Source organism: Nicotiana tomentosiformis, unplaced genomic scaffold, assembly GCF_000390325.3.
Source record: "Nicotiana tomentosiformis unplaced genomic scaffold, ASM39032v3 Un00181, whole genome shotgun sequence".
NCBI classification, from domain to species: domain Eukaryota; kingdom Viridiplantae; phylum Streptophyta; class Magnoliopsida; order Solanales; family Solanaceae; genus Nicotiana; species Nicotiana tomentosiformis.
Window position 1 is genome coordinate 10,999 of NW_027174740.1, and position 72,089 is coordinate 83,087.

Below are 72,089 nucleotides of genomic sequence, written 5' to 3' on the forward strand. Positions count from 1 at the left end.
TGTAGAACTTTCAAGGCAATATTGTGTTGATGATGGTTGTTCATGCCACTTAGGTTTCAAGGATGAAAGGTTGGAACATAGGCAATCATTTCCTAGAGATGGTAATGGTAATTTTTCTATTGGCAGGCGAAATTGGAACATGAAATTTAAGGATGCTACCTCTGCTGCTCAAGCAGCGGCTGAATTTGCATAATATTCAAGCCTAGCTGCCAGAGTTATTATAGAACTTTCAAGGCAATATTGAGTTGATGATGGTGGTTCATGCCACTTAGGTTTCAAGGATGAAAGGTTTGAACATGGGCAATCATTTCTGGGAGATGGTAATGGTAATTTTTCTATTGGCAGGCAGAATTGGAACATGAAATTTATGGATGCTACCTATGCTGCTCAAGCAGCGGCTGAGTTTGCAGAATATGCAAGCCTAGATGCTAGAGCTGTTGTAGAACTTTCAAGGCAATATTGAGTTGATGATGGTGGTTCATGCCACTTAGGTTTCAAGGATGAAAGGTTTGAACATGGGCAATCATTTCCTAGAGATGTTAATGGTAATTTTTCTGTTGGCAGGCAGAATTGGAACATGAAATTTAAGAATGCTACCTCTGCTGCTCAAGCAGCGGCTGAGTTTGCAGAACATGCAAGCTTAGCTGCCAGAGCTGTTGTAGAACTTTCAAGGCAATATTTTTTTGATGATGGTGGTTCATGCCACTTAGGTTTCAAGGATGAAAGGTTTGAACATGGGCAATCATTTCCTAGAGATAGTAATGGTAATTTTTCTGTTGGCAGGCAGAATTGGAACATGAAATTTAAGGATGCTACCTCTGCTGCTCAAGCAGCGGCTGAGTTTGTAGAACATGCAAGCCCAGCTGCCAGAGTTGTTGTAGAACTTTCAAGGCAATATTGTGTTGATGATGGTTGTTCATGCCACTTAGGTTTCAAGGATGAAAGGTTGGAACATAGGCAATCATTTCCTAGAGATGGTAATGGTAATTTTTCTGTTGGCAGGCGAAATTGGAACATGAAATTTAAGGATGCTACCTCTGCTGCTCAAGCAGCGGCTGAATTTGCATAACATTCAAGCCTAGCTGCCAGAGTTATTATAGAACTTTCAAGGCAATATTGAGTTGATGATGGTGGTTCATGCCACTTAGGTTTCAAGGATGAAAGGTTTGAACATGGGCAATCATTTCTGGGAGATGGTAATGGTAATTTTCCTATTGGCAGGCAGAATTGGAACATGAAATTTATGGATGCTACCTATGCTGCTCAAGCAGCAGCTGAGTTTGCAGAATATGCAAGCCTAGATGCTAGAGCTGTTGTAGAACTTTCAAGGCAATATTGTGTTGATGATGGTGGTTCATGCCACTTAGGTTTCAAGGATGAAAGGTTGGAACATGGGCAATCATTTCCTAGAGATTGTATTGGTAATTTTTCTGTTGGCAGGCGAAATTGTAACATTAAATTTAAGGATGCTACCTCTGCTGCTCAAGCAGCGGTTGAATTTGCATAACATTCAAGCCTAGCTGCCAGAGTTGTTGTAGAACTTTCAAGGCAATATTGAGTTGATGATGGTGGTTCATGCCACTTAGGTTTCAAGGATGAAAGGTTTGAACATGGGCAATCATTTCCTAGAGATGTTAATGGTAATTTTTCTGTTGGCAGGCAGAATTGGAACATGAAATTTAAGAATGCTACCTCTGCTGCTCAAGCAGCGGCTGAGTTTGCAGAACATGCAAGCTTAGCTGCCAGAGCTGTTGTAGAACTTTCAAGGCAATATTTTTTTGATGATGGTGGTTCATGCCACTTAGGTTTCAAGGATGAAAGGTTTGAACATGGGCAATCATTTCTGGGAGATGGTAATGGTAATTTTTCTATTGGCAGGCAGAATTGGAACATGAAATTTATGGATGCTACCTATGCTGCTCAAGCAGCGGCTGAGTTTGCAGAACATGCAAGCCCAGCTGCCAGAGTTGTTGTAGAACTTTCAAGGCAATATTGTGTTGATGATGGTTGTTCATGCCACTTAGGTTTCAAGGATGAAAGGTTGGAACATAGGCAATCATTTCCTAGAGATGGTAATGGTAATTTTTCTGTTGGCAGGCGAAATTGGAACATGAAATTTAAGGATGCTACCTCTGCTGCTCAAGCAGCGGCTGAATTTGCATAACATTCAAGCCCAGCTGCCAGAGTTATTGTAGAACTTTCAAGGCAATATTGAGTTGATGGTGGTGGTTCATGCCACTTAGGTTTCAAGGATGAATGGTTTGAACATGGGCAATCATTTCTGGGAGATGGTAATGGTAATTTTTCTATTGGCAGGCAGAATTGGAACATGAAATTTATGGATGCTACCTATGCTGCTCAAGCAGCGGCTGAGTTTGCAGAATATGCAAGCCTAGATGCTAGAGCTGTTGTAGAACTTTCAAGGCAATATTGTGATGATGATGGTGGTTCATGCCACTTAGGTTTCAAGGATGAAAGGTTGGAATATGGGCAATCATTTCCTGGAGATGGTAATGGTAATTTTTCTATTGGCAGGCAAAATTGGAACATGAAATTTATGGATGCTACCTCTGCTGCTCAAGCAGCGGCTGAGTTTGTAGAACATGCAAGCCCAGCTGCCAGAGTTGTTGTAGAACTTTCAAGGCAATATTGTGTTGATGATGGTTGTTCATGCCACTTAGGTTTCAAGGATGAAAGGTTGGAACATAGGCAATCATTTCCTAGAGATGGTAATGGTAATTTTTCTATTGGCAGGCGAAATTGGAACATGAAATTTAAGGATGCTACCTCTGCTGCTCAAGCAGCGGCTGAATTTGCATAATATTCAAGCCTAGCTGCCAGAGTTATTATAGAACTTTCAAGGCAATATTGAGTTGATGATGGTGGTTCATGCCACTTAGGTTTCAAGGATGAAAGGTTTGAACATGGGCAATCATTTCCTGGGAGATGGTAATGGTAATTTTTCTATTGGCAGGCAGAATTGGAACATGAAATTTATGGATGCTACCTATGCTGCTCAAGCAGCGGCTGAGTTTGCAGAATATGCAAGCCTAGATGCCAGAGCTGTTGTAGAACTTTCAAGGCAATATTGTGTTGATGATGGTGGTTCATGCCACTTAGGTTTCAAGGATGAAAGGTTGGAACATGGGCAATCATTTCCTGGAGATGGTAATGGTAATTTTTCTGTTGGCAGGCAGAATTGGAACATGAAATTTAAGGATGCTACCTCTGCTGCTCAAGCAGCGGCTGAGTTTGCAGAACATGCAAGCTTAGCTGCCAGAGCTGTTGTAGAACTTTCAAGGCAATATTTTGTTGATGATGGTGGTTCATGCCACTTAGGTTTCAAGGATGAAAGGTTGGAACATGGGCAATCATTTCCTAGAGATAGTAATGGTAATTTTTCTGTTGGCAGGCAGAATTGGAACATGAAATTTAAGGATGCTACCTCTGCTGCTCAAGCAGCGGCTGAGTTTGTAGAACATGCAAGCCCAGCTGCCAGAGTTGTTGTAGAACTTTCAAGGCAATATTGTGTTAATGATGGTTGTTCATGCCACTTAGGTTTCAAGGATGAAAGGTTGGAACATAGGCAATCATTTCCTAGAGATGGTAATGGTAATTTTTCTGTTGGCAGGCGAAATTGGAACATGAAATTTAAGGATGCTACCTCTACTGCTCAAGCAGCGGCTGAATTTGCATAACATTCAAGCCTAGCTGCCAGAGTTATTATAGAACTTTCAAGGCAATATTGAGTTGATGATGGTGGTTCATGCCACTTAGGTTTCAAGGATGAAAGGTTTGAACATGGGCAATCATTTCTGGGAGATGGTAATGGTAATTTTCCTATTGGCAGGCAGAATTGGAACATGAAATTTATGGATGCTACCTATGCTGCTCAAGCAGCGGCTGAGTTTGCAGAATATGCAAGCCTAGATGCTAGAGCTGTTGTAGAACTTTCAAGGCAATATTGTGTTGATGATGGTGGTTCATGCCACTTAGGTTTCAAGGATGAAAGGTTGGAACATGGGCAATCATTTCCTAGAGATTGTATTGGTAATTTTTCTGTTGGCAGGCGAAATTGTAACATAAAATTTAAGGATGCTACCTCTGCTGCTCAAGCAGCGGTTGAATTTGCATAACATTCAAGCCTAGCTGCCAGAGTTGTTGTAGAACTTTCAAGGCAATATTGAGTTGATGATGGTGGTTCATGCCACTTAGGTTTCAAGGATGAAAGGTTTGAACATGGGCAATCATTTCCTAGAGATGTTAATGGTAATTTTTCTGTTGGCAGGCAGAATTGGAACATGAAATTTAAGGATGCTACCTCTGCTGCTCAAGCAGCGGCTGAGTTTGCAGAACATGCAAGCCTAGCTGCCAGAGCTGTTGTAGAAATTTCAAGGCAATATTGTGTTGATGATGGTGGTTCATGCCACTTAGGTTTCAAGGATGAAAGGTTTGAACATGGGCAATCATTTCTGGGAGATGGTAATGGTAATTTTTCCATTGGCAGGCAGAATTGGAACATGAAATTTATGGATGCTACCTATGCTGCTCAAGCAGCGGCTGAGTTTGCAGAACATGCAAGCCCAGCTGCCAGAGTTGTTGTAGAACTTTCAAGGCAATATTGTGTTGATGATGGTTGTTCATGCCACTTAGGTTTCAAGGATGAAAGGTTGGAACATAGGCAATCATTTCCTAGAGATGGTAATGGTAATTTTTCTGTTGGCAGGCGAAATTGGAACATGAAATTTAAGGATGCTACCTCTGCTGCTCAAGCAGCGGCTGAATTTGCATAACATTCAAGCCCAGCTGCCAGAGTTATTGTAGAACTTTCAAGGCAATATTGAGTTGATGGTGGTGGTTCATGCCACTTAGGTTTCAAGGATGAATGGTTTGAACATGGGCAATCATTTCTGGGAGATGGTAATGGTAATTTTTCTATTGGCAGGCAGAATTGGAACATGAAATTTATGGATGCTACCTATGCTGCTCAAGCAGCGGCTGAGTTTGCAGAATATGCAAGCCTAGATGCTAGAGCTGTTGTAGAACTTTCAACGCAATATTGTGATGATGATGGTGGTTCATGCCACTTAGGTTTCAAGGATGAAAGGTTGGAATATGGGCAATCATTTCCTGGAGATGGTAATGGTAATTTTTCTATTGGCAGGCAAAATTGGAACATGAAATTTATGGATGCTAAATCTGCTGCTCAAGCAGCGGCTGAGTTTGCAGAATATGCAAGCCTAGATGCCAGAGCTATTGTAGAACTTTCAAGGCAATATTGTGATGATGATAGTGGTTCATGGCACTTAGGTTTCAAGGATGAAAGGTTGGAACATGGGCAATCATTTCCTGGAGATAGTAATGGTAATTTTTCTGTTGGCAGGCAGAATTGGAACATGAAATTTATGGATGCTACCTCTGCTGCTCAAGCAGCGGCTAAGTTTGCAGAACATGCAAGCCTAGCTGCCAGAGGTGTTGTAGAACTTTAGAGGCAATATTGTGATGATGGTGGTGGTTCATGCCACTTAGGTTTCAAGGATGAAAGGTTTGAACATGGGCAATCATTTCCTAGAGATAGTTAATGGTAATTTTTCTGTTGGCAGGCAGAATTGGAACATGAAATTTATGGATGCTACCTCTGCTGCTCAAGCAGCGACTGAGTTTGCAGAACATGCAAGCCTAGATTCCAGAGCTGTTGTAGAACTTTCAAGGCAATATTGTTTTGATGATGGTGGTTCATGCCACTTAGGTTTCAAGGATGAAAGGTTTGAACATGGGCAATCATTTCCTAGATATAGTAATGGTAATTTTTCTGTTGGCATGCGAAATTGGAACATGAAATTTAAGGATGCTACCTCTGCTGCTCAAGCAGCGGCTGAGTTTGCATAACATTCAAGCCTAGCTGCCAGAGCTGTTGTAGAACTTTCAAGGCAATATTTTGTTGATGATGGTGGTTCATGCCACTTAGGTTTCAAGGATGAAAGGTTGGAACATAGGCAATCATTTCCTAGAGATGGTAATGGTAATTTTTCTATTGGCAGGCAGAATTGGAACATGAAATTTAAGGATGCTACCTCTGCTGCTCAAGCAGCGGCTGAGTTTGCAGAACATTCAAGCCTAGCTGCCAGAGTTATTATAGAACTTTCAAGGCAATATTGAGTTGATGATGGTGGTTCATGCCACTTAGGTTTCAAGGATGAAAGGTTTGAACATGGGCAATCATTTCTGGGAGATGGTAATGGTAATTTTTCTATTGGCAGGCAGAATTGGAACATGAAATTTATGGATGCTACCTCTGCTTCTCAAGCAGCGGCTGAGATTGCAGAACATGCAAGCTTAGCTGCCAGAGCTGTTGTAGAACTTTCAAGGCAATATTTTGTTGATGATGGTGGTTCATGCCACTTAGGTTTCAAGGATGAAAGGTTGGAACATGGGCAATCATTTCCTAGAGATGGTAATGGTAATTTTTCTGTTGGCAGGCAGAATTGGAACATGAAATTTAAGGATGCTACCTCTGCTGCTCAAGCAGCGGCTGAGTTTGCAGAATATGCAAGCCTAGATGCCAGAGCTGTTGTAGAACTTTCAAGGCAATATTGTGTTGATGATGGTGGTTCATGCCACTTAGGTTTCAAGGATGAAAGGTAGGAACATGGGCAATCATTTCCTGGAGATGGTAATGGTAATTTTTCTATTGGCAGGAAGAATTGGAACATGAAATTTATGGATGCTACCTCTGCTGCTCAAGCAGCGGCTGAGTTTGCAGAATATTCAAGCCTAGTTGCCAGAGCTGTTGTAGAACTTTCAAGGCAATATTGTGTTGATGATGGTGGTTCATGCCACTTAGGTTTCTAGGATGAAAGGTTGGAAAATTGGCAATCATTTCCTGGAGATGGTAATGGTAATTTTTCTGTTGGCAGGCAGAATTGGAACATGAAATTTATGGATGCTACCTCTGCTCCTCAAGCAGCGGCTGAGTTGGCAGAATATGCAAGCCTAGATGCCAGAGCTGTTGTAGAACTTTCAAGGCAATATTGTGTTGATGATGGTGGTTCATGCCACTTAGGTTTCAAGGATGAAAGGTTGGAACATGGGCAATCATTTCCTGGAGATGGTAATGGTAATTATTCTATTGGCAGGCAGAATTGGAACATGAAATTTATGGATGCTACCTCTGCTGCTCAAGCAGTGGCTGAGTTTGCAGAATATGCAAGCCTAGATGCCAGAGCTGTTGTAGAACTTTCAAGGCAATATTGTGTTGATGATGGTGGTTCATGCTACTTCGGTTTCAAGGATGAAAGGTTGGAACATGGGCAATCATTTTCTGGAGATGGTAATGGTAATTTTTCTGTTGGCAGGCAGAATTGGAACATGAAATTTATGGATGCTACCTCTGCTACTCAAGCAGCGGCTGAGTTTGCAGAATATGCAAGCCTAGCTGCCAGAGCTGTTGTAGAACTTTAAAGGCAATATTGTGTTGATGGTGGTGGTTCATGCCACTTAGGTTTCAATGATGAATGGTTTGAACATGGGCAATCATTTCCTAGAGATAGTAATGGTAATTTTCTGTTGGCAGGCAGAATTGGAACATGAAATTTATGGATGCTACCTCTGCTGCTCAAGCAGCGGCTGAGTTTGCAGAATATGCAAGCCTAGATTCCAGAGCTGTTGTAGAACTTTCAAGGCAATATTTTTTTGATGATGGTGGTTCATGCCACTTAGGTTTCAAGGATGAAAGGTTTGAACATGGGCAATCATTTCCTAGATATAGTAATGGTAATTTTTCTGTTGGCAGGCAGAATTGGAACATGAAATTTAAGGATGCTACCTCTGCTGCTCAAGCAGCGGCTGAGTTTGTAGAACATGCAAGCCCAGCTGCCAGAGTTGTTGTAGAACTTTCAAGGCAATATTGTGTTGATGATGGTTGTTCATGCCACTTAGGTTTCAAGGATGAAAGGTTGGAACATAGGCAATCATTTCCTAGAGATGGTAATGGTAATTTTTCTATTGGCAGGCGAAATTGGAACATGAAATTTATGGATGCTACCTCTGCTGCTCAAGCAGTGGCTGAGTTTGCAGAATATGCAAGCCTAGATGCCAGAGTTATTATAGTGGTTCATGGCACTTAGGTTTCAAGGATGAAAGGTTGGAACATGGGCAATCATTTCCTGGAGATAGTAATGGTAATTTTTCTGTTGGCAGGCAGAATTGGAACATGAAATTTATGGATGCTACCTCTGCTGCTCAAGCAGCGGCTAAGTTTGCAGAACATGCAAGCCTAGCTGCCAGAGGTGTTGTAGAACTTTAGAGGCAATATTGTGATGATGGTGGTGGTTCATGCCACTTAGGTTTCAAGGATGAAAGGTTTGAACATGGGCAATCATTTCCTAGAGATAGTAATGGTAATTTTTCTGTTGGCAGGCAGAATTGGAACATGAAATTTATGGATGCTACCTCTGCTGCTCAAGCAGCGGCTGAGTTTGCAGAATATGCAAGCCTAGATTCCAGAGCTGTTGTAGAACTTTCAAGGCAATATTTTTTTGATGATGGTGGTTCATGCCACTTAGGTTTAAAGGATGAAAGGTTTGAACATGGGCAATCATTTCCTAGATATAGTAATGGTAATTTTTCTGTTGGCAGGCAGAATTGGAACATGAAATTTAAGGATGCTACCTCTGCTGCTCAAGTAGCGGCTGAGTTTGTAGAACATGCAAGCCCAGCTGCCAGAGTTGTTGTAGAACTTTAAAGGCAATATTGTGTTGATGATGGTTGTTCATGCCACTTAGGTTTCAAGGATGAAAGGTTTGAACATGGGCAATCATTTCCTAGAGATAGTAATGGTAATTTTTCTGTTGGCAGGCAGAATTAGAACATGAAATTTATGGATGCTACCTCTGCTGCTCAAGCAGCGGCTAAGTTTGCAGAACATGCAAGCCTAGCTGCCAGAGGTGTTGTAGAACTTTAGAGGCAATATTGTGATGATGGTGGTGGTTCATGCCACTTAGGTTTCAAGGATGAAAGGTTTGAACATGGGCAATCATTTCCTAGAGATAGTAATGGTAATTTTTCTGTTGGCAGGCAGAATTGGAACATGAAATTTATGGATGCTACCTCTGCTGCTCAAGCAGCGGCTGAGTTTGCAGAATATGCAAGCCTAGATTCCAGAGCTGTTGTAGAACTTTCAAGGCAATATTGTGATGATGATAGTGGTTCATGGCACTTAGGTTTCAAGGATGAAAGGTTGGAACATGGGCAATCATTTCCTGGAGATAGTAATGGTAATTTTTCTGTTGGCAGGCAGAATTGGAACATGAAATTTATGGATGCTACCTCTGCTGCTCAAGCAGCGGCTAAGTTTGCAGAACATGCAAGCCTAGCTGCCAGAGGTGTTGTAGAACTTTAGAGGCAATATTGTGATGATGGTGGTCGTTCATGCCACTTAGGTTTCAAGGATGAAAGGTTTGAACATGGGCAATCATTTCCTAGAGATAGTAATGGTAATTTTTCTGTTGGCAGGCAGAATTGGAACATGAAATTTATGGATGCTACCTCTGCTGCTCAAGCAGCGGCTGAGTTTGCAGAATATGCAAGCCTAGATTCCAGAGCTGTTGTAGAACTTTCAAGGCAATATTTTTTTGATGATGGTGGTTCATGCCACTTAGGTTTCAAGGATGAAAGGTTTGAACATGGGCAATCATTTCCTAGATATAGTAATGGTAATTTTTCTGTTGGCATGCAGAATTGGAACATGAAATTTAAGGATGCTACCTCTGCTGCTCAAGCAGCGGCTGAGTTTGTAGAACATGCAAGCCCAGCTGCCAGAGTTGTTGTAGAACTTTCAAGGCAATATTGTGTTGATGATGGTTGTTCATGCCACTTAGGTTTCAAGGATGAAAGGTTGGAACATAGGCAATCATTTCCTAGAGATGGTAATGGTAATTTTTCTATTGGCAGGCGAAATTGGAACATGAAATTTAAGGATGCTACCTCTGCTGCTCAAGCAGCGGCTGAATTTGCATAATATTCAAGCCTAGCTGCCAGAGTTATTATAGAACTTTCAAGGCAATATTGAGTTGATGATGGTGGTTCATGCCACTTAGGTTTCAAGGATGAAAGGTTTGAACATGGGCAATCATTTCTGGGAGATGGTAATGGTAATTTTTCTATTGGCAGGCAGAATTGGAACATGAAATTTATGGATGCTACCTATGCTGCTCAAGCAGCGGCTGAGTTTGCAGAATATGCAAGCCTAGATGCTAGAGCTGTTGTAGAACTTTCAAGGCAATATTGTGATGATGATGGTGGTTCATGCCACTTAGGTTTCAAGGATGAAAGGTTGGAATATGGGCAATCATTTCCTGGAGATGGTAATGGTAATTGTTCTGTTGGCAGGTGTTGCGACCAAACACACTCACGCAAGTATACGCGGTCGTCAAGTAATAAAGTGACTCAAAGTCGGATGTCGAACCCACGAGGACTTATGATTAGCTATTAACTAAATTAGCCTATCTTAATTATCTAAATAAGAATTAAATCTAAAAATATTTTATTCTAACTAATTAAATAAGAAAAATATAAATAATAAACTTTGAACAGAGGAAGAGCAGATTTTAATGATATCAATGTAATGAAAACGATCTAGGGTTATGGTCTATCTAACAATCCTATTGTATTCTTCAATTGAATTGACCGACTAATTTATCTAGCTTATTGGTTGACAGGGTTAATATTGCTCATAAGAATCTGTCGAGTTCTTACTCGCCTATTCAAGCTAACCTAACGCCTATATGTCTATGGAGTTAGAATCAACAAGAACGCATTTATAATTCCTGTAAATCAACCAAGCAAGGTAATTAGGTATATGTCTATCCTAACCACGAATCCGTTCCCCGATGCCCGAGTTCAAGAACTTGCCCTACTCAATCCTATATGCAATATAGAATTCCCACTTTCGAGTTCAATTCTAGATTCGTAGATAATATTCAATTGGTGATCAAGCAATTAAATAATTAAGCGCAAGATTGAATAAATAAACTAATATGATAAATCAAGAAGTCAAAATCAATATCCGAATAACAATAGTCATGAAAGAACCACAACCCTAGAACGTGAAGTTTAGCTCCACATAGACATGGTAGCCAAACAACAAATCATACAAAGAAACATAAAAATTACTAAGTTTGGTGGGAGAAAGATGAAACTTGATGAATTCCGGCCTTCAAAGCTTTTTCCTGGTTTTTTTCCTCTTCCCAATCTGTTAGATAACCTAAAAGAGGCGTTTTTAGCTTATATATTGCGTACAAAAGTCGTGGGCCAAAGCTCTCCCATTCCTAGTCCAATTCGGCTTCAGGGATTGATGCTAAGGTGGATGCGACGCATCCACCTTGTCCTCCATTTCAATTTTTGCCTGCGAAGGCGGATGCGACGCATCCACCTTGTCCTCTATTTCTCAGCTTCGCATGCGATGGTGGACGCGACGCATCCAGCTTCACTTCTACTTCCCAGTTTCGCATGCGATGGCGGACGCGATGGCACAACTTCACTGCTAAGGTTGCATGCAGGATGATGTTTTCCTAGGTTGGATGCGACGCATCCAACCCTTCTTCCTCTAGCTAAACCACCTTTTCTTCATATTTTGCACTCCGAACACCTTAAATCGTCACACATAACTTAATTAGTCATCAAACCAATAATTACACCATGTTGGGTGTTTTAAAGATTAAATAACATCAAAAAGTGGTTAAAGCATGGGTAAAGTAACATTAACACATATCGAAATATGCCAAACATCACTACCCCACACTTAAACCTTTGTTCGTCCTCGAACAAACCATCATATAGTAGACGAAACAAAATTAAACTCTTATCGTTCAAAGCACACTGCACCTATGACCGTGGTTATTTGCTACAATTAGGCTCTAGACTATGCATCAACACACTTCCCTTTTCTTATGCCCTTCTTTAAACATATTCGAACAAAGACAACATGCTCACAACAATCCTAACCTCAAAAACCGACTCAATGTCACAATGCACTCATGGCTTGAACAACCAACATCATAGAGAAGTCTAATAACGTTACCTATCCCTCGTGAAACCATGTGCCCTCACAACAAAAGCAAAGAGAGTAGAATCAATCCACACATTCGAATCTCATGCTCACAAAGAAAATCGCTCACTCTCACAAAAAGAAGTCGCATGCATGCAGTTGGTACCATAGGCTTGCCCTTAATGTAAATCTCTACTAATGTAAGCTCGCTCGATCTAAAATCAATTAGGACTTTTTTCATGGTTGTAATGTGGGCTAAGGGACGGGTAGGATATATTTTAGGAATAGTGACTCAACTTCCTAAGCACTTTAATACATCACAAAATTACTTTAAGCGCAAATTCTTCAACACCACTTCAATTTCACAAATAATATCACCCCAACAATATTTTCTCTTTCTTTAAGCACTACTTTAATTCATACCCACTAGCAAGAATAAGACAACAATTTATTCCTCTATATTTTTCTTTCTTTTTTTTTTTTTTTTTTTCTTTTTTTTTTTTTCGCTAGTGGCGTATTATTTTACAAAATAAGTGCACCCTTCTTTCTTTCATTGGTTCCACTCAAAAGTCACCCCACACTTAGTCCCTTCTTACTTCTTTTAGCGCTCATCTAACAATTAAAGTGCTTTAAGAGGTAAAAGGATCAAAACAATGTCAATTAAGAATAAAAAGGGTATAGGCTTGTAATGTGGGTACCAAATAAAAGGTCTACAGGCTCAAAAGGGTTAACTAGGGATAGATTTTATTTGTGATAAGCAATAAGCTCAAAAAGATCAAAGAAAGCCTAAAATCATTTTTCAAACCGAGCATCACCTAAAATTTCGCTTCAACTCACATACCGGGCAAGTTCTAGACACAAGTACATTACATGGACTACACAAAAACCTCACCACACATGGCACATGACTCGCTAAGGACGGTCACATTCCGACTCTCAAACAATGCAAGTATTCACGGAGCAACGAGATATTAAGCATTAAACGCAAAGTGAACACAAGTCAAGAAAAATGAGAAATAGGCTGCAACAAAACATGCTATCCGTTTTAACAAGGCATCATCAATAATTTCAGAGTGAGAAGGGAAGATATTACATATGTAAAAGCTTAAATATGCCAGTATCAACCAAGTCAAGGTCACCTAGGTTCATCATTCTTCCTCCTTTTATTCCCTACATTCCTACTCTACTCTAAAAAGAAAACAAAATTACCCGGTTCAAACTACATCCCATGGAAAAGAACCGAGGCACAAAGAAAAACCACAGGGGATTATTACTATCTACAAAGATACTTTTTTTTTTTTTTTTATAAATAAACTAATAGATAAACTGATAGTTACTCCATATAGATGAATTTACTGCTATTTTATGCCATTAATCCAGTGAATATATTAGTACATTCATCCATACATCAAACATAAATCACCCCCACCCCACACTTAGGATTGTGCGTTGTCCCCAACGCACACAAACAAGGTAAAGTAGGGTGAGAAGGACTCCCTGAAGTCAAGGTGGAGGAGCATCTGCATCCATAGCATTCCTATCATCAACAACTGGTGCTGATTCTGTATCAGGTGTTACAGCGACCTCAATAGGCCTGTTGAGTGGAGCCTCGGTGACTATGGGAGGAACAGGAGTGGATGGTCCGGCAGTGGATGATGCAATCAGCTGGGAGATGTCTGTACCTGCACATTGAACCAGAGCTCTGAGGAGTAATGATATCTCCTTCATCATCGTGGCCTGCTCGGTCTGAACTCGGCTTAGATCCGCACGAGTCTGTCTCAACTCATCCCTGGTGGCACTCAACTCGACACGAGTCGCTATCAGCTCAGCCCTGTTCTCTTGCATATCTGCTTGCATATGCTCAAATAATTGTTGGACGGTGAGCTTAGAAGACCTTCCCTTGTTCGGCTCTAGAACATGAGTGACATCATATGGTCCTGGAGCTTTAGCCTCAATGTCATCATTCTCCTTGTCCCATAGTACTCCCCTCTCTGTTAAAAAAGCCGTTAGGGTATTAGCAAAGAACAGCCTCCACTTGTAATTCATCCTGGTTCGCTGCATTTGATCATGCATGATGGCTCCGAAGTTGAGTGGTATCCCCTCTAATAAAGCATATAATACGAGTGCGCGGTAACGAGGGACATCAGTTTTATGTTGGCATGGCAGCAGTCGGTTACAAATGAAATTTAGAGCCACACGTGCTAACGCACTCATGAATTCCTTTGCTATAGAGTGGTACTCCATACTCCCATGCTTCCATTCTGCATCCTTCCTGGTAGGGCATAGGACAGACTTAATGTGTGCATAATCTGGTGTTTTGCATATGGCGTCAAACCTGTCAGTGAGTGTGTGTGGCACCCTTAAGAAGTTATTCAGAGCTTCAGCTGACACATTAATATCTATCCCTCTTACTCGCACAATGTTTCCCCGTGCGTGACGCCAATTGGCGTAGAGCTCTCTAACAATGGTGAGGTTGGCTTTGCCATGACCTTTCAGAATGGGTCCCCATTTTTGCACCTCTCGAATTGACTGGAGAAACTCTGAGTACTTTGTCTTAAGTGGTCCGATGTTTATCGGCTTTTCCGGAATGTACTTCTTTGAAACCAATATCTTCTTATAGGCTCGGAATGCCTTCTCATTAACAAAGTATTTCTCCCAATCAACTCGGTCTATGGGTTCACCTTCGTCTTCATCACTCATGTTGATCTGTAGGTGGTCATTGTCCGAATCGGAATCGGATTCAGATTCTGTAGTAATCTTCTCCTTCCCTTTATCAGTTGGAGCACTCATTCTCGAAGCTTTTCTTTGGTATGTCACAGGCTCTCGTATCTCTATTCCTTTGCTTGGTGTAATACCCTTCTTCACTGTCCTCCGGACCAATGTTTCCTCCTCCTCTTGCTCTGAATCATCACTTAACTGCCTAGGCAGCAGTTCCATTTCCTTCTCCGTCCGCTTCCTCTTTTTCTGTGGATTTGGACCGCCCGCTGCCCTTCCGGTAGGCTTTTTGGGCGGTTGTTTGTTACCATCTTTGTCTTGTTGCTTGGATGGTTTACTCGCTGCTGTCATTTTACGAATCTAAGTACCTGCAATGCAAAGAATTCAACAATTAGCAGATGAAACAGCGAAGTTCAGCCTGAAAGCAATTGCGACAGCTTGCAGACTTCAATTTATTTGTAAAGTCATGCCATTCACTCTTCATGGAATTGTAGCTCATGACTTTCAGCAAGTATGTGATAACTTTCTTCAAAAACTCAATTTCACATAGCCCCTCACTCGACCCCACACTTATTCTCAAGCATACACCAATGTTGCTCGGTTACTCAGACTTCACCGACGCCTAAATTTTTCTCAGGGACAATTCGTCGAACATGTGGTATGCAACAAGTGTGCCTAGTTCATTCTATCAGTTGAGCAGTGCAACTACCCTCCCAAAGTTGGACGAGATGAAGGGAATTATAGTTTATCATCTCTCAACCATTACAACTACCAAGAACGACAGCCCTAAAAATCTTGAAATTGCAAAACCTACTTGTTGCTACCATTGAAGGAGGGAGGAGAGACGAATTTGGAGAGAAGCCAACGGAAGAACGAAGAGGATGATGCGTACCTGTCGCGTTTGATCTTATTGCGATACAATTTCGATGAGAGAATTCTGTTCTGCGTTCGTAGGCGTCGCCAAAACGAGACGAGTGGATGCGTCGCAAGAAACGTTTTTGTTCGAATAGGTTATCTTAAGATGTGTTAAAATATATATTACTTACCTGTGCGTGCGAGCTTTGACGCGACGCATCCCCTTGTCTTCCTTCAAAAATTTTCGGACGCGATACGGGCGCGATAGGCAGACTTCACTGCCTTGAGCAATTGGCCCGTCAATTTTTTTGCTGAGGGGGACGCGACGCATCCGCCTCGTTTTCCTTCAAAAAATTTTCGGACGCGATACGGGCGCGATAGGCAGACTTCACTGCCTTGAGCAATTGGCCCGTCAATTTTTTTTTTGCTGAGGGGGACGCGACGCATCCGCCTCGTTTTCTTGAATAAAATCTATGTCCTACGAAAAGAAAGGAGAGAAAAAAAAAAAAAAAAAAAAAAAACTAACTAACTTGGGTGGCCTCCCAAGAAGCGCCTGATTTAACGTCGCGGCACGACGCAACATGTTCTTCATGCCTCCACTAAGTCCATTGTGGTCTTGTGACGTGCAATGTCACCACCCCAATAGTGTTTTACTCTTTGGCCATTTACCAAGAATGTCGTATTGGACCCCTTTTCACACAATTCTATCGCACCATGAGGTTTCACACTAACCACTTCAAACGGACCCGACCATCGAGATTTAAGCTTTCCTGGAAAAAGCTTTAGCCTTGAATTAAACAGTAGAATTTGTTGACCTGGTTCAAACTCACGATGTTGGATATGCTTATCATGCCATCTTTTTGTCTTCTCTTTATACAATTTGGCATTTTCATACGCATGCAATCGAAACTCATCAAGCTCGTCGAGTTGTAGCAATCTCTTTTCACCGGCCAAGTCCATCTCCATATTTAGCTTTTTAATCGCCCAATAAGCTTTGTGTTCAAGCTCGACGGGCAGATGGCAGGCCTTCCCATAAACCAACCTGTACGGAGAAGTGCCTATTGGGGTCTTGTACGCAGTGCGATATGCCCATAATGCGTCATCCAGCTTCCCGGCCCAGTCCTTTCTATTCATACTTACTGTCTTTTCCAAAATCTGCTTGACCTCTCTGTTGGAAACTTCTACTTGACCACTCGTTTGGGGATGATAGGCAGTAGAAACTTTGTGCTTGACTCCGTATTTTGCAAGAATATTATTCAGCAGTTTGTTACAAAAGTGAGTTCCCCCGTCGCTTATCAACACTCTTGGGGTCCCAAAACGTGTGAAGATGTGCTTCTTTACAAAGCCTACCACAACTTTTGCGTCGTTAGTAGGAAGAGCTATGGCCTCTACCCACTTAGAAACATAGTCGACCGCCACCAAGATGTATCTGTGTCCGTTAGAATATGGGAATGGTCCCATAAAATCAATCCCCCAAACATCAAAAAGTTCTACCGCCAGTATATTTTGCAAGGGCATCTCGTGCTTCCTCGTGATAGTTCCAGTTCTTTGGCATCTATCACAATTTTTAACGAAGGCATGTGCATCCTTAAACAATTTTGGCCAATAAAAACCTGATTGTAGCACTTTTTGGGCGGTTCTATCCCCGCCGTGATGACCTCCATATGGTGACGCATGGCAGTCATGTAGTATAGCCTTCATCTCTTCCTCAGGAACACACCTTCTCACCAACTGATCTGCACACTGCCTATATAGGAATGGCTCATCCCACACGTAGAACCTTACATCATGTAGGAATCTTCTTCTATTGTCAGCTGTCCACTCTAGTGGCGTTACCCCACTTGCGATAAAATTCACATAATCTGCATACCATGGGGCTTCACCTGAGGTGATTGCCAATATTTGCTCATCCGGAAATGTTTCTTTAATTGACCCTCCTTCAGCTACATGGTTCCGGCTCTCTAATCTGGATAAATGATCGGCCACTTGATTTTCTGTCCCTTTTCGATCTCGGATCTCTAAGTCAAATTCTTGCAAGAGGAGGACCCAACGAATCAGCCTCGGCTTGGCGTCTTTCTTTTCAAATAGGTATCTGATAGCTGAATGATCTGTGTAGACGATGACTTTGGTTCCCACTAGATAGGATCTGAACTTGTCAAACGCCCACACCACTGCAAGCAACTCCTTTTCAGTCACTGTATAATTCATCTGAGCTGGATTCATAGTTTTGCTTGCATAATAAATGGAGTGAAAGATTTTATCCCTCCTTTGCCCCAACACCGCTCCAATTGCTATGTCACTTGCATCGCACATCAACTCAAATGGTTGTGCCCAATCGGGGCCAATGATAATTGGTGCAGTCACCAATCTTCCCTTCAGCTCCTCAAATGCTTTCAGACATGCATTATCAAACTTGAAGGTAACGTCTTTCTCTAGAAGCCTGCACAAAGGGGAAGAAATTTTCGAAAAATCTTTAATGAAACGACGATAAAAACCTGCATGACCCAAGAAACTGCGAATGCCTTTTATGGATGTCGGCGGGGGCAATTTTTCGATCGTCTCCACCTTTGCTTTATCCACCTGTAGACCATCTTTTGAAACCTTGTGCCCCAAAACTATACCTTCACGTACCATGAAATGGCACTTTTCCCAGTTTAGCACCAAGTTCGTCTCTTCACACCTAGCTAGCACTTTATCAAGGTTCATCAAACAACTATCAAAAGAACATCCAAACACAGAAAAATCGTCCATGAATACTTCTACATATCTTTCAACCATGTCAGTGAAAATAGCCATCATACACCTTTGAAAAGTCGCAGGTGCATTACAAAGACCGAAGGGCATTCTCTTGAACGCATACGTGCCATAAGGACATGTAAATGTAGTTTTCTCTTGGTCTTCTGGGGCTATAGCAATCTGATTATACCCCGAATAACCGTCCAGGAAACAGTAGTATTCCTGGCCAGCTAATCTATCAAGCATTTGGTCAATAAAAGGCAGGGGAAAGTGGTCTTTCCGGGTGGCATTGTTTAGTTTTCTGTAATCTATGCAAATTCTCCATCCAGTTACAGTTCTTGTCGGAATTAAGTCATTATTTTCATTAACTACTACGGTTATCCCCCCTTTCTTCGGCACACATTGAACGGGGCTTACCCATTTACTATCAGAGATTGGAAATACAATACCTGCATCAAGCCACTTAATCACTTCTTTCCTTACCACTTCTTTCATGATTGGATTTAGTCGGCGTTGGTGTTCTACACTCGGCTTGTGTCCGTCCTCCATGAGGATTTTGTGCATGCAGAAAGCTGGACTAATGCCTTTAATGTCAGACATTGTCCACCCAATTGCTCGCTTGTGCTCACGTAGCACCCTTAATAGCTTTTCTTCCTGTAATTTAGACAAGTGAGCAGAAATAATAACAGGTAAAGTGTCAGAACTTCCCAAATAAGCATATTGAAGGTGAGGGGGTAGGGGTTTAAGTTCCAAATTTGGAGCTTTTTCAATTGACGGCTTTGGTGGGGGGCCACTTGGCCTATTCAGGGGCTCAAACGGGATTATTCCTTGCATGTAACCACATGATGTATCTAGGATTCCCTTTATCTCCTCAACCTCATCATCCATCTCCAAGCTATCAAATAGCATGATTGCTTTTTCTAAACAGTCGCCTAGATATACACTCGTGTTAAGAAGTTTCTCATCCACCTCCACCACAGATATCATAGAGAGCTCCTCATAGTGGCGGGGGAGTTGGATTGCTTTGTAGACATTGAAGACTGCCTCCTCGTTGTCCACTCTCATAATCATTTTCCCTTCTCTCACTTTAATTATTGCATCGCCAGTAGCCAAGAGAGGTCGTCCCAATATGATTGGAACTTGTTCATCAGCCTCGAAGTCTAGAATAATGAAGTCAGCTGGGAAGATGAATTTTCCAATTTGCAGCAGCACATCTTCAATCACTCCTTCAGGGTAGGCTATGGACCTATCAGCTAATTGCAACATCACGGTGGTTGGTCTCGGAGCTCCCAGACCTAATTGCTTAAACAAGGATAACGGCATCAAATTTATGCTTGCACCCAAATCACACAGAGCACGTCCCACGTTAATATTACCGATTTGTACTGGAATAGTGAAGCTGCCAGGGTCCTTAAGCTTTTGGGGAAGCTTGTTTTGGACCCTTGATGTGCACTCCTCAGTAAGTGCAACCGTCTCGAACTCAGTCAATTTCCTCTTATGAGCCACTATGTCTTTTATGTACTTAGCGTACTTTGGAATTTCACGAAGTACATCCACTAATGGAATATTTAATTGAACCTGACTCAACATGGAGAGAAATTTGTTGAACATGCGATCGTCATTCCTTTTCTGCAATCTTTGGGGGAAAGGTGGTGGTGGCCTTGTAACCTCCATTCGCTCTGAACTTGCATCATCTTCCTTTGACTCTTGTGTTGCCTTAGGTGTCAACTCCCCCCAGGTATAGGTTTTTCTTTTATCTTCCTTGGCGCTTCCTCTAGTTCCCTCCCGTTTCTAAGTGTAACTGCATTAATTTGAGGGTTCTTCTCTGTATCACTGGGAAGTGAGCCTGTAGGTCTAGTATTTTGGTTTGCTGCTAACTGCCCCATTTGCCTCTCAAGATTTCTGAAATCGGTCCTGAGCTGTTGATTGTCTAGTAACAACTTTTTCAGCAAGTCATTCGTACTTTCTTCCATTTGTTGGGGTGGCTTCTGAGGTTGAGTAAAATTCCCTTGAGGCCTATACTGATTCTGTTGACTCCCGCCCCATGAGAAGTTAGGATGATTCCTCCAGTTTGGGTTGTAAGTGTTCCCATATTGCGCATGTTGATTCATAGGACCTCTGTTTTGTTGTCCCACATAGTATATAGATTCAGGATTCGTGGGGCACATGTCAATCATATGACTGTCTCCGCATAGTTCGCAACAAATAGACATCTGCTGTACATGTTGCATTTGTTGTGTTGTCATTCTATTCATCTGATTTGCCAATTTTGCTATATCGGCTCTCATGGCGGAAAAGTCATCAAGCTCAATCAAACCGGCGGCCTTCTGTTTAATTACCCTTCGTGAATCCCCCTCTCCTTGCCAATTATGGTCATTAGCAGTGAAATTATTTAGCAGGAGTTGTATTTCACTATACGGTCTTGCCATGCAACTACCCCCACAAGCTGAGTCAAGATTCATCTTTGATGCTTCATCTAACCCATCAACAAAAGTGTGACCCAATACCTCATCAGTTTGACAATGATGCGGGCAGTCTCTGAGTAGTTTCTTGTATCTTTCCCAAGCTTGACGAAGTGTCTCGCCATCCCGTTGTTGGAACCCAAGAATTTGGCTCCTCAACGACTTTGTCTTCTTAGTTGGGAAAAACTTGATCAGGAATTTCCTTGCTAGATCATCCCAAGTGTGGATAGAGTTCGCGGGCTCCTTTTGCAACCATTCTTTAGCTTCCCCCAACAGTGAAAAAGGGAATAGTGTCAGCCTGACATAGTCCTTGGAGACGTTCGGATAATTGTAAGTGTCCGTGATTTCCAAGAAGTTCTGAATATGCCTCTGCGGGTCCTCATGAGATAGACCCACATATTGTCCTGTGGACTGAATCAGCTGTACCATGTACTGTTTGAGTTCAAAATGCCCAGTGATATCAGGCTTCACAATAGCCTGAGTCATATTCGCAAGATTGGGCCTTGCGGCTTCGATTACCGGACGCTCTTCATTGCCTGCCATATCTATTGGCTGTGGTTGGATTGCGATGTCCAAATCTCTTTCTATTCTCGTTCTAGCTTCGTGTTCCCTTCTCACTCTATGTAATGTTCGTTCGATTTCTGGATCAAGAGGAATGAGGTTGTTTGCACTTCTACTCCTCTGCATTCGAGAGTAAACCCTGCGTTGACACAAACCAGGCAAACTGAAAATTAAAACTTGAAAACAAATATCTAATAAAAGCTTAACTTAGTCACGTAGCTAATTTCTAAGTCCCCGGCAACGGCGCCAAAAACTTGTTGCGACCAAACACACTCACGCAAGTATACGCGGTCGTCAAGTAATAAAGTGACTCAAAGTCGGATGTCGAACCCACGAGGACTTATGATTAGCTATTAACTAAATTAGCCTATCTTAATTATCTAAATAAGAATTAAATCTAAAAATATTTTATTCTAACTAATTAAATAAGAAAAATATAAATAATAAACTTTGAACAGAGGAAGAGCAGATTTTAATGATATCAATGTAATGAAAACGATCTAGGGTTATGGTCTATCTAACAATCCTATTGTATTCTTCAATTGAATTGACCGACTAATTTATCTAGCTTATTGGTTGACAGGGTTAATATTGCTCATAAGAATCTGTCGAGTTCTTACTCGCCTATTCAAGCTAACCTAACGCCTATATGTCTATGGAGTTAGAATCAACAAGAACGCATTTATAATTCCTGTAAATCAACCAAGCAAGGTAATTAGGTATATGTCTATCCTAACCACGAATCCGTTCCCCGATGCCCGAGTTCAAGAACTTGCCCTACTCAATCCTATATGCAATATAGAATTCCCACTTTCGAGTTCAATTCTAGATTCATAGATAATATTCAATTGGTGATCAAGCAATTAAATAATTAAGCGCAAGATTGAATAAATAAACTAATATGATAAATCAAGAAGTCAAAATCAATATCCGAATAACAATAGTCATGAAAGAACCACAACCCTAGAACGTGAAGTTTAGCTCCACATAGACATGGTAGCCAAACAACAAATCATACAAAGAAACATAAAAATTACTAAGTTTGGTGGGAGAAAGATGAAACTTGATGAATTCCGGCCTTCAAAGCTTTTTCCTGGTTTTTTACCTCTTCCCAATCTGTTAGATAACCTAAAAGAGGCGTTTTTAGCTTATATATTGCGTACAAAAGTCGTGGGCCAAAGCTCTCCCATTCCTAGTCCAATTCGGCTTCAGGGATTGATGCTAAGGTGGATGCGACGCATCCACCTTGTCCTCCATTTCAATTTTTGCCTGCGAAGGCGGATGCGACGCATCCACCTTGTCCTCTATTTCTCAGCTTCGCATGCGATGGTGGACGCGACGCATCCAGCTTCACTTCTACTTCCCAGTTTCGCACGCGATGGCGGACGCGATGGCACAACTTCACTGCTAAGGTTGCATGCAGGATGATGTTTTCCTAGGTTGGATGCGACGCATCCAACCCTTCTTCCTCTAGCTAAACCACCTTTTCTTCATATTTTGCACTCCGAACACCTTAAATCGTCACACATAACTTAATTAGTCATCAAACCAATAATTACACCATGTTGGGTGTTTTAAAGATTAAATAACATCAAAAAGTGGTTAAAGCATGGGTAAAGTAACATTAACACATATCGAAATATGCCAAACATCACTACCCCACACTTAAACCTTTGTTCGTCCTCGAACAAACCATCATATAGTAGACGAAACAAAATTAAACTCTTATCGTTCAAAGCACACTGCACCTATGACCGTGGTTATTTGCTACAATTAGGCTCTAGACTATGCATTGAAACATGGGCAATCATTTCCTGGAGATGGTAATGGTAATTTTTCTGTTGGGAGGCAGAATTGGAACCTGAAATTTATGGATGCTACCTCTGCTGCTCAAGCAGCGGCTGAGTTTGCAGAACATGCAAGCCTAGCTGCCTGAGGTGTTGTAGAACTTTAGAGGGAATATTGGGTTGATGGTGGTGGTTCATGCCACTTAGGTTTCAAGGATGAAAGGTTGGAACAAGGGCAATTATTTCCTTGAGAAGGTAATGGTAATTTTTCTATTGGCAGGCAGAATTGGAACATGAAATTTAGGGATGCTACCTCTGCTGCTCAAGCAGCGACTGAGTTTGCAGAACATGCAATCCTAGCTGCCATAGCTGTTGTAGAACTTTAAAGGCAATATTGTGTTGATGATGGTGGTTCATGCCACTTAGGTTTCAAAGATGAAAGGTTGGAACATGGGCAATCATTTCCTAGAGATGGTAATGGTAATTTTTTTGTTGGCAGGCGAAATTGGAACATGAAATTTAAGGATGCTACCTCTGCTGCTCAAGCAGCGGCTGAGTTTGCATAACATTCAAGCCTAGCTGCCAGAGCTGTTGTAGAACTTTCAAGGCAATATTTTGTTGATGATGGTGGTTCATGCCACTTTGGTTTCATGGATGAAAGGTTGGAACATGGGCAATCATTTCCTAGAGATGGTAATGGTAATTTTTCTGTTGGCAGGCAGAATTGGAACATGAAATTTAAGGATGCTACCTCTGCTGCTCAAGCAGCGGCTGAGTTTGTAGAACATGCAAGCCCAGCTACCAGAGCTGTTGTAGAACTTTCAAGGCAATATTGTGTTGATGATGGTGGTTCATGCCACTTAGGTTTCAAGGATGAAAGGTTGGAACATGGGCAATCATTTCCTAGAGATGGTAATGGTAATTTTTCTGTTGGCAGGCGAAATTGGAACATAAAATTTAAGGATGCTACCTCTTGAATTTGCATAACAATCAAGCCTTGCTGCCAGAGTTATTGTAGAACTTGCAAGGGAATATTGAGTTGATGATGGTGGTTCATGCCACTTAGGTTTCAAGGATGAAAGGTTTGAACATGGGCAATCATTTCCTAGAGATGTGAATGGTAATTTTTCTATTTGCAGGCAGAATTGGAACATGAAATTTAAGAATGCTACCTCTGCAGCTCAAGCAGCGGCTGAGATTGCAGAACATGCAAGCTTAGCTGCCAGTGCTGTTGTAGAACTTTCAAGGCAATATTTTATTGATGATGGTGGTTCATGCCACTTATGTTTCACGGATGAAAGGTTGGAACATGGGCAATCATTTCCTAGAGATGGTAATGGTAATTTTTCTGTTGGCAGGCAGAATTGGAACATGAAATTTAAGGATGCTACCTCAGCTGCTCAAGCAGCGGCTGATTTTGTAGAACATGCAAGCCCAGCTACCAGAGCTATTGTAGAACTTTCAAGGCAATATTGTGTTGATGATGGTGGTTCATGCCACTTAGGTTTCAAGGATGAAAGGTTGGAACATGGGCAATCATTTCCTAGAGATGGTAATGGTAATTTTTCTGTTGGCAGGCAGAATTGGAACATGAAATTTAAGGATGCTACCTCTGCTGCTCAAGCAGTGGCTGAATTTGCATAAAATTCAAGCCTAGCTGCCAGAGTTGTTGTAGAACTTTCAAGGCAATATTGAGTTGATGATGGTGGTTCATGCCACTTAGGTTTCAAGGATAAAAGGTTTGGACATGGGCAATCATTTCCTAGAGATGTGAATGGTAATTTTTCTGTTTGCAGGCAGAATTGGAACATGAAATTTAAGAATGCTACCTCTGCTGCTCAAGTAGCGGCTGAGATTGCAGAACATGCAAGTTTAGCTGCCAGAGCTGTTGTAGAACTTTCAAGGCAATATTTTGTTGATGATGGTGGTTCATGCCACTTAGGTTTCAAGGATGAAAGGTTGGAACATGGGCAATCATTTCCTAGAGATGGTAATGGTAATTTTTCTGTTGGCAGGCAGAATTGGAACATAAAATTTAAGGATGCTACCTCTGCTGCTCAAGCAGCGGCTGAGTTTTTAGAACATGCAAGCCCAGCTGCCAGAGCTGGTGTAGAACTTTCAAGGCAATATTGTGTTGATAATGGTGGTTCATGCCACTTAGGTTTCAAGGATGAAAGGTTGGAACATCGGCAATCATTTCCTAGAGATGGTAATGGTAATTTTTCTGTTGGCAGGCAGAATTGGAACATGAAATTTAAGGATGCTACCTCTGCTGCTCAAGCAGCGGCTGAGTTTACAGAACATGCAAGCCTAGCTGCCAGAGCTGTTGTAGAACTTTCAAGGCAATATTGTGTTGATGATGGTGGTTCATGCCACTTAGGTTTCAAGGATGAAAGGTTGGAACATGGGCAATCATTTCCTAGAGATGGTAATGGTAATTTTTCTGTTGGCAGGCAGAATTGGAACATGAAATTTAAGGATGCTACCTCTGCTGCTCAAGCAGCGGCTGAGTTTGCAGAATATGCAAGCCTAGATGCCAGAGCTGTTGTAGAACTTTCAAGGCAATATTGTGTTGATGATGGTGGTTCATGCCACTTAGGTTTCAAGGATGAAAGGTAGGAACATGGGCAATCATTTCCTGGAGATGGTAATGGTAATTTTTCTATTGGCAGGCAGAATTGGAACATGAAATTTATGGATGCTACCTCTGCTGCTCAAGTAGTGGCTGAGTTTGCAGAATATTCAAGCCTAGCTGCCAGAGCTGTTGTAGAACTTTCAAGGCAATATTGTGTTGATGATGGTGGTTCATGCCACTTAGGTTTCAAGGATGAAAGGTTGGAACATTGGCAATCATTTCCTGGAGATGGTAATAGTAATTTTTCTGTTGGCAGGCAGAATTGGTACATGAAATTTATGGATGCTACCTCTGCTGCTCAAGCATCGGCTGAGTTTGCAGAATATGCAAGCCTAGCTGCCAGAGCTGTTGTAGTACTTTCAAGGCAATATTGTGTTGATGATGGTGGTTCATGCCACTTAGGTTTCAAGGATGAAAGGTTTGAACATGGGGAATCATTTCCTAGAGATGGTAATGGTAATTTTTCTGTTGGCTGGAGAAATTGGAACATGAAATTTAAGGATGCTACTTCTGCTGCTCAAGCAGCGGCTGAGGTTGCAGAACATGCAAGCTTAGCTACCAGAGCTGTTGTAGATCTTTCAAGGCAATATTTTGTTGATGATGGTGGTTCATGCCACTTATGTTTCTAGGATGAAAGGTTGGAACATGGGCAGTCATTTCCTAGAGATGGTAATGGTAATTTTTCTGTTGGCAGGCAGAATTGGAATATGAAATTTAAGGATGCTACCTCTGCTGCTCAAGCTGTGCCTGAGTTTGTAGAACATGCAAGCTCAGCTACCAGAGCTGTTGTAGAACTTTCAAGGCAATATTGTGTTGATGATGGTGGTTCATGCCACTTAGGTTTCAAGGATGAAAGGTTGGAACATGGGCAATCATTTCCTAGAGATGGTAATGGTAATTTTTTTGATGGCAGGCGAAACTGGAACATAAAATTTAAGGATGCTACCTCTGCTGCTCAAGCAGCGGCTGAATTTGCATAACATTCTAGCCTAGATGCCAGAGTTGTTGTAGAACTTTCAAGGCAATATTGAGTTGATGATGGTGGTTCATGCCACTTAGGTTTCAAGGATGAAAGGTTTGAACATGGGCAATCATTTCCTAGAGATGTGAATGGTAATTTTTCTGTTTGCAGGCAGAATTGGAAAATGAAATTTAAGAATGCTACCTCTACTTCTCAAGCAGCGGCTGAGATTGCAGAACATGCAAGCTTAGCTGCCAGAGCTGTTGTAGAACTTTCAAGGAAATATTTTGTTGATGATGGTGGTTCATGCCACTTAGGTTTCGAGGATGAAAGGTTGGAACATGGACAATCATTTCCTAGAGATGGTAATGGTAATTTTTCTGTTGGCAGGCAGAATTGGAACATGAAATTTAAGGATGCTACCTCTGCTGCTCAAGCAGCGGCTGAGTTTGCAGAATATGCAAGCCTAGATGCCAGAGCTGTTGTAGAACTTTCAAGGCAATATTGTGTTGATGATGGTGGTTCATGCCACTTAGGTTTCAAGGATGAAAGGTTTGAACATGGGCAATCATTTCCTGGAGATGGTAATGGTAATTTTTCTGTTGGCAAGCGAAATTGGAACATAAAATTTAAGAATGCTACCTCTGCTGCTCAAGCAGCGACTGAGATTGCAGAACATGCAAGCTTAGCTGCCAGAGCTGTTGTAGAACTTTCAAGGCAATATTTTGTTGATGATGGTGGTTCATGCCACTTAGGTTTCAAGGATGAAAGGTTGGAACATGGGCAATCATTTCCTAGAGATGTGAATGGTAATTTTTCTATTTGCAAGCAGAATTGGAACATGAAATTTAAGGATGCTACCTCTACTGCTCAAGCAGTGGCTGAGTTTGCAGAACATGCAAGCCCAGCTGCCAGAGCTGTTGTAGAACTTTCAAGGCAATATTGTGTTGATGATGGTGGTTCATGCCACTTAGGTTTCAAGGATGAAAGGTTGGAACATGGGCAATCATTTCCTAGAAATGGTAATGGTAATTTTTCTATTGGACGGCGAAATTGGAACATGAAATTTAAGGATGCTACCTCTGCTGCTCAAGCAGCGGCTGAATTTGCATAACATTCAAGCCTAGCTGCCAGAGTTATTATAGAACATTCAAGGCAATATTGAGTTGATGATGGTTGTTCATGCCACTTAGGTTTAAAGGATGAAAGGTTTGAACATGGGCAATCATTTCCTGGAGATGGTAATGGTAATTTTTCTGTTGGCGGGCAGAATTGGAACATGAAATTTATGGATGCTACCTATGCTGCTCAAGCAGCGGCTGAGTTTGCAGAATATGCAAGCCTAGATGCCAGAGCTGTTGTAGAACTTTCAAGGCAATATTGTGATGATGATGGTGGTTCATGCCAATTAGGTTTCAATGATGAAAGGTTGGAACAAGGGCAATCATTTCCTGGATATGGTAATGGTAATTTTTTTGTTGGTAGGCAGAATTGGAACATGAAATTTATGGATGCTACCTCTGCTGCTCAAGCAACGGCTGAGTTTGCAGAATATGCAAGCTTAGCTGCCAGAGCTGTTGTAGAACTTTAGAGGCAATATTGTGTTGATGGTGGTGGTTCATACCACTTAGGTTTCAAGGATGAAAGGTTGGAACAAGGGCAATTATTTCCTTGAGAAGTTTATGGTAATTTTTCTGTTGGCAGGCAGAATTGGAACATGAAATTTAGGGATGCTACCTCTGCTTATCAAGCAGCAACTGAGTTTGCAGAACATGCAAGACTAGCTGCCATAGCTGTTGTAGAACTTTAAAGGCAATATTGAGTTGATGATGGTGGTTCATGCCACTTAGGTTTCAAGGATGAATGGTTTGAACATGGGCAATCATTTCCTAGAGATGTTAATGGTAATTTTTCTGTTGGCTGGCAGAATTGGAACATGAAATTTAAGAATGCTACCTCTGCTGCTCAAGCAGCGGCTGAGTTTGCAGAACATGCAAGCTTAGCTACCAGAGCTGTTGTAGATCTTTCAAGGCAATATTTTGTTGATGATGGTGGTTCATGCCACTTAGGTTTCTACGATGAAAGGTTGGAACATGGGCAATCATTTCCTAGAGATGGTAATGGTAATTTTTCTGTTGGCAGGCAGAATTGGAACATGAAATTTAAGGATGCTACCTTTGCTGCTCAAGCTGCGTCTGAGTTTGTAGAACATGCAAGCCCAGCTACCAGAGCTGTTGTAGAACTTTCAAGGCAATATTGTGTTGATGATGGTGGTTCATGCCACTTAGGTTTCAAGGATGAAAGGTTGGAACATGGGCAATCATTTCCTAGAGATGGTAATGGTAATTTTTTTATTGGCAGGCGAAATTGGAACATAAAATTTAAGGATGCTACCTCTGCTGCTCAAGCAGCGGCTGAATTTGCATAACATTCTAGCCTAGCTGCCAGAGTTGTTGTAGAACTTTCAAGGCAATATTGAGTTGATGATGGTGGTTCATGCCACTTAGGTTTCAAGGATGAAAGGTTTGAACATGGGCAATCATTTCCTAGAGATGTGAATGGTAATTTTTCTGTTTGCAGGCAGAATTGGAACATGAAATTTAAGAATGCTACCTCTACTTCTCAAGCAGCGGCTGAGATTGCAGAACATGCAAGCTTAGCTGCCAGAGCTGTTGTAGAACTTTCAAGGCAATATTTTGTTGATGATGGTGGTTCATGCCACTTAGGTTTCAAGGATGAAAGGTTGGAACATGGGCAATCATTTCCTAGAGATGGTAATGGTAATTTTTCTGTTGGCAGGCAGAATTGGAACATGAAATTTAAGGATGCTACCTCTGCTGCTCAAGCAGCGGCTGAGTTTGCAGAATATGCAAGCCTAGATGCCAGAGCTGTTGTAGAACTTTCAAGGCAATATTGTGTTGATGATGGTGGTTCATGCCACTTAGGTTTCAAGGATGAAAGGTTTGAACATGGGCAATCATTTCCTGGAGATGGTAATGGTAATTTGTCTGTTGGTAGGCTGAATTGGAACATGAAATTTATGGATGCTACCTATGCTGCTCAAGCAGCGGCTGAGTTTGCAGAATATGCAAGCCTAGATGCCAGAGCTGTTGTAGAACTTTCAAGGCAATATTGTGATGATGATGGTGGTTCATACCATTTAGGTTTCAAGGATGAAAGGTTGGAACAAGGGCAATCATTTCCTGGAGATGGTAATGGTAATTTTTCTGTTGGTAGGCAGAATTGGAACATGAAATTTATGGATGCTACCTCTGCTGCTCAAGCAGCGGCTGAGTTTGCAGAATATGCAAGCCTAGCTGCCAGAGCAGTTGTAGAACTTTAGAGGCAATATTGTGTTGATGGTGGTGGTTCATACCACTTAGGTTTCAAGGATGAAAGGTTAAAACAAGGGCAATTATTTCCTTGAGAAGGTTATGGTAATTTTTCTATTGGCAGGAAGAATTGGAACATGAAATTTAGGGATGCTACCTCTGCTTATCAAGCAGCGACTGAGTTTGTAGAACATGCAAGCCTAGCTGCCATAGCTGTTGTAGAACTTTAAAGGCAATATTGTGTTGATGATGGTGGTTCATGCCACTTAGGTTTCAAGGATGAAAGGTTTGAATATGGGCAATCACTTCCTAGAGATGTGAATGGTAATTTTTCTGTTTGCATGCAGAATTGGAAAATGAAATTTAAGAATGCTACCTCTGCTTCTCAAGCAGCGGCTGAGATTGCAGAACATGCAAGCTTAGCTGCCAGAGCTGTTGTAGAACTTTCAAGGCAATATTTTGTTGATGATGGTGGTTCATGCCACTTAGGTTTCAAGGATGAAAGGTTGGAACATGGGCAATCATTTCCTAGAGATGGTAATGGTTATTTTTTTTGTTGGCAGGCAGAATTGGAACATGAAATTTAAGGATGCTACCTCTGCTGCTCAAGCAGCGGCTGAGTTTGTAGAACATGCAAGCCCAGCTACCAGAGCTGTTGTAGAACTTTCAAGGCAATATTGTGTTGATGATGGTGGTTCATGCCACTTAGGTTTCAAGGATGAAAGGTTGGAACATGGGCAATCATTTCCTAGAGATGGTAATGGTAATTTTTCTGTTGGCAGGTGAAATTAAAACATAAAATTTAAGGATGCTATCTCTGCTGCTCAAGCAGCGGCTGAATTTGCATAACATTCTAGCCTAGCTGCCAGAGTTGTTGTAGAACTTTCAAGGAAATATTGAGTTGATGATGGTGGTTCATGCCACTTAGGTTTCAAGGATGAAAGGTTTGAACATGGGCAATCATTTCCTGGGAGATGGTAATGGTAATTTTTCTATTGGCAGGCAGAATTGGAACATGAAATTTAAGAATGCTACCTCTGCTTCTCAAGCAGCGGCTGAGATTGCAGAACATGCAAGCTTAGCTGCCAGAGCTGTTGTAGAACTTTCAAGGCAATATTTTGTTGATGATGGTGGTTCATGCCACTTAGGTTTCAAGGATGAAAGGTTGGAACATGGGCAATCATTTCCTAGAGATGGTAATGGTAATTTTTCTGTTGGCAGGCAGAATTGGAACATGAAATTTAAGGATGCTACCTCTGCTGCTCAAGCAGCGGCTGAGTTTGTAGAACATGCAAGCCCAGCTACCAGAGCTGTTGTAGAACTTTCAAGGCAATATTGTGTTGATGATGGTGGTTCATGCCACTTAGGTTTCAAGGATGAAAGGTTGGAACATGGGCAATCATTTCCTAGAGATGGTAATGGTAATTTTTCTGTTGGCAGGTGAAATTAAAACATAAAATTTAAGGATGCTATCTCTGCTGCTCAAGCAGCGGCTGAATTTGCATAACATTCTAGCCTAGCTGCCAGAGTTGTTGTAGAACTTTCAAGGCAATATTGAGTTGATGATGGTGGTTCATGCCACTTAGGTTTCAAGGATGAAAGGTTTGAACATGGGCAATCATTTCCTGGGAGATGGTAATGGTAATTTTTCTATTGGCAGGCAGAATTGGAACATGAAATTTAAGAATGCTACCTCTGCTTCTCAAGCAGCGGCTGAGATTGCAGAACATGCAAGCTTAGCTGCCAGAGCTGTTGTAGAACTTTCAAGGCAATATTTTGTTGATGATGGTGGTTCATGCCACTTAGGTTTCAAGGATGAAAGGTTGGAACATGGGCAATCATTTCCTAGAGATGGTAATGGTAATTTTTCTGTTGGCAGGCAGAATTGGAACATGAAATTTAAGGATGCTACCTCTGCTGCTCAAGCAGCGGCTGAGTTTGCAGAATATGCAAGCCTAGATGCCAGAGCTGTTGTAGAACTTTCAAGGCAATATTGTGTTGATGATGGTGGTTCATGCCACTTAGGTTTCAAGGATGAAAGGTAGGAACATGGGCAATCATTTCCTGGAGATGGTAATGGTAATTTTTCTATTGGCAGGAAGAATTGGAACATGAAATTTATGGATGCTACCTCTGCTGCTCAAGCAGCGGCTGAGTTTGCAGAATATTCAAGCCTAGCTGCCAGAGCTGTTGTAGAACTTTCAAGGCAATATTGTGTTGATGATGGTGGTTCATGCCACTTAGGTTTCTAGGATGAAAGGTTGGAAAATTGGCAATCATTTCCTGGAGATGGTAATGGTAATTTTTCTGTTGGCAGGCAGAATTGGAACATGAAATTTATGGATGCTACCTCTGCTCCTCAAGCAGCGGCTGAGTTGGCAGAATATGCAAGCCTAGATGCCAGAGCTGTTGTAGAACTTTCAAGGCAATATTGTGTTGATGATGGTGGTTCATGCCACTTAGGTTTCAAGGATGAAAGGTTGGAACATGGGCAATCATTTCCTGGAGATGGTTATGGTAAATTTTCTGTTGGCAGGTAGAATTGGAACATGATATTAAAGGATGCTACCTCTGCTGCTCAAGCAGCGGCCGAGTTTGCAGAACATGCAAGCCTAGATGCCAGAGCTGTTGTGGAACTTTCAAGGCAATATTGTGTTGATGATGGTGGTTCATGCCACTTAGGTTTCAAGTATGAAAGGTTGGAACATGGGCTATCATTTCCTGGAGATGGTAATGGTAATTTTTCTGTTGGCAGGCAGAATTGGAACATGAAATTTATGGATGCTACCTCTGCTCCTCAAGCAGCGGCTGAGTTGGCAGAATATGCAAGCCTAGATGCCAGAGCTGTTGTAGAACTTTCAAGGCAATATTGTGTTGATGATGGTGGTTCATGCCACTTAGGTTTCAAGGATGAAAGGTTGGAACATGGGCAATCATTTCCTGGAGATGGTTATGGTAAATTTTCTGTTGGCAGGTAGAATTGGAACATGATATTAAAGGATGCTACCTCTGCTGCTCAAGCAGCGGCCGAGTTTGCAGAACATGCAAGCCTAGATGCCAGAGCTGTTGTGGAACTTTCAAGGCAATATTGTGTTGATGATGGTGGTTCATGCCACTTAGGTTTCAAGTATGAAAGGTTGGAACATGGGCTATCATTTCCTGGAGATGGTAATGGTAATTTTTCGATTGGCACGCAGAATTGGAACATGAAATTTTTGGATGCTACCTCTGCTGCTCAAGCAGCGGCTGAGTTTGCAGAATATGCAAGCCTAGATGCCAGAGCTGTTGTAGAACTTTCAAGGCAATATTGTGTTGATGATGGTGGTTCATGCCACTTAGGTTTCAAGGATGAAAGGTAGGAACATGGGCAATCATTTCCTGGAGATGGTAATGGTAATTTTTCTATTGGCAGGCAGAATTGGAACATGAAATTTATGGATGCTACCTCTGCTGCTCAAGTAGTGGCTGAGTTTGCAGAATATTCAAGCCTAGCTGCCAGAGCTGTTGTAGAACTTTCAAGGCAATATTGTGTTGATGATGGTGGTTCATGCCACTTAGGTTTCAAGGATGAAAGGTTGGAACATTGGCAATTATTTCCTGGAGATGGTAATAGTAATTTTTCTGTTGGCAGGCAGAATTGGTACATGAAATTTATGGATGCTACCTCTGCTGCTCAAGCATCGGCTGAGTTTGCAGAATATGCAAGCCTAGCTGCCAGAGCTGTTGTAGTACTTTCAAGGCAATATTGTGTTGATGATGGTGGTTCATGCCACTTAGGTTTCAAGGATGAAAGGTTTGAACATGGGGAATCATTTCCTAGAGATGGTAATGGTAATTTTTCTGTTGGCTGGAGAAATTGGAACATGAAATTTAAGGATGCTACTTCTGCTGCTCAAGCAGCGGCTGAGGTTGCAGAACATGCAAGCTTAGCTACCAGAGCTGTTGTAGATCTTTCAAGGCAATATTTTGTTGATGATGGTGGTTCATGCCACTTATGTTTCTAGGATGAAAGGTTGGAACATGGGCAGTCATTTCCTAGAGATGGTAATGGTAATTTTTCTGTTGGCAGGCAGAATTGGAATATGAAATTTAAGGATGCTACCTGTGCTGCTCAAGCTGTGCCTGAGTTTGTAGAACATGCAAGCTCAGCTACCAGAGCTGTTGTAGAACTTTCAAGGCAATATTGTGTTGATGATGGTGGTTCATGCCACTTAGGTTTCAAGGATGAAAGGTTGGAACATGGGCAATCATTTCCTAGAGATGGTAATGGTAATTTTTTTGATGGCAGGCGAAACTGGAACATAAAATTTAAGGATGCTACCTCTGCTGCTCAAGCAGCGGCTGAATTTGCATAACATTCTAGCCTAGATGCCAGAGTTGTTGTAGAACTTTCAAGGCAATATTGAGTTGATGATGGTGGTTCATGCCACTTAGGTTTCAAGGATGAAAGGTTTGAACATGGGCAATCATTTCCTAGAGATGTGAATGGTAATTTTTCTGTTTGCAGGCAGAATTGGAAAATGAAATTTAAGAATGCTACCTCTACTTCTCAAGCAGCGGCTGAGATTGCAGAACATGCAAGCTTAGCTGCCAGAGCTGTTGTAGAACTTTCAAGGCAATATTTTGTTGATGATGGTGGTTCATGCCACTTAGGTTTCAAGGATGAAAGGTTGGAACATGGGCAATCATTTCCTAGAGATGGTAATGGTAATTTTTCTGTTGGCAGGCAGAATTGGAACATGAAATTTAAGGATGCTACCTCTGCTGCTCAAGCAGCGGCTGAGTTTGCAGAATATGCAAGCCTAGATGCCAGAGCTGTTGTAGAACTTTCAAGGCAATATTGTGTTGATGATGGTGGTTCATGCCACTTAGGTTTCAAGGATGAAAGGTTGGAACATGGGCAATCATTTCCTGGAGATGGTAATGGTAATTTTTCTGTTGGCAGGCAGAATTGGTACATGAAATTTATGGATGCTACCTCTGCATCTCAAGCATCGGCTGAGTTTGCAGAATATGCAAGCCTAGCTGCCAGAGCTGTTGTAGTACTTTCAAGGCAATATTGTGTTGATGATGGTGGTTCATGCCACTTAGGTTTCAAGGATGAAAGGTTTGAACATGGGGAATCATTTCCTAGAGATGGTAATGGTAATTTTTCTGTTGGCTGGAGAAATTGGAACATGAAATTTAAGGATGCTACTTCTGCTGCTCAAGCAGCGGCTGAGGTTGCAGAACATGCAAGCTTAGCTACCAGAGCTGTTGTAGATCTTTCAAGGCAATATTTTGTTGATGATGGTGGTTCATGCCACTTATGTTTCTAGGATGAAAGGTTGGAACATGGGCAGTCATTTCCTAGAGATGGTAATGGTAATTTTTCTGTTGGCAGGCAGAATTGGAATATGAAATTTAAGGATGCTACCTCTGCTGCTCAAGCTGTGCCTGAGTTTGTAGAACATGCAAGCTCAGCTACCAGAGCTGTTGTAGAACTTTCAAGGCAATATTGTGTTGATGATGGTGGTTCATGCCACTTAGGTTTCAAGGATGAAAGGTTGGAACATGGGCAATCATTTCCTAGAGATGGTAATGGTAATTGTTTTGATGGCAGGCGAAACTGGAACATAAAATTTAAGGATGCTACCTCTGCTGCTCAAGCAGCGGCTGAATTTGCATAACATTCTAGCCTAGATGCCAGAGTTATTGTAGAACTTTCAAGGCAATATTGAGTTGATGATGGTGGTTCATGCCACTTAGGTTTCAAGGATGAAAGGTTTGAACATGGGCAATCATTTCCTAGAGATGTGAATGGTAATTTTTCTGTTTGCAGGCAGAATTGGAAAATGAAATTTAAGAATGCTACCTCTACTTCTCAAGCAGCGGCTGAGATTGCAGAACATGCAAGCTTAGCTGCCAGAGCTGTTGTAGAACTTTCAAGGCAATATTTTGTTGATGATGGTGGTTCATGCCACTTAGGTTTCGAGGATGAAAGGTTGGAACATGGACAATCATTTCCTAGAGATGGTAATGGTAATTTTTCTGTTGGCAGGCAGAATTGGAACATGAAATTTAAGGATGCTACCTCTGCTGCTCAAGCAGCGGCTGAGTTTGCAGAATATGCAAGCCTAGATGCCAGAGCTGTTGTAGAACTTTCAAGGCAATATTGTGTTGATGATGGTGGTTCATGCCACTTAGGTTTCAAGGATGAAAGGTTTGAACATGGGCAATCATTTCCTGGAGATGGTAATGGTAATTTTTCTGTTGGCAAGCGAAATTGGAACATAAAATTTAAGAATGCTACCTCTGCTGCTCAAGCAGCGGCTGAGATTGCAGAACATGCAAGCTTAGCTGCCAGAGCTGTTGTAGAACTTTCAAGGCAATATTTTGTTGATGATGGTGGTTCATGCCACTTAGGTTTCAAGGATGAAAGGTTGGAACATGGGCAATCATTTCCTAGAGATGTGAATGGTAATTTTTCTATTTGCAAGCAGAATTGGAACATGAAATTTAAGGATGCTACCTCTACTGCTCAAGCAGCGGCTGAGTTTGCAGAACATGCAAGCCCAGCTGCCGGAGCTGTTGTAGAACTTTCAAGGCAATATTGTGTTGATGATGGTGGTTCATGCCACTTAGGTTTCAAGGATGAAAGGTTGGAACATGGGCAATCATTTCCTAGAAATGGTAATGGTAATTTTTCTGTTGGCAGGCGAAATTGGAACATGAAATTTAAGGATGCTACCTCTGCTGCTCAAGCAGCGGCTGAATTTGCATAACATTCAAGCCTAGCTGCCAGAGTTATTATAGAACATTGAAGGCAATATTGAGTTGATGATGGTTGTTCATGCCACTTAGGTTTAAAGGATGAAAGGTTTGAACATGGGCAATCATTTCCTGGAGATGGTAATGGTAATTTTTCTGTTGGCGGGCAGAATTGGAACATGAAATTTATGGATGCTACCTATGCTGCTCAAGCAGCGGCTGAGTTTGCAGAATATGCAAGCCTAGATGCCAGAGCTGTTGTAGAACTTTCAAGGCAATATTGTGATGATGATGGTGGTTCATGCCAATTAGGTTTCAATGATGAAAGGTTGGAACAAGGGCAATCATTTCCTTGATATGGTAATGGTAATTTTTTTGTTGGTAGGCAGAATTGGAACATGAAATTTATGGATGCTACCTCTGCTGCTCAAGCAACGGCTGAGTTTGCAGAATATGCAAGCTTAGCTGCCAGAGCTGTTGTAGAACTTTAGAGGCAATATTGTGTTGATGGTGGTGGTTCATACCACTTAGGTTTCAAGGATGAAAGGTTGGAACAAGGGCAATTATTTCCTTGAGAAGTTTATGGTAATTTTTCTGTTGGCAGGCAGAATTGGAACATGAAATTTAGGGATGCTACCTCTGCTTATCAAGCAGCAACTGAGTTTGCAGAACATGCAAGACTAGCTGCCATAGCTGTTGTAGAACTTTAAAGGCAATATTGAGTTGATGATGGTGGTTCATGCCACTTAGGTTTCAAGGATGAATGGTTTGAACATGGGCAATCATTTCCTAGAGATGTTAATGGTAATTTTTCTGTTGGCTGGCAGAATTGGAACATGAAATTTAAGAATGCTACCTCTGCTGCTCAAGCAGCGGCTGAGTTTGCAGAACATGCAAGCTTAGCTACCAGAGCTGTTGTAGATCTTTCAAGGCAATATTTTGTTGATGATGGTGGTTCATGCCACTTAGGTTTCTACGATGAAAGGTTGGAACATGGGCAATCATTTCCTAGAGATGGTAATGGTAATTTTTCTGTTGGCAGGCAGAATTGGAACATGAAATTTAAGGATGCTACCTTTGCTGCTCAAGCTGCGTCTGAGTTTGTAGAACATGCAAGCCCAGCTACCAGAGCTGTTGTAGAACTTTCAAGGCAATATTGTGTTGATGATGGTGGTTCATGCCACTTAGGTTTCAAGGATGAAAGGTTGGAACATGGGCAATCATTTCCTAGAGATGGTAATGGTAATTTTTTGTTGGCAGGCGAAATTGGAACATAAAATTTAAGGATGCTACCTCTGCTGCTCAAGCAGCGGCTGAATTTGCATAACATTCTAGCCTAGCTGCCAGAGTTGTTGTAGAACTTTCAAGGCAATATTGAGTTGATGATGGTGGTTCATGCCACTTAGGTTTCAAGGATGAAAGGTTTGAACTTGGGCAATCATTTCCTAGAGATGTGAATGGTAATTTTTCTGTTTGCAGGCAGAATTGGAACATGAAATTTAAGAATGCTACCTCTACTTCTCAAGCAGCGGCTGAGATTGCAGAACATGCAAGCTTAGCTGCCAGAGCTGTTGTAGAACTTTCAAGGCAATATTTTGTTGATGATGGTGGTTCATGCCACTTAGGTTTCAAGGATGAAAGGTTGGAACATGGGCAATCATTTCCTAGAGATGGTAATGGTAATTTTTCTGTTGGCAGGCAGAATTGGAACATGAAATTTAAGGATGCTACCTCTGCTGCTCAAGCAGCGGCTGAGTTTGCAGAATATGCAAGCCTAGATGCCAGAGCTGTTGTAGAACTTTCAAGGCAATATTGTGTTGATGATGGTGGTTCATGCCACTTAGGTTTCAAGGATGAAAGGTTTGAACATGGGCAATCATTTCCTGGAGATGGTAATGGTAATTTGTCTGTTGGTAGGCTGAATTGGAACATGAAATTTATGGATGCTACCTATGCTGCTCAAGCAGCGGCTGAGTTTGCAGAATATGCAAGCCTAGATGCCAGAGCTATTGTAGAACTTTCAAGGCAATATTGTGATGATGATGGTGGTTCATACCATTTAGGTTTCAAGGATGAAAGGTTGGAACAAGGGCAATCATTTCCTGGAGATGGTAATGGTAATTTTTCTGTTGGTAGGCAGAATTGGAACATGAAATTTATGGATGCTACCTCTGCTGCTCAAGCAGCGGCTGAGTTTGCAGAATATGCAAGCCTAGCTGCCAGAGCAGTTGTAGAACTTTAGAGGCAATATTGTGTTGATGGTGGTGGTTCATACCACTTAGGTTTCAAGGATGAAAGGTTAAAACAAGGGCAATTATTTCCTTGAGAAGGTTATGGTAATTTTTCTGTTGGCAGGAAGAATTGGAACATGAAATTTAGGGATGCTACCTCTGCTTATCAAGCAGCGACTGAGTTTGTAGAACATGCAAGCCTAGCTGCCATAGCTGTTGTAGAACTTTAAAGGCAATATTGTGTTGATGATGGTGGTTCATGCCACTTAGGTTTCAAGGATGAAAGGTTTGAATATGGGCAATCACTTCCTAGAGATGTGAATGGTAATTTTTCTGTTTGCAGGCAGAATTGGAACATGAAATTTAAGAATGCTACCTCTGCTTCTCAAGCAGCGGCTGAGATTGCAGAACATGCAAGCTTAGCTGCCAGAGCTGTTGTAGAACTTTCAAGGCAATATTTTGTTGATGATGGTGGTTCATGCCACTTAGGTTTCAAGGATGAAAGGTTGGAACATGGGCAATCATTTCCTAGAGATGGTAATGGTAATTTTTCTTGTTGGCAGGCAGAATTGGAACATGAAATTTAAGGATGCTACCTCTGCTGCTCAAGCAGCGGCTGAGTTTGTAGAACATGCAAGCCCAGCTACCAGAGCTGTTGTAGAACTTTCAAGGCAATATTGTGTTGATGATGGTGGTTCATGCCACTTAGGTTTCAAGGATGAAAGGTTGGAACATGGGCAATCATTTCCTAGAGATGGTAATGGTAATTTTTCTGTTGGCAGGTGAAATTGAAACATAAAATTTAAGGATGCTATCTCTGCTGCTCAAGCAGCGGCTGAATTTGCATAACATTCTAGCCTAGCTGCCAGAGTTGTTGTAGAACTTTCAAGGAAATATTGAGTTGATGATGGTGGTTCATGCCACTTAGGTTTCAAGGATGAAAGGTTTGAACATGGGCAATCATTTCCTGGGAGATGGTAATGGTAATTTTTCTATTGGCAGGCAGAATTGGAACATGAAATTTAAGAATGCTACCTCTGCTTCTCAAGCAGCGGCTGAGATTGCAGAACATGCAAGCTTAGCTGCCAGAGCTGTTGTAGAACTTTCAAGGCAATATTTTGTTGATGATGGTGGTTCATGCCACTTAGGTTTCAAGGATGAAAGGTTGGAACATGGGCAATCATTTCCTAGAGATGGTAATGGTAATTTTTCTGTTGGCAGGCAGAATTGGAACATGAAATTTAAAGATGCTACCTCTGCTGCTCAAGCAGCGGCTGAGTTTGCAGAATATGCAAGCCTAGATGCCAGAGCTGTTGTAGAACTTTCAAGGCAATATTGTGTTGATGATGGTGGTTCATGCCACTTAGGTTTCAAGGATGAAAGGTAGGAACATGGGCAATCATTTCCTGGAGATGGTAATGGTAATTTTTCTATTGGCAGGAAGAATTGGAACATGAAATTTATGGATGCTACCTCTGCTGCTCAAGCAGCGGCTGAGTTTGCAGAATATTCAAGCCTAGCTGCCAGAGCTGTTGTAGAACTTTCAAGGCAATATTGTGTTGATGATGGTGGTTCATGCCACTTAGGTTTCTAGGATGAAAGGTTGGAAAATTGGCAATCATTTCCTGGAGATGGTAATGGTAATTTTTCTGTTGGCAGGCAGAATTGGAACATGAAATTTATGGATGCTACCTCTGCTCCTCAAGCAGCGGCTGAGTTTGCAGAATATGCAAGCCTAGATGCCAGAGCTGTTGTAGAACTTTCAAGGCAATATTGTGTTGATGATGGTGGTTCATGCCACTTAGGTTTCAAGGATGAAAGGTTGGAACATGGGCAATCATTTCCTGGAGATGGTTATGGTAAATTTTCTGTTGGCAGGTAGAATTGGAACATGATATTAAAGGATGCTACCTCTGCTGCTCAAGCAGCGGCCGAGTTTGCAGAACATGCAAGCCTAGATGCCAGAGCTGTTGTGGAACTTTCAAGGCAATATTGTGTTGATGATGGTGGTTCATGCCACTTAGGTTTCAAGTATGAAAGGTTGGAACATGGGCTATCATTTCCTGGAGATGGTAATGGTAATTTTTCGATTGGCAGGCAGAATTGGAACATGAAATTTATGGATTCTACCTCTGCTGCTCAAGCAAGCGGCTGAGTTTGCAGAATATTCAAGCCTAGATGCCAGAGCTATTGTAGAACTTTCAAGGCAATATTGTGTTGATGATGGTGGTTCATGCCACTTAGGTTTCAAGGATGAAAGGTAGGAACTTGGGCAATCATTTCCTGGAGATGGTAATGGCAATTTTTCTATTGGCAGGCAGAATTGGAACATGAAATTTATGGATGCTACCTCTGCTGCTCAAGCAGCGGTTGAGTTTGCAGAATATTCAAGCCTAGCTGCCAGAGCTGTTGTAGAACATTCAAGGCAATATTGTGTTGATGATGGTGGTTCATGCCACTTAGGTTTCAAGGATGAAAGGTTGGAACATGGGCAATCATTTCCTAGAGATGGTAATGGTAATTTTTCTGTTGGCAGGCAGAATTGGAATATAAAATTTATGGATGCTACCTCTGCTGCTTAAGCATTGGCTGAGTTTGCAGAACATGCAAGCCTAGCTGCCAGAGCTGTCGTAGAACTTTCAAGGCAATATTATATTGATGATAGTGGTTCATGACACTTAGTTTTCAAGGATGAAAGGTTGGAACATGGGCAATCATTTCCTGGAGATGGTAATGGAAACATTTCTGTTGGCAGGCAGAATTGGAATATGAAATTTAAGGATGCTACCTCTGCTGCTCAAGCAGCGGCTGAGTTTGCAGAATATGCAAGCCTAGATGCCAGAGCTGTTGTAGAACTTTCAAGGCAATATTGTGATGATGATGGTGGTTCATGCCACTTAGGTTTCAAGGATGAAAGGTTGGAACAAGGGCAATCATTTCCTGGAGATGGTAATGGTAATTTTTCTATTGGTAGGCAGAATTGGAACATGAAATTTATGGATGCTACCTCTGCTGCTCAAGCAACGGCTGAGTTTGCAGAATATGCAAGCCTAGCTGCCAGAGCTGTTGTAGAACTTTAGAGGCAATATTGTGTTGATGGTGGTGATTCATACCACTTAGGTTTCAAGGATGAAAGGTTGGAACAAGGGCAATTATTTCCTTGAGAAGGTTATGGTAATTTTTCTGTTGGCAGGCAGAATTAGAACATGAAATTTAGGGATGCTACCTCTGCTTATCAAGCAGTGACTGAGTTTGCAGAACATGCAAGCCTAGCTGCCATAGCTGTTGTAGAACTTTAAAGGCAATATTGTGTTGATGATGGTGGTTCATGCCACTTAGGTTTCAAAGATGAAAGGTTGGAACATGGGCAATCATTTCCTAGAGATGGTAATGGTAATTTTTCTGTTGGCAGGCGAAATTGGAACATGAAATTTAAGGATGCTACCTCTCCTGCTCAAGCAGCGGCAGAGTTTGCATAACATTCAAGCCTAGCTGCCAGAGTTGTTGTAGAACTTTCAAGGCAATATTGAGTTGATGATGGTGGTTCATGCCACTTAGGTTTCAAGGATGAATGGTTTGAACATGGGCAATCATTTCCTAGAGATGTTAATGGTAATTTTTCTGTTGGCTGGCAGAATTGGAACATGAAATTTAAGAATGCTACCTCTGCTGCTCAAGCAGCGGCTGAGTTTGCAGAACATGCAAGCTTAGCTACCAGAGCTGTTGTAGATCTTTCAAGGCAATATTTTGTTGATGATGGTGGTTCATGCAACTTAGGTTTCAAGGATGAAAGGTTGGAACATGGGCAATCATTTCCTAGAGATGGTAATGGTAATTTTTCTGTTGGCAGGCAGAATTGGAACATGAAATTTAAGGATGCTACCTCTGCTGCTCAAGCAGCGGCTGAGTTTGTAGAACATGCAAGCCCAGCTACCAGAGCTGTTGTAGAACTTTCAAGGCAATATTGTGTTGATGATGGTGGTTCATGCCACTTAGGTTTCAAGGATGAAAGGTTGGAACATGGGCAATCATTTCCTAGAGATGGTAATGGTAATTTTTTTGTTGGCAGGCGAAATTGGAACATAAAATTTAAGGATGCTACCTCTGCTGCTCAAGCAGCGGCTGAATTTGCATAACATTCTAGCCGAGCTGCCAGAGTTGTTGTAGAACTTTCAAGGCAATATTGAGTTGATGATGGTGGTTCATGCCACTTAGGTTTCAAGGATGAAAGGTTTGAACATGGGCAATCATTTCCTAGAGATGTGAATGGTAATTTTTCTGTTTGCAGGCAGAATTGGAACATGAAATTTAAGAATGCTACCTCTACTTCTCAAGCAGCGGCTGAGATTGCAGAACATGCAAGCTTAGCTGCCAGAGCTATTGTAGAACTTTCAAGGCAATATTTTGTTGATGATGGTGGTTCATGCCACTTAGGTTTCAAGGATGAAAGGTTGGAACATGGGCAATCATTTCCTAGAGATGGTAATGGTAATTTTTCTGTTGGCAGGCAGAATTGGAACATGAAATTTAAGGATGCTACCTCTGCTGCTCAAGCAGCGGCTGAGTTTGCAGAATATGCAAGCCTAGATGCCAGAGCTGTTGTAGTACTTTCAAGGCAATATTGTGTTGATGATGGTGGTTCATGCCACTTAGGTTTCAAGGATGAAAGGTTTGAACATGGGGAATCATTTCCTAGAGATGGTAATGGTAATTTTTCTGTTGGCTGGAGAAATTGGAACATGAAATTTAAGGATGCTACCTCTGCTGCTCAAGCAGCGGCTGAGTTTGTAGAACATGCAAGCCCAGCTACCAGAGCTGTTGTAGAACTTTCAAGGCAATATTGTATTGATGATGGTGGTTCATGCCACTTAGGTGTCAAGGATGAAAGGTTGGAACATGGGCAATCATTTCCTAGAGATGGTAATGGTAATTTTTCTGTTGGCAGGCAGAATTGGAACATGAAATTTAAGGATGCTACCTCTGCTGCTCAAGCAGCAGCTGAGTTTGTAGAACATGCAAGCCCAGCTACCAGAGCTGTTGTAGAACTTTCAAGGCAATATTGTGTGGATGATGGTGGTTCATGCCACTTAGGTTTCAAGGATGAATGGTTTGAACATAGGCAATCATTTCCTAGAGATGGTAATGGTAATTTTTCTGTTGGCAAGCGAAATTGGAACATAAAATTTAAGAATGCTACCTCTACTGCTCAAGCAGCGGCTGAGATTGCAGAACATGCAAGCTTAGCTGCCAGAGCTGTCGTAGAACTTTCAAGGCAATATTTTGTTGATGATGGTGGTTCATGCCACTTAGGTTTCAAGGATGAAAGGTTGGAACATGGGCAATCATTTCCTAGAGATGTGAATGGTAATTTTTCTGTTTGCAGGCAGAATTGGAACATGAAATTTAAGGATGCTACCTCTACTGCTCAAGCAGCGGCTGAGTTTGCAGAACATGCAAGCCCAGCTGCCAGAGCTGTTGTAGAACTTTCAAGGCAATATTGTGTTGATGATGGTGGTTCATGCCACTTAGGTTTCAAGGATGAAAGGTTGGAACATGGGCAATCATTTCCTAGAAATGGTAATGGTAATTTTTCTGTTGGCAGGCAAAATTGGAACATGAAATTTAAGGATGCTACCTCTGCTGCTCAAGCAGCGGCTGAATTTGCATAACATTCAAGCCTAGAGTCCAGAGTTATTGTAGAACTTTCAAGGCAATATTGAGTTGATGATGGTTGTTCATGCCACTTAGGTTTCAAGGATGAAAGGTTTGAACATGGGCAATCATTTCCTAGAGATGGTAATGGTAATTTTTCTGTTGGCGGGCAGAATTGGAACATGAAATTTTTGGATGCTACCTATGCTGCTCAAGCAGCGGCTGAGTTTGCAGAATATGCAAGCCTAGATGCCAGAGCTGTTGTAGAACTTTCAAGGCAATATTGTGATGATGATGGTGGTTCATGCCACTTAGGTTTCAAGGATGAAAGGTTGGAACATGGGCAATCATTTCCTAGAGATGGTAATGGTAATTTTTCTGTTGGCAGGCAGAATTGGAACATGAAATTTAAGGATGCTACCTCTACTGCTCAAGCAGCGGCTGAGTTTGCAGAACATGCAAGCCCAGCTGCCAGAGCTGTTGTAGAACTTTCAAGGCAATATTGTGTTGATGATGGTGGTTCATGCCACTTAGGTTTCAAGGATGAAAGGTTGGAACATTGGCAATCATTTACTAGAAATGGTAATGGTAATTTTTCTGTTGGCAGGCGAAATTGGAACATGAAATTTAAGGATGCTACCTCTGCTGCTCAAGCAGCTGCTGAATTTGCATAACATTCAAGTCTAGCTGCCAGAGTTATTGTAAAACTTTCAAGGCAATATTGAGTTGATGATGGTTGTTCATGCCACTTAGGTTTCAAGGATGAAAGGTTTGAACATGGGCAATCATTTCCTGGAGATGGTAATGGTAATTTTTCTGTTCGCGGGCAGAATTGGAACATGAAATTTTTGGATGCTACCTATGCTGCTCAAGCAGCGGCTGAGTTTGCAGAATATGCAAGCCTAGATGCCAGAGCTGTTGTAGAACTTTCAAGGCAATATTGTGATGATGATGGTGGTTCATGCCACTTAGGTTTCAAGGATGAAAGGTTGGAACATGGGCAATCATTTCCTAGAGATGGTAATGGTAATTTTTCTGTTGGCAGGCAGAATTGGAACATGAAATTTAAGGATGCTACCTCTACTGCTCAAGCAGCGGCTGAGTTTGCAGAACATTGCAAGCCCAGCTGCCAGAGCTGTTGTAGAACTTTCAAGGCAATATTGTGTTGATGATGGTGGTTCATGCCACTTAGGTTTCAAGGATGAAAGGTTGGAACATGGGCAATCATTTTCTAGAAATGGTAATGGTAATTTTTCTGTTGGCAGGCGAAATTGGAACATGAAATTTAAGGATGCTACCTCTGCTGCTCAAGCAGCGGCTGAATTTGCATAACATTCAAGCCTAGCTGCTAGAGTTATTGTAGAACTTTCAAGGCAATATTGAGTTGATGATGGTTGTTCATGCCACTTAGGTTTCAAGGATGAAAGGTTTGAACATGGGCAATCATTTCCTGGAGATGGTAATGGTAATTTTTCTGTTGGCAAGCGAAATTGGAACATAAAATTTAAGAATGCCACCTCTGCTGCTCAAGCAGCGGCTGAGATTGCAGAACATGCAAGCTTAGCTGCCAGAGTTGTTGTAGAACTTTCAAGGCAATATTTTGTTGATGATGGTGGTTCATGCCACTTAGGTTTCAAGGATGAAAGGTTGGAACATGGGCAATCATTTCCTAGAGATGTGAATGGTAATTTTTCTGTTTTTGCAGGCAGAATTGGAACATGAAATTTAAGGATGCTACCTCTGCTGCTCAAGCAACGGCTGAGTTTGCAGAACATGCAAGCCCAGCTGCCAGAGCTGTTGTAGAACTTTCAAGGCAATATTGTGTTGATGATGGTGGTTCATGCCACTTAGGTTTCAAGGATAAAAGGTTGGAACATGGGCAATCATTTCCTAGAAATGGTAATGGTAATTTTTCTGTTGGCAGGCGAAATTGGAACATGAAATTTAAGGATGCTACCTCTGCTGCTCAAGCAGCGGCTGAATTTGCATAACATTCAAGCCTAGCTGCCAGAGTTATTGTAGAACTTTTCAAGGCAATATTGAGTTGATGATGGTTGTTCATGCCACTTAGGTTTCAAGGATGAAAGGTTTGAACATGGGCAATCATTTCCTGGAGATGGTAATGGTAATTTTTCTGTTGGCGGGCAGAATTGGAACATGAAATTTTTGGATGCTACCTATGCTGCTCAAGCAGTGGCTGAGTTTGCAGAATATGCAAGCCTAGATGCCAGAGCTGTTGTAGAACTTTCAAGGCAATATTGTGATGATGATGGTGGTTCATGCCACTTAGGTTTCAAGGATGAAAGGTTGGAACATGGGCAATCATTTCCTAGAGATGGTAATGGTAATTTTTCTGTTGGCGGGCAGAATTGGAACATGAAATTTTTGGATGCTACCTATGCTGCTCAAGCAGCGGCTGAGTTTGCAGAATATGCAAGCCTAGATGCCAGAGCTGTTGTAGAACTTTCAAGGCAATATTTTGATGATGATGGTGGTTCATGCCACTTAGGTTTCAAGGATGAAAGGTTGGAACATGGGCAATCATTTCCTAGAGATGGTAATGATAATTTTTCTGTTGGCAGGCAGAATTGGAACATGAAATTTAAGGATGCTACCTCTACTGCTCAAGCAGCGGCTGAGTTTGCAGAACATGCAAGCCCAGCTGCCAGAGCTGTTGTAGAACTTTCAAGGCAATATTGTGTTGATGATGGTGGTTCATGCCACTTAGGTTTCAAGGATGAAAGGTTGGAACATGGGCAATCATTTCCTAGAAATGGTAATGGTAATTTTTCTGTTGGCAGGCGAAATTGGAACATGAAATTTAAGGATGCTACCTCTGCTGCTCAAGCAGCGGCTGAATTTGCATAACATTCAAGCCTAGCTGCTAGAGTTATTGTAGAACTTTCAAGGCAATATTGAGTTGATGATGGTTGTTCATGCCACTTAGGTTTCAAGGATGAAAGGTTTGAACATGGGCAATCATTTCCTGGAGATGGTAATGGTAATTGTTCTGTTGGCAAGCGAAATTGGAACATAAAATTTAAGAATGCCACCTCTGCTGCTCAAGCAGCGGCTGAGATTGCAGAACATGCAAGCTTAGCTGCCAGAGTTGTTGTAGAACTTTCAAGGCAATATTTTGTTGATGATGGTGGTTCATGCCACTTAGGTTTCAAGGATGAAAGGTTGGAACATGGGCAATCATTTCCTAGAGATGTGAATGGTAATTTTTCTGTTTGCAGGCAGAATTGGAACATGAAATTTAAGGATGCTACCTCTACTGCTCAAGCAGCGGCTGAGTTTGCAGAACATGCAAGCCCAGCTGCCAGAGCTGTTGTAGAACTTTCAAGGCAATATTGTGTTGATGATGGTGGTTCATGCCACTTAGGTTTCAAGGATAAAAGGTTGGAACATGGGCAATCATTTCCTAGAAATGGTAATGGTAATTTTTCTGTTGGCAGGCGAAATTGGAACATGAAATTTAAGGATGCTACCTCTGCTGCTCAAGCAGCGGCTGAATTTGCATAACATTCAAGCCTAGCTGCCAGAGTTATTGTAGAACTTTCAAGGCAATATTGAGTTGATGATGGTTGTTCATGCCACTTAGGTTTCAAGGATGAAAGGTTTGAACATGGGCAATCATTTCCTGGAGATGGTAATGGTAATTTTTCTGTTGGCGGGCAGAATTGGAACATGAAATTTTTGGATGCTACCTATGCTGCTCAAGCAGCGGCTGAGTTTGCAGAATATGCAAGCCTAGATGCCAGAGCTGTTATAGAACTTTCAAGGCAATATTGTGATGATGATGGTGGTTCATGCCACTTAGGTTTCAAGGATGAAAGGTTGGAACATGGGCAATCATTTCCTAGAGATGGTAATGGTAATTTTTCTGTTGGCGGGCAGAATTGGAACATGAAATTTTTGGATTCTACCTATGCTGCTCAAGCAGCGGCTGAGTTTGCAGAATATGCAAGCCTAGATGCCAGAGCTGTTGTAGAACTTTCAAGGCAATATTTTGATGATGATGGTGGTTCATGCCACTTAGGTTTCAAGGATGAAAGGTTGGAACATGGGCAATCATTTCCTAGAGATGGTAATGGTAATTTTTCTGTTGGCAGGCAGAATTGGAACATGAAATTTAAGGATGCTACCTCTACTGCTCAAGCAGCGGCTGAGTTTGCAGAACATGCAAGCCCAGCTGCCAGAGCTGTTGTAGAACTTTCAAGGCAATATTGTGTTGATGATGGTGGTTCATGCCACTTAGGTGTCAAGGATGAAAGGTTGGAACATGGGCAATCATTTCCTAGAGATGGTAATGGTAATTTTTCTGTTGGCAGGCAGAATTGGAACATGAAATTTAAGGATGCTACCTCTGCTGCTCAAGCTGCGTCTGAGTTTGCAGAACATGCAAGCTTAGCTGCTAGAGCTGTTGTAGAACTTTCAAGGCAATATTTTGTTGATGATGGTGGTTCATGCCACTTAGGTTTCAAGGATGAAAGGTTGGAACATGGGCAATCATTTCCTAGAGATGTGAATGGTAATTTTTCTGTTTGCAGGCAGAATTGGAACATGAAATTTAAGGATGCTACCTCTACTGCTCAAGCAGCGGCTGAGTTTGCAGAACATGCAAGCCCAGCTGCCAGAGCTGTTGTAGAACTTTCAAGGCAATATTGTGTTGATGATGGTGGTTCATGCCACTTAGGTTTCAAGGATGAAAGGTTGGAACATGGGCAATCATTTCCTAGAAATGGTAATGGTAATTTTTCTGTTGGCAGGCGAAATTGGAACATGAAATTTAAGGATGCTACCTCTGCTGCTCAAGCAGCGGCTGAATTTGCATAACATTCAAGCCTAGCTGCCAGAGTTATTGTAGAACTTTCAAGGCAATATTGAGTTGATGATGGTTGTTCATGCCACTTAGGTTTCAAGGATGAAAGGTTTGAACATGGGCAATCATTTCCTGGAGATGGTAATGGTAATTTTTCTGTTGGCGGGCAGAATTGGAACATGAAATTTTTGGATGCTACCTATGCTGCTCAAGCAGCGGCTGAGTTTGCAGAATATGCAAGCCTAGATGCCAGAGCTGTTGTAGAACTTTCAAGGCAATATTGTGATGATGATGGTGGTTCATGCCACTTAGGTTTCAAGGATGAAAGGTTGGAACATGGGCAATCATTTCCTAGAGATGGTAATGGTAATTTTTCTGTTGGCAGGCAGAATTGGAACATGAAATTTAAGGATGCTACCTCTGCTGCTCAAGCAGCGGCTGAATTTGCATAACATTCAAGCCTAGCTGCCAGAGTTATTGTAGAACTTTCAAGGCAATATTGAGTTGATGATGGTTGTTCATGCCACTTAGGTTTCAAGGATGAAAGGTTTGAACATGGGCAATCCTTTCCTAGAGATGTTAATGGTAATTTTTCTGTTGGCAGGCAGAATTGGAACATGAAATTTAAGAATGCTACCTCTGCTGCTCAAGCAGCGGCTGAGTTTGCAGAACATGCAAGCTTAGCTACCAGAGCTGTTGTAGAACTTTCAAGGCAATATTGAGTTGATGATGGTGGTTTATGCCACTTAGGTTTCAAGGATGAATGGTTTGAACATGGGCAATCATTTCCTAGAGATGTTAATGGTAATTTTTCTGTTGGCTGGCAGAATTGGAACATGAAATTTAAGAATGCTACCTCTGCTGCTCAAGCAGCGGCTGAGTTTGCAGAACATGCAAGCTTAGCTACCAGAGCTGTTGTAGATCTTTCAAGGCAATATTTTGTTGATGATGGTGGTTCATGCCACTTAGGTTTCTAGGATGAAAGGTTGGAAAATGGGCAGTCATTTCCTAGAGATGGTAATGGTAATTTTTCTGTTGGCAGGCAGAATTGGAACATGAAATTTAAGGATGCTACCTCTGCTGCTCAAGCTGCGTCTGAGTTTGTAGAACATGCAAGCCCAGCTACCAGAGCTGTTGTAGAACTTTCAAGGCAATATTGTGTTGATGATGGTGGTTCATGCCACTTAGGTTTCAAGGATGAAAGGTTGGAACATGGGCAATCATTTCCTAGAGATGGTAATGGTAATTTTTTTGTTGGCAGGCGAAATTGGAACATAAAATTTAAGGATGCTACCTCTGCTGCTCAAGCAGCGGCTGAATTTGCATAACATTCTAGCCTAGCTGCCAGAGTTGTTGTAGAACTTTCAAGGCAATATTGAGTTGATGATGGTGGTTCATGCCACTTAGGTTTCAAGGATGAAAGGTTTGAACATGGGCAATCATTTCCTAGAGATGTGAATGGTAATTTTTCTGTTTGCAGGCAGAATTGGAACATGAAATTTAAGAATGCTACCTCTACTTCTCAAGCAGCGGCTGAGATTGCAGAACATGCAAGCTTAGCTGCCAGAGCTGTTGTAGAACTTTCAAGGCAATATTTTGTTGATGATGGTGGTTCATGCCACTTAGGTTTCAAGGATGAAAGGTTGGAACATGGGCAATCATTTCCTAGAGATGGTAATGGTAATTTTTCTATTGGCAGGCAGAATTGGAACATGAAATTTAAGGATGCTACCTCTGCTGCTCAAGCAGCGGCTGAGTTTGCAGAACATGCAAGCCTAGATGCCAGAGCTGTTGTAGAACTTTCAAGGCAATATTGTGTTGATGATGGTGGTTCATGCCACTTAGGTTTCAAGGATGAAAGGTTTGAACATGGGCAGTCATTTCCTGGAGATGGTAATGGTAATTTTTCTGTTGGCAAGCGAAATTGGAACATGAAATTTAAGGATGCTACCTCTGCTGCTCAAGCAGCGGCTGAGATTGCAGAACATGCAAGCTTAGCTGCCAGAGCTGTTGTAGAACTTTCAAGGCAATATTTTGTTGATGATGGTGGTTCATGCCACTTAGGTTTCAAGGATGAAAGGTTGGAACATGGGCAATCATTTCCTAGAGATGTGAATGGTAATTTTTCTATTTGCAGGCAGAATTGGAACATGAAATTTAAGGATGCTACCTCTACTGCTCAAGCAGCGGCTGAGTTTGTAGAACATGCAAGCCCAGCTACCAGAGCTGTTGTAGAACTTTCAAGGCAATATTGTGTTGATGATGGTGGTTCATGCCACTTAGGTTTCAAGGATGAAAGGTTGGAACATGGGCAATCATTTCCTAGAGATGGTAATGGTAATTTTTCTGTTGGCAGGCGAAATTGGAACATAAAATTTAAGGATGCTACCTCTGCTGCTCAAGCAGCGGCTGAATTTGCATAACATTCAAGCCTAGCTGCCAGAGTTATTGTAGAACATTCAAGGCAATATTGAGTTGATGATGGTTGTTCATGCCACTTAGGTTTCAAGGATGAAAGGTTTGAACATGGGCAATCATTTCCTGGAGATGGTAATGGTAATTTTTCTGTTGGCGGGCAGAATTGGAACATGAAATTTATGGATGCTACCTATGCTGCTCAAGCAGCGGCTGAGTTTGTAGAATATGCAAGCCTAGATGCCAGAGCTGTTGTAGAACTTTCAAGGCAATATTGTGATGATGATGGTGGTTCATGCCACTTAGGTTTCAATGATGAAAGGTTGGAACAAGGGCAATCATTTCCTGGAGATGGTAATGGTAATTTTTTTGTTGGTAGGCAGAATTGGAACATGAAATTTATGGATGCTACCTCTGCTGCTCAAGCAACGGCTGAGTTTGCAGAATATGCAAGCTTAGCTGCCAGAGCTGTTGTAGAACTTTAGAGGCAATATTGTGTTGATGGTGGTGGTTCATACCACTTAGGTTTCAAGGATGAAAGGTTGGAACAAGGGCAATTATTTCCTTGAGAAGGTTATGGTAATTTTTCTGTTGGCAGGCAGAATTGGAACATAAAATTTAAGGGATGCTACCTCTGCTTATCAAGCAGCGACTGAGTTTGCAGAACATGCAAGACTAGCTGCCATAGCTGTTGTAGAACTTTAAAGGCAATATTGAGTTGATGATGGTGGTTCATGCCACTTAGGTTTCAAGGATGAATGGTTTGAACATGGGCAATCATTTCCTAGAGATGTTAATGGTAATTTTTCTGTTGGCTGGCAGAATTGGAACATGAAATTTAAGAATGCTACCTCTGCTGCTCAAGCAGTGGCTGAGTTTGCAGAACATGCAAGCTTAGCTACCAGAGCTGTTGTAGATCTTTCAAGGCAATATTTTGTTGATGATGGTGGTTCATGCCACTTAGGTTTCTAGGATGAAAGGTTGGAACATGGGCAATCATTTCCTAGAGATTGTAATGGTAATTTTTCTGTTGGCAGGCAGAATTGGAACATGAAATTTAAGGATGCTACCTCTGCTGCTCATGCTGCGTCTGAGTTTGTAGAACATGCAAGCCCAGCTACCAGAGCTGTTGTAGAACTTTCAAGGCAATATTGTGTTGATGATGGTGGTTCATGCCACTTAGGTTTCAAGGATGAAAGGTTGGAACATGGGCAATCATTTCCTAGAGATGGTAATGGTAATTTTTTTGTTGGCAGGCGAAATTGGAACATAAAATTTAAGGATGCTACCTCTGCTGCTCAAGCAGCGGCTGAATTTGCATAACATTCTAGCCTAGCTGCCAGAGTTGTTGTAGAACTTTCAAGGCAATATTGAGTTGATGATGGTGGTTCATGCCACTTAGGTTTCAAGGATGAAAGGTTTGAACATGGGCAATCATTTCCTAGAGATGTGAATGGTAATTTTTCTGTTTGCAGGCAGAATTGGAACATGAAATTTAAGAATGCTACCTCTACTTCTCAAGCAGCGGCTGAGATTGCAGAACATGCAAGCTTAGCTGCCAGAGCTGTTGTAGAACTTTCAAGGCAATATTTTGTTGATGATGGTGGTTCATGCCACTTAGGTTTCAAGGATGAAAGGTTGGAACATGGGCAATCATTTCCTAGAGATGGTAATGGTAATTTTTCTATTGGCAGGCAGAATTGGAACATGAAATTTAAGGATGCTACCTCTGCTGCTCAAGCAGCGGCTGAGTTTGCAGAATATGCAAGCCTAGATACCAGAGCTGTTGTAGAACTTTTAAGGCAATATTGTGTTGATGATGGTGGTTCATGCCACTTAGGTTTCAAGGATGAAAGGTTCGAACATGGGCAATCATTTCCTAGAGATGTGAATGGTAATTTTTCTGTTGGCAGGCAGAATTGGAACATGAAATTTAAGGATGCTACCTCTGCTTCTCAAGCAGCGGCTGAGATTGCAGAACATGCAAGCTTAGCTGCCAGAGCTGTTGTAGAACTTTCAAGGCAATATTTTGTTGATGATGGTGGTTCATGCCACTTAGTTTTCAACGATAAAAGGTTGGAACATGGGCAATCATTTTCTAGAGATGGTAATGGTAATTTTTCTATTGGGAGGCAGAATTGGAACATGAAATTTAAGGATGCTACCTCTGCTGCTCAAGCAGCGGCTGAGTTTGCAGAACATGAAAGCCTAGTTGCCAGAGCTGTTGTAGAACTTTCAAGGCAATATTGTGTTGATGATGGTGGTTCATGCCACTTAGGTTTCAAGGATGAAAGGTTTGAACATGGGCAATCATTTCCTGGAGATGGTAATGGTAATTTTTCTGTTGGCAAGCGAAATTGGAACATAAAATTTAAGAATGCTACCTCTGCTGCTCAAGCAGTGGCTGAGATTGCAGAACATGCAAGCTTAGCTGCCAGAGCTGTTGTAGAACTTTCAAGGCAATATTTTGTTGTTGATGGTGGTTCATGCCACTTAGGTTTCAAGGATGAAAGGTTGGAACATGGGCAATCATTTCCTAGAGATGTGAATGGTTATTTTTCTGTTTGCAGGCAGAATTGGAACATGAAATTTAAGGATGCTACCTCTGCTGCTCAAGCAGCGGCTGAGTTTGCAGAACATGCAAGCCCAGCTGCCAGAGCTGTTGTAGAACTTTCAAGGCAATATTGTGTTGATGATGGTGGTTCATGCCACTTAGGTTTCAAGGATGAAAGGTTGGAACATGGGCAATCATTTCCTAGAAATGGTAATGGTAATTTTTCTGTTGGTAGGCGAAATTGGAACATGAAATTTAAGGATGCTACCTCTGCTGCTCAAGCAGCGGCTGAATTTGCATAACATTCAAGCCTAGCTGCCAGAGTTATTGTAGAACATTCAAGGCAATATTGAGTTGATGATGGTTGTTCATGCCACTTAGGTTTCAAGGATGAAAGGTTTGAACATGGGCAATCATTTCCTGGAGATGGTAATGGTAATTTTTCTGTTGGCGGGCAGAATTGGAACATGAAATTTATGGATGCTACCTATGCTGCTCAAGCAGCGGCTGAGTTTGTAGAATATGCAAGCCTAGATGCCAGAGCTGTTGTAGAACTTTCAAGGCAATATTGTGATGATGATGGTGGTTCATGCCACTTAGGTTTCAATGATGAAAGGTTGGAACAAGGGCAATCATTTCCTGGAGATGGTAATGGTAATTTTTTTGTTGGTAGGCAGAATTGGAACATGAAATTTATGGATGCTACCTCTGCTGCTCAAGCAACGGCTGAGTTTGCAGAATATGCAAGCTTAGCTGCCAGAGCTATTGTAGAACTTTAGAGGCAATATTGTGTTGATGGTGGTGGTTCATACCACTTAGGTTTCAAGGATGAAAGGTTGGAACAAGGGCAATTATTTCCTTGAGAAGGTTATGGTAATTTTTCTGTTGGCAGGCAGAATTGGAACATAAAATTTAGGGATGCTACCTCTGCTTATCAAGCAGCGACTAAGTTTGCAGAACATGCAAGACTAGCTACCATAGCTGTTGTAGAACTTTAAAGGCAATATTGAGTTGATGATGGTGGTTCATGCCACTTAGGTTTCAAGGATGAATGGTTTGAACGTGGGCAATCATTTCCTAGAGATGTTAATGGTAATTTTTCTGTTGGCTGGCAGAATTGGAACATGAAATTTAAGAATGCTACCTCTGCTGCTCAAGCAGTGGCTGAGTTTGCAGAACATGCAAGCTTAGCTACCAGAGCTGTTGTAGATCTTTCAAGGCAATATTTTATTGATGATGGTGGTTCATGCCACTTAGGTTTCTAGGATGAAAGGTTGGAAGATGGGCAATCATTTCCTAGAGATTGTAATGGTAATTTTTCTGTTGGCAGGCAGAATTGGAACATGAAATTTAAGGATGCTACCTCTGCTGCTCATGCTGCGTCTGAGTTTGTAGAACATGCAAGCCCAGCTACCAGAGCTGTTGTAGAACTTTCAAGGCAATATTGAGTTGATGATGGTGGTTCATGCCACTTAGGTTTCAAGGATGAAAGGTTTGAACATGGGCAATCATTTCCTAGAGATGTGAATGGTAATTTTTCTGTTTGCAGGCAGAATTGGAACATGAAATTTAAGAATGCTACCTCTACTTCTCAAGCAGCGGCTGAGATTGCAGAACATGCAAGCTTAAGCTGCCAGAGCTGTTGTAGAACTTTCAAGGCAATATTTTGTTGATGATGGTGGTTCATGCCACTTAGGTTTCAAGGATGAAAGGTTGGAACATGGGCAATCATTTCCTAGAGATGGTAATGGTAATTTTTCTGTTGGCAGGCAGAATTGGAACATGAAATTTAAGGATGCTACCTCTGCTGCTCAAGCAGCGGCTGAGTTTGCAGAATATGCAAGCCTAGATACCAGAGCTGTTGTAGAACTTTTAAGGCAATATTGTGTTGATGATGGTGGTTCATGCCACTTAGGTTTCAAGGATGAAAGGTTTGAACATGGGCAATCATTTCCTGGAGATGGTAATGGTAATTTTTCTGTTGGTAGGCAGAATTGGAACATGAAATTTATGGATGCTACCTATGCTGCTCAAGCAGCGGCTGAGTTTGCAGAATATGCAAGCCTAGATGCCAGAGCTGTTGTAGAACTTTCAAGGCAATATTGTGATGATGATGGTGGTTCATACCACTTAGGTTTCAAGGATGAAAGGTTGGAACAAGGGCAATCATTTCCTGGAGATGGTAATGGTAATTTTTCTGTTGGTAGGCAGAATTGGAACATGAAATTTATGGATGCTACCTCTGCTGCTCAAGCAGCGGCTGAGTTTGCAGAATATGCAAGCCTAGCTGCCAGAGCAGTTGTAGAACTTTAGAGGCAATATTGTGTTGATGGTGGTGGTTCATACCACTTAGGTTTCAAGGATGAAAGGTTGGAACAAGGGCAATTATTTCCTTGAGAAGGTTATGGTAATTTTTCTGTTGGCAGGCAGAATTGGAACATGAAATTTAGGGATGCTACCTCTGCTTATCAAGCAGCGACTGAGTTTGCAGAACATGCAAGCCTAGCTGCCATAGCTGTTGTAGAACTTTAAAGGCAATATTGTGTTGATGATGGTGGTTCATGCCACTTAGGTTTCAAGGATTAAAGGTTTGAACATGGGCAATCACTTCCTAGAGATGTGAATGGTAATTTTTCGTTTTGCAGGCAGAATTGGAACATGAAATTTAAGAATGCTACCTCTGCTTCTCAAGCAGCGGCTGAGATTGCAGAACATGCAAGCTTAGCTGCCAGAGCTGTTGTAGAACTTTCAAGGCAATATTTTGTTGATGATGGTGGTTCATGCCACTTAGGTTTCAAGGATGAAAGGTTGGAACATGGGCAATCATTTCCTAGAGATGGTAATGGTAATTTTTTTGTTGGCAGGCAGAATTGGAACATGAAATTTAAGGATGCTACCTCTGCTGCTCAAGCAGCGGCTGAGTTTGTAGAACATGCAAGCCCAGCTACCAGAGTTGTTGTAGAACTTTCAAGGCAATATTGTGTTGATGATGGTGGTTCATGCCACTTAGGTTTCAAGGATGAAAGGTTGGAACATGGGCAATCATTTCCTAGAGATGGTAATGGTAATTTTTCTGTTGGCAGGCGAAATTGAAACATAAAATTTAAGGATGCTACCTCTGCTGCTCAAGCAGCGGCTGAATTTGCATAACATTCTAGCCTAGCTGCCAGAGTTGTTGTAGAACTTTCAAGGCAATATTGAGTTGATGATGGTGGTTCATGCCACTTAGGTTTCAAGGATGAAAGGTTTGAACATGGGCAATCATTTCCTGGGAGATGGTAATGGTAATTTTTCTATTGGCAGGCAGAATTGGAACATGAAATTTAAGAATGCTACCTCTGCTTCTCAAGCAGCGGCTGAGATTGCAGAACATGCAAGCTTAGCTGCCAGAGCTGTTGTAGAACTTTCAAGGCAATATTTTGTTGATGATGGTGGTTCATGCCACTTAGGTTTCAAGGATGAAAGGTTGGAACATGGGCAATCATTTCCTAGAGATGGTAATGGTAATTTTTCTGTTGGCAGGCAGAATTGGAACATGAAATTTAAGGATGCTACCTATGCTGCTCAAGCAGCGGCTGAGTTTGCAGAATATGCAAGCCTAGATGCCAGAGCTGTTGTAGAACTTTCAAGGCAATATTTTGATGATGATGGTGGTTCATGCCACTTAGGTTTCAAGGATGAAAGGTTGGAACATGGGCAATCATTTCCTGGAGATGGTAATGATAATTTTTCTGTTGGCAGGCAGAATTGGAACATGAAATTTAAGGATGCTACCTCTACTGCTCAAGCAGCGGCTGAGTTTGCAGAATATTCAAGCCTAGCTGCCAGAGCTGTTGTAGAACTTTCAAGGCAATATTGTGTTGATGATGGTGGTTCATGCCACTTAGGTTTCTAGGATGAAAGGTTGGAAAATTGGCAATCATTTCCTGGAGATGGTAATGGTAATTTTTCTGTTGGCAGGCAGAATTGGAACATGAAATTTATGGATGCTACCTCTGCTCCTCAAGCAGCGGCTGAGTTTTGGCAGAATATGCAAGCCTAGATGCCAGAGCTATTGTAGAACTTTCAAGGCAATATTGTGTTGATGATGGTGGTTCATGCCACTTAGGTTTCAAGGATGAAAGGTTGGAACATGGGCAATCATTTCCTGGAGATGGTTATGGTAAATTTTCTGTTGGCAGGTAGAATTGGAACATGAAATTAAAGGATGCTACCTCTGCTGCTCAAGCAGCGGCCGAGTTTGCAGAACATGCAAGCCTAGATGCCAGAGCTGTTGTGGAACTTTCAAGGCAATATTGTGTTGATGATGGTGGTTCATGCCACTTAGGTTTCAAGTATGAAAGGTTGGAACATGGGCAATCATTTCCTGGATATGGTAATGGTAATTTTTCGATTGGCAGGCAGAATTGGAACATGAAATTTATGGATTCTACCTCTGCTGCTCAAGCAGCGGCTGAGTTTGCAGAATATTCAAACCTAGATGCCAGAGCTATTGTAGAACTTTCAAGGCAATATTGTGTTGATGATGGTGGTTCATGCCACTTAGGTTTCAAGGATGAAAGGTAGGAACTTGGGCAATCATTTCCTGGAGATGGTAATGGCAATTTTTCTATTGGCAGGCAGAATTGGAACATGAAATTTATGGATGCTACCTCTGCTGCTCAAGCAGCGGTTGAGTTTGCAGAATATTCAAGCCTAGCTGCCAGAGCTGTTGTAGAACTTTCAAGGCAATATTGTGTTGATGATGGTGGTTCATGCCACTTAGGTTTCAAGGATGAAAGGTTGGAACATGGGCAATCATTTCCTAGAGATGGTAATGGTAATTTTTCTGTTGGCAGGCAGAATTGGAATATGAAATTTATGGATGCTACCTCTGCTGCTTAAGCATTGGCTGAGTTTGCAGAACATGCAAGCCTAGCTGCCAGAGTTGTCGTAGAACTTTCAAGGCAATATTGTATTGATGATAGTGGTTCATGACACTTAGTTTTCAAGGATGAAAGGTTGCAACATGGGCAATCATTTCCTGGAGATGGTAATGGAAACATTTCTGTTGGCAGGCAGAATTGGAACATGAAATTTAAGGATGCTACCTCTGCTGCACAAGCAGCGGCTGAGTTTGCAGAATATGCAAGCCTAGATGCCAGAGCTGTTGTAGAACTTTCAAGGCAATATTGTGATGATGATGATGGTTCATGCGACTTAGGTTTCAAGGATGAAAGGTTGGAACAAGAGCAATCATTTCCTGGAGATGGTAATGGTAATTTTTCTGTTGGTAGGCAGAATTGGAACATGAAATTTATGGATGCTACCTCTGCTGCTCAAGCAACGGCTGAGTTTGCAGAATATGCAAGCCTAGCTGCCAGAGCTGTTGTACAACTTTAGAGGCAATATTGTGTTGATGGTGGTGGTTCATACCACTTAGGTTTCAAGGATGAAAGGTTGGAACAAGGGCAATTATTTCCTTGAGAAGGTTATGGTAATTTTTCTGTTGGCAGGCAGAATTGGAACATGAAATTTAGGGATGCTACCTCTGCTTATCAAGGAACGACTGAGTTTGCAGAACATGCAAGCGTAGCTGCCATAGCTGTTGTAGAACTTTAAAGGCAATATTGTGTTGATGATGGTGGTTCATGCCACATAGGTTTCAAAGATGAAAGGTTGGAACATGGGCAATCATTTCCTAGAGATGGTAATGGTAATTTTTCTGTTGGCAGGTGAAATTGGAACATGAAATTTACGGATGCTACCTCTCCTGCTCAAGCAGCGGCAGAGTTTGCATAACATTCAAGCCAGCTGCCAGAGTTGTTGTAGAACTTTCAAGGCAATATTGAGTTGATGATGGTGGTTCATGCCACTTAGGTTTCAAGGATGAATGGTTTGAACATGGGCAATCATTTCCTAGAGATGTTAATGGTAATTTTTCTGTTGGCTGGCAGAATTGGAACATGAAATTTAAGAATGCTACCTCTGCTGCTCAAGCAGCGGCTGAGTTTGCAGAACATGCAAGCTTAGCTACCAGAGCTGTTGTAGATCTTTCAAGGCAATATTTTGTTGATGATGGTGGTTCATGCCACTTAGGTTTCAAGGATGAAAGGTTGGAACATGGGCAATCATTTCCTAGAGATGGTAATGGTAATTTTTCTGTTGGCAGGCAGAATTGGAACATGAAATTTAAGGATGCTACCTCTGCTGCTCAAGCAGCGGCTGAGTTTGCAGAATATGCAAGCCTAGATGCCAGAGCTGTTGTAGAACTTTCAAGGCAATATTGTGTTGATGATGGTGGTTCATGCCACTTAGGTTTCAAGGATGAAAGGTTGGAACATGGGCAATCATTTCCTGGAGATGGTAATGGTAATTTTTTTGTTGGCAGGCAGAAATTGGAACATAAAATTTAAGGATGCTACCTCTGCTGCTCAAGCAGCGGCTGAATTTGCATTACATTCTAGCCGAGCTACCAGAGTTGTTGTAGAACTTTCAAGGCAATATTGAGTTGATGATGGTGGTTCATGCCACTTAGGTTTCAAGGATGAAAGGTTTGAACATGGGCAATCATTTCCTAGAGATGTGAATGGTAATTTTTCTGTTTGCAGGCAGAATTGGAACATGAAATTTAAGAATGCTACCTCTACTTCTCAAGCAGCAGCTGAGATTGCAGAACATGCAAGCTTAGCTGCCAGAAGCTGTTGTAGAACTTTCAAGGCAATATTTTGTTGATGATGGTGGTTCATGCCACTTAGGTTTCAAGGATGAAAGGTTGGAACATGGGCAATCATTTCCTAGAGATGGTAATGGTAATTTTTCTGTTGGCAGGCAGAATTGGAACATGAAATTTAAGGATGCTACCTCTGCTGCTCAAGCAGCGGCTGAGTTTGCAGAATATGCAAGCCTAGATGCCAGAGCTGTTGTAGAACTTTCAAGGCAATATTGTGTTGATGATGGTGGTTCATGCCACTTAGGTTTCAAGGATGAAAGGTTTGAACATGGGCAATCATTTCTTGGAGATGGTAATGGTAATTTTTCTGTTGGCAGGCAGAATTGGAACATGAAATTTATGGATGCTACCTATGCTGCTCAAGCAGTGGCTGAGTTTGCAGAATATGCAAGCCTAGATGCCAGAGCTGTTGTTGAACTTTCAAGGCAATATTGTGATGATGATGGTGGTTCATGCCACTTAGGTTTCAAGGAAGAAAGGTTGGAACAAGGGCAATCATTTCCTAGAGATGGTAATGGTAATTTTTCTGTTGGTAGGCAGAATTGGAACATGAAATTTATGGATGCTACCTCTGTTGCTCAAGCAGCGGCTGAGTTTGCAGAATATGCAAGCCTAGCTGCCAGAACTGTTGCAGAACTTTAGAGACAATATTGTGTTGATGGTGGTGGTTCATACCACTTAGGTTTCAAGGATGAAAGGTAGGAACATGGGCAATCATTTCCTGGAGATGGTAATGGTAATTTTCTATTGGCAGGCAGAATTGGAACATGAAATTTATGGATGCTACCTCTGCTGCTCAAGCAGCGGCTGAGTTTGCAGAATATTCAAGCCTAGCTGCCAGAGCTGTTGTAGAACTTTCAAGGCAATATTGTGTTGATGATGGTGGTTCATGCCACTTAGGTTTCTAGGATGAAAGGTTGGAAAATTGGCAATCATTTCCTGGAGATGGTAATGGTAATTTTTCTGTTGGCAGGCAGAATTGGAACATGAAATTTATGGATGCTACCTCTGCTCCTCAAGCAGCGGCTGAGTTGGCAGAATATGCAAGCCTAGATGCCAGAGCTATTGTAGAACTTTCAAGGCAATATTGTGTTGATGATGGTGGTTCATGCCACTTAGGTTTCAAGGATGAAAGGTTGGAACATGGGCAATCATTTCCTGGAGATGGTTATGGTAAATTTTCTGTTGGCAGGTAGAATTGGAACATGAAATTAAAGGATGCTACCTCTGCTGCTCAAGCAGCGGCCGAGTTTGCAGAACATGCAAGCCTAGATGCCAGAGCTGTTGTGGAACTTTCAAGGCAATATTGTGTTGATGATGGTGGTTCATGCCACTTAGGTTTCAAGTATGAAAGGTTGGAACATGGGCAATCATTTCCTGGATATGGTAATGGTAATTTTTCGATTGGCAGGCAGAATTGGAACATGAAATTTATGGATTCTACCTCTGCTGCTCAAGCAGCGGCTGAGTTTGCAGAATATTCAAGCCTAGATGCCAGAGCTATTGTAGAACTTTCAAGGCAATATTGTGTTGATGATGGTGGTTCATGCCACTTAGGTTTCAAGGATGAAAGGTAGGAACTTGGGCAATCATTTCCTGGAGATGGTAATGGCAATTTTTCTATTGGCAGGCAGAATTGGAACATGAAATTTATGGATGCTACCTCTGCTGCTCAAGCAGCGGCTGAGTTTGCAGAATATTCAAGCCTAGCTGCCAGAGCTGTTGTAGAACTTTCAAGGCAATATTGTGTTGATGATGGTGGTTCATGCCACTTAGGTTTCAAGGATGAAAGGTTGGAACATGGGCAATCATTTCCTAGAGATGGTAATGGTAATTTTTCTATTGGCAGGCAGAATTGGAATATGAAATTTATGGATGCTACCTCTGCTGCTTAAGCATTGGCTGAGTTTGCAGAACATGCAAGCCTAGCTGCCAGAGTTGTCGTAGAACTTTCAAGGCAATATTGTATTGATGATAGTGGTTCATGACACTTAGTTTTCAAGGATGAAAGGTTGCAACATGGGCAATCATTTCCTGGAGATGGTAATGGAAACATTTCTGTTGGCAAGCAGAATTGGAACATGAAATTTAAGGATGCTACCTCTGCTGCTCAAGCAGCGGCTGAGTTTGCAGAATATGCAAGCCTAGATGCCAGAGCTGTTGTAGAACTTTCAAGGCAATATTGTGATGATGATGGTGGTTCATGCCACTTAGGTTTCAAGGATGAAAGGTTGGAACATGGGCAATCATTTCCTGGAGATGGTAATGGTAATTTTTCTGTTGGTAGGCAGAATTGGAACATGAAATTTATGGATGCTACCTCTGCTGCTCAAGCAGCGGCTGAGTTTGCAGAATATGCAAGCCTAGCTGCCAGAGCTGTTGTAGAACTTTCAAGGCAATATTGTGTTGATGATGGTGGTTCATGCCACTTAGGTTTCAAGGATGAAAGGTTGGAACAAGGGCAATCATATCCTTGAGATGGTAATGGTAATTTTTCTGTTGGCAGGCAGAATTGGAACATGAAATTTAGGGATGCTACCTCTGCTGCTCAAGCAGCGGCTGAGTTTGCAGAACATGCAAGCCTAGCTGCCAGAGCTGTTGTAGAACTTTAAAGGCAATATTGTGTTGATGATGGTGGTTCATGCCACTTAGGTTTCAAAGATGAAAGGTTGGAACATGGGCAATCATTTCCTAGAGATGGTAATGGTAATTTTTCTGTTGGCAGGCGAAATTGGAACATGAAATTTAAGGATGCTACCTCTGCTGCTCAAGCAGCGGCTGAGTTTGCATAACATTCAAGCCTAGCTGCCAGAGTTGTTGTAGAACTTTCAAGGCAATATTGAGTTGATGATGGTGGTTCATGCCACTTAGGTTTCAAGGATGAAACGTTGGAACATGGGCAATCATTTCCTAGAGATGTTAATGGTAATTTTTCTGTTGGCAGGCAGAATTGGAACATGAAATTTAAGGATGCTACCTCTGCTGCTCAAGCAGCGGCTGAGTTTGCAGAACATGCAAGCTTAGCTGCCAGAGCTGTTGTAGAACTTTCAAGGCAATATTTTGTTGATGATGGTGGTTCATGCCACTTAGGTTTCAAGGATGAAAGGTTGGAACATGGGCAATCATTTCCTAGAGATGGTAATGGTAATTTTTCTGTTGGCAGGCAGAATTGGAACATGAAATTTAAGGATGCTACCTCTGCTGCTCAAGCAGCGGCTGAGTTTGCAGAATATGCAAGCCTAGATGCCAGAGCTGTTGTAGAACTTTCAAGGCAATATTGTGTTGATGATGGTGGTTCATGCCACTTAGGTTTCAAGGATGAAAGGTTGGAACATGGGCAATCATTTCCTAGAGATGGTAATGGTAATTTTTTTGTTGGCAGGCAGAATTGGAACATGAAATTTAAGGATGCTACCTCTGCTGCTCAAGCAGCGGCTGAATTTGCATAACATTCTAGCCTAGCTGCCAGAGTTGTTGTAGAACTTTCAAGGCAATATTGAGTTGATGATGGTGGTTCATGCCACTTAGGTTTCAAGGATGAAAGGTTTGAACATGGGCAATCATTTCCTAGAGATGTGAATGGTAATTTTTCTGCTGGCAGGCAGAATTGGAACATGAAATTTATGGATGCTACCTCTGCTGCTCAAGCAGCGGCTGAGATTGCAGAACATGCAAGCCTAGCTGCCAGAGCTGTTGTAGAACTTTCAAGGCAATATTGTGTTGATGATGGTGGTTCATGCCACTTAGGTTTCAAGGATGAAAGGTTGGAACATGGGCAATCATTTCCTAGAGATGGTAATGGTAATTTTTCTGTTGGCAGGCAGAATTGGAACATGAAATTTAAGGATGCTACCTCTGCTGCTCAAGCAGCGGCTGAGTTTGCAGAATATGCAAGCCTAGATGCCAGAGCTGTTGTAGAACTTTCAAGGCAATATTGTGTTGATGATGGTGGTTCATGCCACTTAGGTTTCAAGGATGAAAGGTTTGAACATGGGCAATCATTTCCTGCAGATGGTAATGGTAATTTTTCTGTTGGCAGGCAGAATTGGAACATGAAATTTATGGATGCTACCTCTGCTGCTCAAGCAGTGGCTGAGTTTGCAGAATATGCAAGCCTAGATGCCAGAGCTGTTGTAGAACTTTCAAGGCAATATTGTGATGATGATGGTGGTTCATGCCACTTAGGTTTCAAGGATGAAAGGTTGGAACATGGGCAATCATTTCCTAGAGATGGTAATGGTAATTTTTCTGTTGGTAGGCAGAATTGGAACATGAAATTTATGGATGCTACCTCTGTTGCTCAAGCAGCGGCTGAGTTTGCAGAATATGCAAGCCTAGCTGCCAGAGCTATTGCAGAACTTTAGAGGCAATATTGTGTTGATGGTGGTGGTTCATACCACTTAGGTTTCAAGGATGAAAGGTTGGAACATGGGCAATCATTTCCTGGAGATGGTAATGGTAATTTTTCTGTTGGCAGGCAGAATTGGAACATGAAATTTATGGATGCTACCTCTGCTGCTCAAGCAGCGACTGAGTTTGCAGAACATGCAAGCCTAGCTGCCAGAGCTGTTGTAGAACTTTAAAGGCAATATTGTGTTGATGATGGTGGTTCATACCACTTAGGTTTCAAGGATGAAAGGTTGGAACATGGGCAATCATTTCCTAGAGATGTGAATGGTAATTTTTCTGTTTGCAGGCAGAATTGGAACATGAAATTTAAGAATGCTACCTCTGCTTCTCAAGCAGCGACTGAGATTGCAGAACATGCAAGCTTAGCTGCCAGAGCTGTTGTAGAACTTTCAAGGCAATATTTTGTTGATGATGGTGGTTCATGCCACTTAGGTTTCAAGGATGAAAGGTTGGAACATGGGCAATCATTTCCTAGAGATGGTAATGGTAATTTTTCTGTTGGCAGGCAGAATTGGAACATGAAATTTAAGGATGCTACCTCTGCTGCTCAAGCAGCGGCTGAATTTGTAGAATATGCAAGCCCAGCTACCAGAGCTGTTGTAGAACTTTCAAGGCAATATTGTGTTGATGATGGTGGTTCATGCCACTTAGGTTTCAAGGATGAAAGGTTGGAACATGGGCAATCATTTCCTAGAGATGGTAATGGTAATTTTTCTGTTGGCAGGCAGAAATGGAACATGAAATTTAAGGATGCTACCTCTGCTGGTCAAGCAATGGCTGAGTTTGCAGAACATTCTAGCCTAGCTGCCAGAGTTGTTGTAGAACTTTCAAGGCAATATTGAGTTGATGATGGTGGTTCATGCCACTTAGGTTTCAAGGATGAAAGGTTTGAACATGGGCAATCATTTCCTAGAGATGTGAATGGTAATTTTTCTGTTTGCAGGCAGAATTGGAACATGAAATTTAAGAATGCTACCTCTGCTGCTCAAGCAGCGGCTGAGATTGCAGAACATGCAAGCCTAGCTGCCAGAGCTGTTGTAGAACTTTCAAGGCAATATTTTGTTGATGATGGTGGTTCATGCCACTTAGGTTTCAAGGATGAAAGGTTGGAACATGGGCAATCATTTCCTGGAGATGGTAATGGTAATTTTTCTGTTGGCAGGCAAAATTGGAACATGAAATTTAAGGATGCTACCTCTGCTGCTCAAGCAGCGGCTGAGTTTGTAGAATATGCAAGCCTAGATGCCAGAGCTGTTGTAGAACATTCAAGGCAATATTATGTTGATGATGGTGGTTCATGCCACTTAGGTTTCAAGGATGAAAGGTAGGAACATGGGCAATCATTTCCTGGAGATGGTAATGGTAATTTTTCTATTGGCAGGCAGAATTGGAACATGAAATTTATGGATGCTACCTCTGCTGCTCAAGCAGCGGCTGAGTTTGCAGAATATTCAAGCCTAGCTGCCAGAGCTGTTGTAGAACTTTCAAGGCAATATTGTGTTGATGATGGTGGTTCATGCCACTTAGGTTTCTAGGATGAAAGGTTGGAACATGGGCAATCATTTCCTGGAGATGGTAATGGTAATTTTTCTGTTGGCAGGCAGAATTGGAACATGAAATTTATGGATGCTACCTCTGCTGCTCAAGCAGCGGCTGAGTTTGCAGAATATGCAAGCCTAGATGCCAGAGCTGTTGTAGAACTTTCAAGGCAATATTGTGTTGATGATGGTGGTTCATGCCACTTAGGTTTCAAGGATGAAAGGTTGGAACATGGGCAATCATTTCCTGGAGATGGTAATGGTAAATTTTCTGTTGGCAGGCAGAATTGGAACATGAAATTTAAGGATGCTACCTCTGCTGCTCAAGCAGCGGCTGAGTTGGCAGAACATGCAAGCCTAGCTGCCAGAGCTATTGTGGAACTTTCAAGGCAATATTGTGTTGATGATGGTGGTTCATGCCACTTAGGTTTCAAGGATGAAAGGTTGGAACATGGGCAATCATTTCCTGGAGATGGTAATGGTAATTTTTCTGATGGCAGGTATAATTGGAACATGAAATTTTAGGATGCTACCTCTGCTGCTCAAGCAGCGGCTGAGTTTGCAGAATATGCAAGCCTAGATGCCAGAGCTGTTGTAGAACTTTCAAGGCAATATTGTGTTGATGATGGTGGTTCATGCCACTTAGGTTTCAAGGATGAAAGGTAGGAACATGGGCAATCATTTCCTGGAGATGGTAATGGTAATTTTTCTATTGGCAGGCAGAATTGGAACATGAAATTTATGGATGCTACCTCTGCTGCTCAAGCAGCGGCTGAGTTTGCAGAATATGCAAGCCTAGATGCCAGAGCTGTTGTAGAACTTTCAAGGCAATATTGTGTTGATGATGGTGGTTCATGCCACTTAGGTTTCAAGGATGAAAGGTTGGAACATGGGCAATCATTTCCTAGAGATGGTAATGGTAATTTTTCTGTTGGCAGGCGAAATTGGAACATGAAATTTAAGGATGCTACCTCTGCTGCTCAAGCAGCGGCTGAGTTTGCAGAATATTCAAGCCTAGCTGCCAGAGCTGTTGTAGAACTTTCAAGGCAATATTGTGTTGATGATGGTGGTTCATGCCACTTAGGTTTCTAGGATGAAAGGTTGGAAAATTGGCAATCATTTCCTGGAGATGGTAATGGTAATTTTTCTGTTGGCAGGCAGAATTGGAACATGAAATTTATGGATGCTACCTCTGCTGCTCAAGCAGCGGCTGAGTTTGCAGAATATGCAAGCCTAGCTGCCAGAGCTGTTGTAGAACTTTCAAGGCAATATTGTGTTGATGATGGTGGTTCATGCCACTTAGGTTTCAAGGATGAAAGGTTGGAACATGGGCAATCATTTCCTGGAGATGGTAATGGTAAATTTTCTGTTGGCAGGCAGAATTGGAACATGAAATTTAAGGATGCTACCTCTGCTGCTCAAGCAGCGGCTGAGTTTGCAGAACATGCAAGCCTAGCTGCCAGAGCTGTTGTAGAACTTTCAAGGCAATATTGTGTTGATGATGGTGGTTCATGCCACTTAGGTTTCAAGGATGAAAGGTTGGAACATGGGCAATCATTTCCTGGAGATGGTAATGGTAATTTTTCTGTTGGCAGGCAGAATTGGAACATGAAATTTATGGATGCTACCTCTGCTGCTCAAGCAGCGGCTGAGTTTGCAGAATATTCAAGCCTAGCTGCCAGAGCTGTTGTAGAACTTTCAAGGCAATATTGTGTTGATGATGGTGGTTCATGCCACTTAGGTTTCAAGGATGAAAGGTTGGAACATGGGCAATCATTTCCTGGAGATGGTAATGGTAATTTTTCTGTTGGCAGGCAGAATTGGAACATGAAATTTATGGATGCTACCTCTGCTGCTCAAGCAGCGGCTGAGTTTGCAGAATATGCAAGCCTAGATGCCAGAGCTGTTGTAGAACTTTCAAGGCAATATTGTGTTGATGATGGTGGTTCATGCCACTTAGGTTTCAAGGATGAAAGGTTGGAACATGGGCAATCATTTCCTAGAGATGGTAATGGTAATTTTTCTGTTGGCAGGCAGAATTGGAACATGAAATTTATGGATGCTACCTCTGCTGCTCAAGCAGCGGCTGAATTTGCATAACATTCTAGCCGAGCTACCAGAGCTGTTGTAGAACTTTCAAGGCAATATTGTGTTGATGATGGTGGTTCATGCCACTTAGGTTTCTAGGATGAAAGGTTGGAAAATTGGCAATCATTTCCTGGAGATGGTAATGGTAATTTTTCTGTTGGCAGGCAGAATTGGAACATGAAATTTATGGATGCTACCTCTGCTGCTCAAGCAGCGGCTGAGTTTGCAGAATATGCAAGCCTAGATGCCAGAGCTGTTGTAGAACTTTCAAGGCAATATTGTGTTGATGATGGTGGTTCATGCCACTTAGGTTTCAAGGAGGAAAGGTTGGAATATGGGCAATCATTTCCTGGAGATGGTTATGGTAAATTTTCTGTTGGCAGGTAGAATTGGAACATGAAATTAAAGGATGCTACCTCTGCTGCTCAAGCAGCGGCCGAGTTTGCAGAACATGCAAGCCTAGATGCCAGAGCTATTGTGGAACTTTCAAGGCAATATTGTGTTGATGATGGTGGTTCATGCCACTTAGGTTTCAAGTATGAAAGGTTGGAACATGGGCAACCATTTCCTGGAGATGGTAATGGTAATTTTTCTGATTGGCAGGCAGAATTGGAACATGAAATTTATGGATTCTACCTCTGCTGCTCAAGCAGCGGCTGAGTTTGCAGAATATTCAAGCCTAGATGCCAGAGCTATTGTAGTACTTTCAAGGCAATATTGTGTTGATGATGGTGGTTCATGCCACTTAGGTTTCAAGGATGAAAGGTAGGAACTTGGGCAATCATTTCCTGGAGATGGTAATGGTAATTTTTCTATTGGCAGGCAGAATTGGAACATGAAATTTATGGATGCTACCTCTGCTGCTCAAGCAGCGGCTGAGTTTGCAGAATATGCAAGCCTAGATGCCAGAGCTGTTGTAGAACTTTCAAGGCAATATTGTGTTGATGATGGTGGTTCATTCCACTTAGGTTTCAAGGATGAAAGGTTGGAACATGGGCAATCATTTCCTAGAGATGGTAATGGTAATTTTTCTGTTGGCAGGCGAAATTGGAACATGAAATTTAAGGATGCTACCTCTGCTGCTCAAGCAGCGGCTGAATTTGCATAACATTCAAGCCCTAGCTACCAGAGCTGTTGTAGAACTTTCAAGGCAATATTGTGTTGATGATGGTGGTTCATGCCACTTAGGTTTCAAGGATGAAAGGTTGGAACATGGGCAATCATTTCCTGGAGATGGTAATGGTAATTTTTCTGTTGGCAGGCAGAATTGGAACATGAAATTTATGGATGCTACCTCTGCTGCTCAAGCAGCGGCTGAGTTTGCAGAATATGCAAGCCTAGCTGCCAGAGCTGTTGTAGAACTTTCAAGGCAATATTGTGTTGATGATGGTGGTTCATGCCACTTAGGTTTCAAGGATGAAAGGTTGGAACATGGGCAATCATTTCCTGGAGATGGTAATGGTAATATTTCTGTTGGCAGGCAGAATTGGAACATGAAATTTATGGATGCTACCTCTGCTGCTCAAGCAGCGGCTGAGTTTGCAGAACATGCAAGCCTAGCTGCCAGAGCTGTTGTAGAACTTTAAAGGCAATATTGTGTTGATGATGGTGGTTCATGCCACTTAGGTTTCAAGGATGAAAGGTTGGAACATGGGCAATCATTTCCTGGAGATGGTAATGGTAATTTTTCTGTTGGCAGGCAGAATTGGAACATGAAATTTATGGATGCTACCTCTGCTGCTCAAGCAGCGGCTGAGTTTGCAGAATATGCAAGCCTAGCTGCCAGAGCTGTTGTAGAACTTTCAAGGCAATATTGTGTTGATGATGGTGGTTCATGCCACTTAGGTTTCAAGGATGAAAGGTTGGAACATGGGCAATCATTTCCTGGAGATGGTAATGGTAATTTTTCTGTTGGCAGGCAGAATTGGAACATGAAATTTAAGGATGCTACCTCTGCTGCTCAAGCAGCGGCTGAGATTGCAGAACATGCAAGCCTAGCTGCCAGAGCTGTTGTAGAACTTTCAAGGCAATATTGTGTTGATGATGGTGGTTCATGCCACTTAGGTTTCAAGGATGAAAGGTTGGAACATGGGCAATCATTTCCTAGAGATGGTAATGGTAATTTTTCTGTTGGCAGGCAGAATTGGAACATGAAATTTAAGGATGCTACCTCTGCTGCTCAAGCAGCGGCTGAGTTTGCAGAATATGCAAGCCTAGCTGCCAGAGCTGTTGTAGAACTTTCAAGGCAATATTGTGTTGATGATGGTGGTTCATGCCACTTAGGTTTCAAGGATGAAAGGTTGGAACATGGGCAATCATTTCCTGGAGATGGTAATGGTAATTTTTCTGTTGGCAGGCAGAATTGGAACATGAAATTTATGGATGCTACCTCTGCTGCTCAAGCAGCGGCTGAGTTTGCAGAATATGCAAGCCTAGCTGCCAGAGCTGTTGTAGAACTTTCAAGGCAATATTGTGTTGATGATGGTGGTTCATGCCACTTAGGTTTCAAGGATGAAAGGTTGGAACATGGGCAATCATTTCCTGGAGATGGTAATGGTAATTTTTCTATTGGCAGGCAGAATTGGAACATGAAATTTATGGATGCTACCTCTGCTGCTCAAGCAGCGGCTGAGTTTGCAGAATATGCAAGCCTAGCTGCCAGAGCTGTTGTAGAACTTTCAAGGCAATATTGTGTTGATGATAGTGGTTCATGACACTTAGTTTTCAAGGATGAAAGGTTGGAACATGGGCAATCATTTCCTGGAGATGGTAATGGAAACATTTCTGTTGGCAGGCAGAATTGGAACATGAAATTTATGGATGC

At 41.9% G+C, this 72,089-nt stretch overlaps 1 protein-coding gene across 1 annotated transcript; it reads right to left on the reverse strand.

The window, feature by feature from the left end:
• Positions 1-12,070: 12,070 nt before the first annotated feature.
• Positions 12,071-16,012, reverse strand: LOC138903931 (uncharacterized). The gene is made up of 2 exons (XM_070192501.1): positions 15,654-16,012; positions 12,071-15,129 (listed from the first exon to the last, which is right to left on the reverse strand). The coding sequence occupies exon 2, from the start codon at positions 15,110-15,112 to the stop codon at positions 13,550-13,552; it is 1,563 nt and encodes a 520-aa protein (XP_070048602.1). The 5' UTR covers positions 15,113-15,129; positions 15,654-16,012; the 3' UTR covers positions 12,071-13,549.
• Between the last annotated feature and the right edge of the window lie 56,077 nt (positions 16,013-72,089).

Coding starts and splice junctions, on each gene's coding strand:
- LOC138903931 (XM_070192501.1), bottom strand. CDS start 15,112: ATGACAGCAGCGAGTAAACCATCCAAGCAACAAGACAAAGATGGTAAC.